The sequence below is a fragment of the Pristis pectinata genome, chromosome 2 (assembly GCF_009764475.1).
Source record: "Pristis pectinata isolate sPriPec2 chromosome 2, sPriPec2.1.pri, whole genome shotgun sequence".
NCBI lineage: Eukaryota > Metazoa > Chordata > Chondrichthyes > Rhinopristiformes > Pristidae > Pristis > Pristis pectinata.
The window spans coordinates 14,081,692-14,153,780 of NC_067406.1; positions in this window are offsets into that span (position 1 = coordinate 14,081,692).

A 72,089-nucleotide genomic window follows, 5' to 3' on the forward strand; every position below is an offset into this window, starting at 1 on the left:
AGCAGCTGAATGGGTTCCTCTACGTCTATCTTTTATGTATCACCTGCATTCTGACTTTTTTTTAATCAAGCAGTGAATCATGTAATCCAGAGCAGTGGGAGACAAACACCTTCCCTAAAACTAAGACGGGCAATAAGGCTGGATTAAGCACATTGTTCAAGCGTGAAACCAAGATAATTTTTTTTCTTTTCAATCTTTCTATTAGTTTCCAAATTAATACAGATTAATATATAACATCGACGTTTGTATATGTAATACAAAGAGATCAGGAGAACAATCATGGCATAGATAATCATAAAGAACAATAAAATATTTTTAAAAATCTGTAGCTCCCATGATCTCTTAGTAAATGAATATAATATAAAAGAAAGGAAAGAAAAAGATTTATTATGTATTTAAAAGAGAAGGAAAAAAATCCCCAAATTAATAAGAAAAATTATAAACAATATATCAAACCAAACTAAAAAAAAATTCAAAAGAAAAAGACAAAAAAAAGAAAATAAAAGACTGGACTGAAATTTCTCAATAGAAACAGAGCAGTATTATGTCGTCAACTCCGTTCCTCTAAATTGGAAAGTTATTGAAGAGAGATCTATATCATGTGAAAATATTGAATAAATAGACTCCAAATATCTTCAAATTTAAGCGAAGGATCAACAGTACCACTCCTAATTTTTTCCAAGTTTAAACATGATATAGTTTGAGAGAACCATTGAAAAGTAGTAGGGGGTATTGGATCCTTCCATTTAAGCAAAATGGATTATTTGGCCATTAATGTAACAAAGGCAATCATATGGTTAGCGGAAGCAGATAGATGGCCAGACTCTATCCTTGGTAATCCAAAAATTGCAGTGATAGGGTGAGGTTGTAAACCAATATTCAATACAGTTGAAATAATATTAAAAATGTCTCCAGTATTTTTCCAAAAGAGGACAGGACCAAAACATATGTGTCAAAGAAGCCACATTTGATTTACATCTGTCACATATAGGATTTATATGGTGATAAAAACGAACTAGCTTATCTTTTGACATATGGGTCCTGTGAACTACCTTAAACTGTATCAACGAGTGTCTGGCACACATTGAAGATGTATTAACTAAATGAAGAATTTTCTTCCAAGTCTCTGTAGGTAAAGATGTCTGGAGTTCACTTTCCCATTCATTCTTAATTTTGTCCAGTGATTCTGGACGTATTTTCATAATTAAATCATAGATTGTTGCTATCAAGCTCTTCTGATAAGGATTAAGACCTAAATTTTTTTCCGTAATTTCAGTTTTGTATGGTGTTGGAAAGGAGGGTATAGTAACTTTTAAAAAATTTCTAATTTGCAAATATCGAAAAACGTGTGATCTAGACAAATTGTATTTGTTAGACAGTTGTTCAAAAGATGAAAAACAGTTATCAATGAATAAATCATGAAAACATACTATTCCCTTCCTTTTCCATATGGAAAAAGCTGAGTCAACTTTGGATGGGTGAAAGAAATAATTAGATTGAATGGGATTTGACAAGTTAAACTTATTCAATCCAAAAAATTTACAAAATTGAAACCATATTCGTATTGCATGTTTAACAATTGGGTTAATCATATGTTTACTTAATTTGGTAAGTGCAAAAGGGAGTGGAGCTCCTAAAATAGAAACTAATGAAAATCCAAGTATTGATTGATGCTCAAGGTGTACCCATTTGGGACATTGAATTACATCTAAATTTTGTATCCAAAAAATTAAATATCTGATATTAATTGCCCAATAATATAATCTAAGGTTAGGCAGGGCCATACCACTATCCTTTTTTAGTTTTTGTAAATATTTCTTACTTAACCTTGGGTTTTTATTCTGCCAAATATATGAAAGAATTTTAGAATCAATAGTGTCAAATAGAGTTTGGGACGAAAGTTGGAATCGCTTGAAATAAATATAAAAGTTTTGGTAAAATATTCATCTTAACCTCATTAATTCGGCCTACCAATGATAACGACAGTGGGGACCATTTAGTAAATAATTGTTTAACATAGTCAATTAAAAACAATAAATTAACTTTAAATAAGTCCTTATATTTCTTGGTAATTTTAACACCTAAATACATAAAATAGTCAGTTACTAATCTAAAAGGTAATTGCGTATAAATTGGGGTTTGCATATTTAATGGAAAATGTTCACTCTTATTAAGATTTAATCTATAGCCAGAAAAAAACACTAAACTGATCTCGTAGTGATAGTACTGTGGGGATAGATTCCTCCGGATTAGAAATATAAAGTAACAAGTCATCTGTGTAAAGAGATACCTTATGAATCATCTGTCTGCGAGTAATGCCACATATATTTGAAGAATCCTGGAGTGCAATAGCCAAGGGTTCCAAAGCAATATCAAATAATAAAAGACTTAAAGGGCAACCTTGTCTAGTACCTCAAAAAAGCCTAAACAAAGGGGATCTTTGATTATTAGTAAGTATTGAAGCCATAGGTGTATAATAAGTCAGGTTAATTGCAGATATAAATTTAGGGCTAAAATTAAATTTTTGAAGTGTAATGAATAGATATTCCCATTCGACTTTGTCAAGCACCTTTTCAGCATCTAGTGAGACAACACATTCTGGAATTTGGGATGAAGGGGTATATATAATATTCATTAATCTCCTAATATTAAAATGTAAATAACGATTCTGAATAAATCCTCTCTGGTCTTCAGAGATAATTTGTGGAAGAACTTTTTTCCAATCTAAAGGCCAATATTTTGGAAAATATTTTTGAATCTACATTTAATAAAGAAATAGGTCTATAAGATGCACAATCAGTGGGATCTTTATCCTTTTTAAGAAATAGTTGCTTCATAGAAGGATTGTGGTAGTTTACCCACTGATAGGACGTCTTTAAAAATTTTTGCTAACCAGGGAACAAGAATATCAGAAAAGGATTCAAAAAATTCGGCTGTATATCCGTCAGGGTCGGGTGCTTTACCCAAATTCATTGTAAATATTACTTCCTTTATTTCTTCCTCCAAAATGGGTGCATCTAATGTAGAACGTTCACTTAAAGATAATTGGAGAATCTTCAAATCTCTTAAAAATTCATGCATTGATGTAGAATCCTCAGGGGATTCTGATTGGTATAAAGAGGCATAAAATTCTTGAAAGGATTTGTTAATTTGAACATGATCTGTCATGTAGATACCATCTGGTTTACGAATTTTATTAATCTGATGTTTAGATAAAGTAGCTTTCAATTGGTTGGCCAATAATTTACCAGATTTGTCACCATGTATATAAAATTGACTTTTGATTTTAAGTAGTAGATTTTCAATTGAAGATGTTAATAATAAACTATGTTGTAATTGGAGTTCTGTTCCCTTTTTATAAAGCTCCAGATTAATCAGAATATTTTTTGTCAATTTCTTTAATCTTATCAGCTAATATACGTATTTCATTATTAGTTCGTTTTTTCAATTCAGCGGAATATGAAATAATTTGACCACGGATATATGCTTTAAAAGTATCCCATATTATCCCACTGGAGATTTCTTTGGTAAAGTTAGTTAAAAAGAAAAATGAAATCTGTTCTTTAATAAACTGGACAAAATCTAAGTCTTGTAATAGGGAAGGGTTAAATCGCCATTGTCTGACATCGAAGGATACATCTGCTAATTTAATTGATAATTTCAATGGTGGATGATTAGAAATGGCAATTGCATTGTACTTACAGTCCACAATAAGTGGAGCTAGTCTAGCATCAATAAAAAAATAATCAATCCTCGAGTAATTATGGTAGACATGAGAAAAGAATGAAAATGTTTTATTATATTGGTGTAGAGATCTCCAAACATCTAAAATTCCGAATTCAACTAAGAAGAAGTTAATAAGGGCAGCAGATTTGTTTGGGAGTGCAGGATTTGACACAGATCTATCCATCGAAGGGTTTAAACAGCAGTTGAAATCTCCACCCATAATCACAGTGTATTCATTTAAATTAGGAAAAAATGCAAACAGATGTTTAAAAAATTCAGGGTGATCTACATTGGGTGCATAAACATTAACCATAACAACTTTTTTATTATTAAGTAAGCCGGTAATTAATAAAAATCTACCATTTGGGTCTGATATTGTCTCATGATGGACAAACGAAATTGAGGAGTCTGTAAAAATAAAGACTCCTTTCATCTTTGCTTGTGAATTTGAATGAAACTGTTGACCCCTCCAAAATCTAAAAAAAGTTGATTATCTTTCTTCCTGATATGAGTCTCCTTGGAAAAAATGATCTGAGCATTTAATCTGTGAAAAACTTTAAAGATCTTCTTGCACTTGACCAGATTGTTTAAGCCGTTAATATTCTATGAGATAAAATTAATAGTCTTATCCATTTTAACAGATTAAAAAACATATGGTATATAAAGGGTTAATCTTACTATACAAGAGTCCCACTAGCAGGAAGGAGTAAAAAGAAGTTCAAAGAGGAAGCAGATGTGATGGTAATTTAGACATATTTGTAGTTCATCAGTCCAGAAGAAAAAACCTAAAACAGCCCCACTCCCCTCCCCCAACAGCCTGAAAACTGGCCAATAGGCAGCTAGAAAGCTAACCTCTAATTGAACTAACCCCAGTTCTACTGGTGGCAGAAGTCCAAGTTGAAAAAAAATATATACACCACCCATGGTTAGTCGAAACAGGCTGTTGCCATAGTCAAAACAAAGTTATCAAACTAACAACCACAATTGTGAGATTGAAACAGAGCCAAAGGGCGTTAACAGTTGACATTTAAAAAATACAGTTTTATAGTTATTTCGAAAAGAAAGCAAACGATCAGTCATTTTGTTAAATACTTAATTATTATTAAAACAAAACATTAAAAATATTAAAAGAAAGAAAAGGAAAGGTTAAATCTAAAAATTAATCGCATAATAAAGCAAGTAGGTAGTAACTCAAAGGAAAGACACTGTGTCTCTTCCACATTTCCTAGCTTCTCAAGTTAAAAGCTAGTTCATAAGAAATTCTTCGGCCTCTTGGATGGATTTAAACCATTTGCGAGATTTATCAGGTAGTGTAGTTCTCAACCTTGCTGGGAATAATAATGCAGGATGATAATTGCTTTGATAGAGATGAGCCATAATTGGTTTGTAGGTCAGCCTTTCTTTCATAACTTCTGGAGTGTAATCTTCAACTATTCGAAACTTCCATTGTTTAAATTGAATCATTCCACGTCCACAAGCAGTACGAATCAAGAGTTCCTTGATGACGACATAATGAAATCTCAATATTACTGGCCGAGGTTTTTGATCCAGGGCAGGTTTGGATCTTATTGCTCGATGAGCTCTATCAACAATAGGCTGAACAGGAAACATTTTGGAACCAAACACATCAACCAGAAGTTTAGAAAAAAAATCCATAGGGTTACCAGTCTTGGTGTTCTCTGGAAAACCGATGATTCTTAAATTTCTTCTCCTGCTGCAGCCTTCCAGGTCGATGATCCTCTGCTGTTGCTTTTCCAGGTTTTGCTTGGTCATGATTAAGTCTTTTTCAAGTGAGTGCAGTTTGGCATCTCTCTCTTTACCAGCTTGGTCGAGTTCAGCAATTAATTGCTTTTGTTTGGCATTTTCCTGGATAAGTGTATTTTGCCTGTCTTCAAAGTCCTTTAAAATGGACTTCAATTCAGCAAAGCTCCAGTCGAACTTTTTATCCAGATCAGAAATAGCTTCCAAAGTAGGTTGGTCGACATTACCTTTGCCATTAGCTGACGCTTTAGATCTGGTGTTCATTTCAACAGTTAAAAATCAAAATTAAACTTGTGCCAGTGTTGTAAGAGACTTATTAAAGAGTGGTAAATGGAAGATTAAAAAGTGACTGGAGCAAAGCCAAGTTGTGACTTAGTCCATCGAGTGCCACCGATAGACTCGATAACAATTTTTTAACCGGATTTTTCAATGGTTTACCCATTTTCTTTTCCTGAGCACACAATTTGATGCTGGTAACTACACACAGGACCCCTTTAGCACACCAAAAAGGTGTGTGATCCACTTTCACCACAGATATATTCAGTTAAGCATAAACTTTGGAGACCAGCCAGCAGTGAAAGTTTCCTTCAGTCTAAGCAGCGTCTTGCTGTGCCTAAAGTGATGAGCCACTCTCCTATATATATAATCTTCATCTAATTTAAATATGCATGAAGGTATAAGCAACACAACTAAACAAGAATCACATTTGATTTGGTTCCTTCTCAATTAATATAAAGACTACTGCAGGTAGAGTTTGAAGCAAAAATAGCAACAGTGTTCAAACCTCTGAGATTAAGTCATCTGCTTATAGTTGTGTTTAACGATGGTCTTCCTGCCACTTTACAGAGACCAGATTTAATACTTACCATGGACTTAACAGTTATAAGTAGTCTCTCAAGTCTCAGCTTTCACGGAAAGTTCAACCCATCCAATTTTTTGCAGTGTTCCAAACACACCATCCCAACATGAAAATGGAAAATGCTGGAAACACTCAGCAGGTCTGGCAGCATCTGTGGAAAGAGAAATGGTTAATGTTTCAGGTCCAGGATCCTTCATCAGAAGTCAGAACTATTTTCTGTTTTTATTTCGGATTTCCAGTATCTGCAATTTTTGATTTTTGCACCAACCATGGGCCAGGAACTGCAAAGAGAAATCACACAATCTGATTGGATGGCTATTTTGCACTTTGCCTTGAGTGGAAGCAGGGTTGAACCTTCTCCAGTGCCTCTGCCCTGCATTGCTGTCCGGTAACCACTTCAGCTGAAAGCACCTCCAACTGTGCAGCAAGTAATGATAAGACAAGATATCTTTATTAGTCACATGTACATTGAAACACACAGTGAAATGCCCAAACTTTTGCATGGTGCTCCTCTCCTTTTTTCAGTCTAAGATTGTACAAAACAAAAATAATACACTAATCTTGCTTAAACGGTTGAAAAGAATGTTTCATCTTTAACTTTATGACTTTTGGAGATCAGTTCATCTTCTATTCACTTAACTATTCACGGTAACAGAAATTTTGACCAGGGGTGCCCAAACTTTTACATGCCACTGTATAAGACTATTGAACAGTTCCCTAGGATGATAAGATGGACTCCTAACCTCACAATCTGCCTCATCATGGCCTTGCACTTTATTGTCTACCTGCACTACACTTTCACTGAAACTATAACACTTTATTCTTCATTCTGTTATTGTTTTTCCCTTGTACTATCTGGATGTAAATCATCTATATGGATGGCAGGCCAAACAAAGGTTTTCACTGTACCTCGGTACATGTGACAATAATAAATCAATTTACCAGTATTCGAGATGTGGCCTCACTGAGGACTTGTTACAGTAAGTCCACTCTCCTACTCAAAATCTCTTGCAATGGAGACCATTGGGACAGCCATTTGCCGTCCCAATTGCTTGTATGTTAATTTTCAGTAATCTGTATACAAGGACACCCTTGTTTCTTTGAAAGTAAGTACCTTTCATACTCTTATCACTTAAAAAAATACTCTGTTTTGCCTTTGGCTAAAATGGTTGAAAGTGCTCTCAAATTAGTAACAGGAGTTATATTATCTGAGTAATCTTGACAGGACCTCAAACAGCAATAAATTCTCTGAAAGCAGCAGGCTGTTTGAGCTGTTGTGCTGGATTGCTGTATTACAGATGATATTACATTGACTGGTGTGTCAGCTGAGGCTTTTTACCCAAGTCTCTGGAGTGGAAATTAACCACATGACCTTTGTACATGAAGGCAAGAGTGCTAAGCCACTACTGACACAATGGGAATGAGATCAAAGTGTCTTCCAGCTCTTGGGACATTATAGTGTTCCCACAAACTTCGTATATTTGTATTAAAAGGCCAGTAATTTTCAGTCACTGATATCAGAAAGCTGATCTAATGACTACCTTTAAACAATCAATTATTTATACATTACCAATGGGAAGAATAGTTCATGCTGTTCATTGCAGAGCTTAACGAGATTCTGTCCTGACCCCGAAAGCATTTCAGCAGCACCTGAGGTCTGAGCTGCAGAGTAATTAATCAGCATTACAGCAGTTCAATGGGAATATATTGTGACCAAGGAGTGACATTGCTCCATTAGGCTAGGTTTGCCCTATGTCCCTGACCCTCAAGCTCTCTTCAAACCCTTTGGCTTGGAGACTTGGACTTGCGACCAAAATTCATATCATCATGTGGAGTGAATTTAATTCCAATTTTAGATTTGATAATTTACTTTAGAGTCATAGAGTTATAGAGTCATACAGACAGAATCAGGCCCTGCAGCCCAACTGATCAATGGGACTAGCTGGGATGGGCAAGATGCCCATCCCAGCTAGTCCCATTTGCCAGCATTTGGCCCATAACCTTCCTAACCTGTCCAACTGTCTTTTAAATGTTGTTATTGTACCTGCCTCAACCACTTCCTCTGACTGCTCATTCCGTATACGGACCACCCCTTGTGTGAAAAAAATTGTGCCTCAAGTTTCTTGAGGGCGCACAGTAGTGTAGCGGTTAGCGTAATGTTATTACAGTGCCAGTGACCTGGGTTCAATTCCGGCCACTGTCTGTAAGGAGTTTGTACGTTCTCCCCGTGTCTGCGTGGGTTTCCTCCGGGTGCTCCAGTTTCCTCCCACATTCCAAAGACGTATGGGTTAGGAGTTGTGGGCATGCTATGTTGGCGCTGGAAGCATGGCGACACTTGGCACATTCTCAGTAATGCAAAAAGATGCATTTCACTGTGTGTTTCGATGTACATGTGACTAATAAATAAATATCTTATCTTATATCTATTAAATCTCCTCTCACCTTAAACCCTTGTCCTCTAGTTCTTGATTCCCCAACACTGGGAATAGACTGAGTGCATTCACCGCATCTATGCCCCTCATGATTTTATACACCTCTGCGAGATCAGCTCTCAATCTCCAATGTTACCAAGGAAAAATGTCCAAGTCCTTTCTCATATTTCCTTAAGGAAGCCATTCAACCCATCGGGATAATGCTGGCTCTCACAGCAATTCCATCAGTCTCACGACCTATTTCCCCACAACTATTCTCTCTCATAGAATATAGATAGAACGTAGAACTGTACAGCCCAGGAATGGACCCTTCAGCCCATAATGTCTGTGCCGACCATGCCAATCTAACTAATCCCATCTGCCTGCCCAAGGTCCATATCCTTTTATTCCCTGCCTGATTATGTGCCTGTCTAGATGCCTTCGTAAATGTTATGCTTATAATTGGTAATTGGTTGATTATTGTCACGTGTACTGAGGTACCATGAAAAACTGTTTTGCATGCCATCCAGACAGATCATTTCAAAACCTAAGTACCTCGAGATAATACAGGATAAAAACAATAACAGAATGCAGAATATAATGTTACAGTTACAGATACAGAAAAAGTGCAGGTAGACAATAAGGTGCAAGGGCCACCATGAGGTAGATTGGGAGGTCGTATCTGCCTCCATCACTGCCCTGGCAGTGTGTTCCAGGCTCCCATCACTCCCTGTGTGAAAATCTTGCCTCATAAGTCTCCTTTAAACTTTTTCCCTCTCACCTTAAAGCTATGCCCTCTGGAATTTGATATTTTAACTCTGGGAAAACGACTCTATCTACCCTATTTATTCCTCCCTTAATTTTATATACTTCTATCAGGTCACCCCTCAGCAACACTCCAGAGAGAACAATTCAAATTTGTCCAATGTCTCCGTATGTCTAATCCAGGCATCATCCTGGTGAACCTTTTCTGCACCCCCTCCAAAGCCTCTACATTCTTGCTGTAATGTAGCAACCAGAACTGAGTGCAATACCTCAAATGTGGCCTAACCAAAGTTTTATACAGCTGCAACATGGCTTCCCAATTGTTATGCTCAACACCTCAATCGATGAAGGCAAGTATGCCGTATGCCTTCTCTACCACCTCTCAGATGCCATTACCTACTCACATGCTCTAGCCAAACACCTACACCTAGAGATAATTTATAGTACTGATGAGCCTACCAACCTGAACATCTTGGGGATGTGGAACAAATCGGAACACCTGGGAGAATGTACAACCTCTGCACAGGAGGTCAGGATCGAACCTGGGTCTCTGGAACTGTGAGACAACAGCACGACTTGGCCTTTTAGCTGCCTTTAAAGTTAGAACTTGCTCTCCATTACTCTTTACCTGTATGACAACGTGCAGCCTCAGCATTTCTAATACTGCGACCCACTTCACAGTTTGAATCTGCTTTGGCACAACAAGCCAACAGCTGCTGTACCACTTGCATGTGATGGCACTCTTGCTCACACAGAAATATCTTAATTGCAAACTCAGATATAAGCTTTCAAGAGCTGCCAGCTCTCTGGAGGTTTGAAGTCAGAATAATGCTGACTGATGTCCTTTGGTGGTTGCCTTTTCCTCTCTTCTGTAAAGCTGGCACTCAGAGTTGGAGTGACTCCAACTCTGGAATCCTTCAGCAGTTCTCTGGGTACCTTCTTGCTATCAGTTACTATTGGTATTGGTTTATTATTGTCACTTGTACCGAGGTACAGTGAAAAACTTGTCTTGCGTACCGTTCGTACAGATCAATTCATTACACAGTGCTGTTACATTGAGTTAGTACAGAGTGCATTGAAGTAGTACAGATAAAAACAGTAACAGTACAGAGTAAAGTGTCACAGCTACAGGGAAGTGCATTGCAGGTAGACAATAAGGTGCAAGGTCATAACAAGGTAGATTGTGAGGTCAAGAGTTATGAAACCCTTGATCAGAAATGCTCACAGATGCAGCCTAGAACAAAGATGGTTGAGGGGGGGAATACACATTATTCAGTTTATACACTGTAGTGTTCCTCTGAAAGCTAAGGTATAAGACATTCTAATGAATCCATATAGATCATATATAATCCAATTAATAAATGATATTACAAACTAACCTGTGATTGATGTAGTGCCTCTACCTCCTCAGAAGGCTAAGGAAATGCGGCATGGCCCCGTTGACCCTCACCAATTTTTATATATGCACCATAGAAAGTATCCTATCCAGATACATTGCAGCTTGGTACAGCAACTGCTCTGCCCAAGAAATTGTAGAGAGTTGTGAATGCAGCCCAGCCTATCACGAAAACCAGCTCCCCTCTTTTGACTTTTGATTGTACTTCCCACTACCTCGGGAAAGCAGCCAACATAATCAAAGCCCCTCCCACCCCGGTCATTCTCTCTTCTCACCCCTTCCGTTGAGCAGAAGATACAAAAGCTTGAGAACACACACCACCTCTCATTGGGTAGAAGTTACAAAAGTTCGAAAACATGAACCACAAGACTCAAGGACAGCTTCTATTGTGCTGTTATAAGACTCTTGACCGGACCTCTAAATGAACTCTTTATGACTTACAAGGCAAGCTTTTCACACAGAGAGTGATACATGTTTGGAACACTCTGCCAGGGAAGTGGTGGAAGCAGATATGACCTCTCTACCTCATTGTGGCCTACGAACCTTATTTGCCAGTGCCTATGGGAAGCCAAGGTGCTAGACAGAGTGAGAATAGAGGAAAGAAGATGAGAAGCTTTAAGAAGAAAATTATTTGGGGCTAACATTTCAGATGATGACCTTTCTGCAGGTGATACCTGAATACTGTCTGTTGTTATTTCGTACTTCTAGCATCTGTTTATGGTACTTTTTGATATATTGAGTATCTTGACTAAGTGATCTCTGTGGTACCTAGTTAGTGTGGTATCCGATGTTAAATTTAGTGTTTCAGTTGATGTTCAGAAAATATGTCTTGCATTGTGAAGGGAACAATTATAGTATAGGATGAGAGATTAATTATGTACTAAGCTTAACTGGAGACACGACCTTTGGGAAAAAAAAGAATTGGAATGGATACGATAAACTCATAGGATAGAGAGCAAGGGAAATGAGGAAATTAGTCTCTGTAAGCAATTAGTTCATTGAATATCTTTAGATGCATAAATAGCTATCTGCTGATATATTTTAGTATATGTCAATATTTATTTTCTGGCCAGCACTTATCTCTGAACCAATGCCATCAAATAATGTCAGTTAATTAGTTATCTTACTGGCAGTTGATTATAATAATACACTAATCCAAAGTCATATGGATTTGGGGAACCCTAGAACAGTTAAAGAGCTATAAAAGCACAAGTGCTTTCTCATGAATTTTCCTTCACTGCACCCTGCCATTCCCTGTTCAGACGCTCAGACTGCACGTCTTGCCTGATACCACTGCCCATCCCTCGAAGAGGCACTAAGCAGGACCACAGCATGAAAAATGAGAGAACTTTCTACCTCATCTGCTGTTTGTTCCACACTGACTCTCCTTTCACCTGCAAGGTGAGCAGATGGTGAGCCCTGAGTAACAGAGCATCAGTTAACAGTACTGTGCTGACATGGCAGTGCATGCTGACTTCATGCATTTACCCACTGCTTGTGGACACTGACAGGTGGCAAGGAAGTCTCTTCACCATCCTGTGTCAAGTTGATAGGGGCAGGCAGTCCAGATTGTGTTTGCTATACACCCCTGTGCTCCCCACTGTAACACTTCCACCCCACCCGTCCTCCGCACACTCCCCACTACCTACATGGTCTCTGTCTTTCAGTGCAAAAGAGTGAGACAAGGAATGAGTTCCGAAGGCAAACACAGCCCGCTCATAGCACCCTCGCCGTTGCCAGGTCTCATTTAACTGTTAATTGTCAGCTTCACTGACAGAAGGCAAAGCCTGCTGCAGGGAGAAGATGTACTGCTAATGGTACACAAGGCTTTCAATAGCAATCTAGGTGTCAGAGTTGACTCACAGCTCATGAAAGTGACAACGTTGGGTAAGGTGGCTGAAAGAATTCCCTGCCCTTACAATTACAGGAAGGCTGGCACAGGAAGAGGCAACACAACACATAGTATCTGTGAAGGCAGTAAAAGGTCTGTTCCTGAATCTATGTTTCTGCTCTTGGCCTGTAGCTAATGACATTAGGTATGTTCCCAATGACCCTCACCAATTTTTACAGATGCACCATAGAAAGCATCCTATCCAGATGCATCACAGCTTGTTATGGCAACTGCTCTGCCTGAGACTGCAAGAAATTGCGGAGAGTTGTGAGTGCAGCTCAGTCCATCACGCAAACCAGTCTTCCCTCCATAGATGCTGTTGACACCTCCTTCTGCCTCGGTAAAGCAGCTAACATAATCAAAGACCCCACCCATCCCATCATTCTCTCTTCTCCCCCCTCTCATTGGATAGAAGATACAAAAGCTTGAAAACACATACCACCAGGTTCAAGAACAACTTCTATGATACATCACTGATCATATGCTTCCAATCACAAAATCAACCCGCACCATCACCCTCTTCTTTTTATTACCAAGCCAGTTTCAGATCCATTTGCTAAATTTGCTCGCTCACCTATTGGACCAGTCTTGGCTCTTCTATTTTGGGCCTTAGCCAATGAAGGCAAGCATCCCATATGCTTATCCCATATGACCATCTTATCAACCTGCCCTGCTACCTTCTGGCATTGGAGGGCATCCACTTATTATAACATCCTTTCCGGCACCAACTCGCATTTGCTAAGCAGCCAACATAGTCAGTTGACTAGTTAAACCAGCCAACATAATGAAAGTCCCCACCCACCTTGGACATTCCCTCTTCTCCCCTCTCCCAATGGGCGGAAGATACAAAAGCCTGAAAGCGTGTTCCACCAGGCTCAAGGACAGCTTCTATCCCTCTGTTATAAGACTACTGAATGTACCACTTTTATAATAAGGTGAACTCTTGACCTCACAATCTACCTCATCATGGCCTTGCACCTTATTGTCTGCCTGCACTGCACTTTTTCTGTAACTGTAACACTATATCCTGCATTCTGCTGTTGCTTTTCTCTTGTACGATCTTAATGTACTGATGTAATGAAATGATCTATATGGATGGCATACAAAACAAAGTTTTTTACTGTACCTTGGTGCATGTGACAATAATAAACCAATTTACCAATTTACACCAGTTCACCAATTTGACTGTTCCTCCATGTCTAACCAATTGTAACGTATTCCTTTGTCTTGTTTGCCACTCCCAGAGGCATTACCTTCTTTTGATAATATCTATTGGAATATTCTCTGTTGATGGAAAGGACAGTTGGGTACTTGGCTCAACATTTTGGCCTCAGGTTGCCACCTGTACCAATACAGCATGCTCCAAGCACTTTGCCATCATACCATCGGTTCAGAGAGGGCTGCCAACCAAGCCAATAGGCCACTGAGAAATACAGACTACTAATAAAAAGTAAACTTTACTGTTGCTATTATGGAAATAAAATCATTGAGTGCAGCTGTGCATTGAGTGGCATAACAGATAGATGTGCAGTTTTAACTGTGATAGATAAGGTTCTCTGCCAGCTTGTCATTTTTGCATTATGTGCAAACGATTTATTCACTACACTATCGTGTGGCAAAACAAATATATATTTTCAATCTGTGACATACAAATAAATAAAGACCCAAGTTACGGAACACTGCAGTTATAAGTCATGTGTGAAATGCAGTCTAGCTCTCCCAAAGATTCAGCTGGCAGGTAGGAAGGCCAGAATTAGATCAGGGACGTTCCATCATTTATCAAATGAAAGAAAGTATCGTTGGCAACCTCAGGCTTTTTTATGGTCCGAGAGTTTTGCTTTTAAATTTCAGTTCTTCTTGTACGGTGGGAATCAAATGATGGATTAACTAATGGATTGATTGTAGGTGTTGATTGGTTCCTCTGGATGGTCATGAGAGGCAACTCAACTGGACTTTGTGCTACAGATGAATGAATGTGTGGGAAATCAGCTGCAGGTCTGGCTCCTAATCAATAGCCTGTCATTTGCTGCAGAATCCATTTGGACAGTGGCTGGGGAAGAACCTGACTCCTTTATTGGAACAGGGTGGACCATGGACATGATTTTCCAGACTTACACATATTAAATGGACATTAACCCATGAGCAGACCAGTTACTTTACATTCAATTCTGACATATTTGGACTGAAATATATTTACTTAACCTTTAAGATAAGATTTATTTATTAGTCACATATATATCGAAACACACAGTGAAATGCATCTTTTGCGTAGAGTGTTCTGGGAGCAGCCCGCAAGTGTCGCTGCGCTTTTGGCTCCAACATAGCATGCCCACAACTTCCTAACCTGTATGTCTTTTGGAATGTGGGAGGAAACCGGAGCACCCAGAGGAAACCCACGTAGACATGGGAAGAACGTATAAACTCCTTACAGACAGTTGCCAGAATTGAACCCGGGTTGCTGGCCTTGTAATAGCATTATGCTAACCGCTACACTACCATGACAACCTTTCTGTAAGTTCCCATTTTAAAAGTAATTATATGGCACATCACAGGAGAAATTAATGCTGGGCTGAATCTTACTGGCTTTTGTTAATTCTCCAGAAAGGAACCACTAGCGTTCAGCCATTCAAATTTAAGGAAGTCCTGGACTTATGGGTATGCACTGTGAGTTCCTCCTGGATCAGTAACTGTACTCCATTGCTGGACCCTCGATGAAGTTCAATGGTTGTCCTTGCACCAGGTCAGATGATGATTTTTATGTATTTTTTGTTTATTTATTAAAGGTGTCAATATTGTCAATATTGAGTCATAAAGTTATACAGCATGGAAACAAGCCCTTTGGCTCAACTCATCCACGCCGACCAAGGTGCCTTCTTGAACTGGTCCTATTTGCCTGCATTTGGCCCATATCCTTTCCTATCCATGAACCTGTCAAGATGTCTCTTAAATGTTGTAATTGTTCCTACCTCAACCACTTCCTCTGGCAGCTTGTTCCATATACCCACCAGCCTCGGTGTGAAAAACCTGTGTCTCAGGTCCCCTTTAAGTTTTCCTCTCTCACCTTAAACCTATGTCTAAAACTAGACTCCCCTATCCTCTGAAAAAGACTCTGACAATCCATCTTAGCTATGCTTGTCATGATTTTATAAACCTCTAAAAAGTCACACCTTAGCCTCCTTTGCTCCAGGGAATACAGTCCCAGCCTATCCAGCCTTTCCTTGCAACTCAAGCCCTCCAGTCCCGGCAACATCATTGTGAACCTTTTGTGCACCTCTCCAGCTTAATCACAACCTTCCCATTGTATGACTACTAGAATGGCACACAAATTCCAGATGCAGTCTCACCAGCATCTTGTACGGCTGTAACATGATGTCCCAGTTCTTGCACTCTGTGGCCCATCCGACGAAGGCCAGCATGGCAAACATCTTCTTCACCACCTTGTCTACCTGTGTCACTACTTTTGCATTGTTCTTGTACCCCTGAAATTGTATTCAACACTTTCAGATAATTAGACTTTCCTGTTTGTGATAGAATTGGCCAGATCTAATGTAAAGTTATTTATCTCTAAAATAAATTCAACCTTGTTCTCACACAGATACCAGCTAACCTGCCTAGTATTTCCAGCATTCTCCTTTATTTTCAATTTCCAGCAAATTTTGCTGAGGCTTTATAAGGCATTGGTCAGACCACATCTGGAGTATTGTGAGTGGTTTTGGGCCTCATATCTACAGAAGGACGTGCTGGCATTGGAGAGGGTCCAGAGGTGGTTTACGAGAATGATCCTGGGAATGAAAGGGTTAATGTATGAGGAGCGTTTGATGGCTCTGAGCCTGTACTCGCTGTAGTTTAGAAGGATGAGGGGGATCACATTGAAACCTACCGAATATTGAAAGGCCTGGATAGAGTGGACGTGGAGAGGATGTTTCCAGTAGTGGGAGAGTCTAGAGCCAGAGGACACAGTCACAGAATAGAAGGACATCCCTTTGGAACTGAGATGAGGAGGAATTTCTTCAGCCAGAGGGTGGTGAATCTGTGGAATTCGTTGCCACAGACGGCTGTGGAGGCCAAGTCATTGGGTATATTTAAAGTGGAGGTTGATAGAATCTTGATTAGTGAGGGCATCAAAGGTTACGGGGAAAAGGCAGGAGAATGGGGTTGAAAGGGAAGAATAAATCAGCCCTGATTGTATGGGAGTGCAGACTTGATGGGCCAAATGGCCTCATTCTGCTCCTATGTCTTATGGTCTTATCTCACAATTTATTTTCCCTTCTCTCTCTTCTGCCCTCATTCATTTCCTCTGTTGACCATGAAGGAATTAACCATCTGCAAAGCAGCTAACTGGACTGAGTCAAGGACAGTGGAAGTAGACGAAACAAATGTCTTTGTTGTTGCCATGTGGTGGAAGGAATGGAGGCCACTATTTTGTGAGGCTGTTCTTGTGACTACCAGTTTGTGAACAACTGCTTTGTGAACTGGTTCTTGCTCAGGGATGGCAGGATCAAAGCAATTGCAAGTGGGCACAAAGAAGCCTCTACCAATAATCTGCTAAATCAGAGATCATTTCCAAATAAGAAGTTGCTTCTGGGATGTTCTTTGATAAGGTAGAAGCTTATCATCCTCGTGTTAGCCATTGTCCCAGGATGACAATAGCTAACATGAGGGGACATAATTTTAAGGTGATTGGGGGAAGATATAAGGAGGATGTCAGGGGTAAGTTTTTTACACAGAGAGTGGTGGGTGCGTGGAACGCACTGTTGGCAGAGGTTGTGGGGGCAGATACATTAGGGACATTTAAGAGACCCTTAGATAGACACATGAATGATAGAGAAATGGGGGTTTATGTGGGAGAGAAGGGTTAGATAGATCATAGAGCAGGATAAAATGTCACCATAACATTGTGGGCCGAAGGGCCTGTGCTGTGTTGTAATGTTCTATGTTCTAAGTTGCAGGCTTATAGGAAGATCAGTTTGTGTCTGTGAGCTGAGCCCAGTCTTTTGCTGAGCTGGCTGTAATTAATTTGAATGGGCCTGACTCAGGGAGAAACAAAGAAAGTGATCAGAAGCAAGGGGATGACATCAGAGGCAGGTCCTTATTTGGGAAAAGAGCAATGAGGTAATGCTACTTGTAGCCTTGGGCCAGAGCAAATGAGAAGTGGACACAGGCTAGCAAGATAAGCCAGAACCAATGGAATCAAAGCAAAGGATAGGTTGAGTGAGCTAGGGCTTTTCTCTTTGGAGAGAAGGAGGATGAGAGGTGACTTGATAGAGGTGTACAAGATGATAAGAGGCATAGATCGAGTGGACAGTCAGAGACTTTTTCCCAGGGCAAAAATGGCTAACATGAGGGGACATAATTTTAAGGTGATTGGAGGAAGGTATAAGGGGGATGTCAGAGTTAAGTTTTTTACACAGAGAGTGTTGGGTGCATGGAAGTGGTGGAGGCAGATACATTAGGGACATTTAAGAGACTCTTAGATAGGCACATGAATGATAGAAAAATGGAGGGCTATGTGGGAGGGGAGGGTTAGATAGATTATAGAGCAGGATAAAATGTCAGCACAACATCATGGGCTGAAGGGCCTGTACTGTGCTGTACTGTTCTATGTTCTACATTCTAGAACTGATAAGAAAAGAGAAAATGATGAAGGATTTCGCATGTACAGCAGTGAGAACTCCAGAGACTAACTATGGCAAGGAAGACCCTTCTGCCTGGGGCAGGGAGAAGAAGGATCAATTGTTTGGCCAATGGGAGATCCTCTATTTCGGTGTTAAGTTGGAGTAGTGGTCTGGGTGAATACTGGTACAGGAGGAACCTATGTCATTGACCCGGGGTCAACATAATTTACGTGGATATTTATGTTGATACAATAAAGTGTGAGCTTTGAATTAATTAGGATTCATGTAATAATTTACCTAACCTAAGTTAGTTTGACTGAGTTAAGGGTCAGTAGCTCTATTTACACTCCGTGGTCATTCAGCTATGAATAACAAATAGTGTTACGGACTAGGTTACTATTGGTGAATGTCCCTTTAAGACATAGTGTGTGTGTGTGTGTGTGTGTGTGTGTGTGTGTGTGTGTGTGTGTGTGTGTGTGTGTGTGTGTGTGTGTCTGTGTCCGTGTGTGTGCGCGCGTATGTGGCGTGATTATGTCAACAGAAGTTAAGGACGTAATGACGTTTTTGGAGCAGTCAGTCAGTCAGAAAAGAGAGAGAGAGAGAGAGACACTGCCTGCTGGTCCCTGTATTGATGGATGGAAAACAGTAACTGTGTCTGTCACTACAATCCACGTATGGATTTTTGGAATAATCCAATGGAGTCCACTTTGTTGTTAACCTGTAGAAGGAAACAGGTATTTGTGTGGACGGCCACGATTTGAGTGTCTTTCAGGGTGGCAGATGCTTCGGAACAAAGCGGTGGAGTAGTCACTGCTGAGTAGACACTGAGGTGTCGTATGGGTTCCATCGTGGAACATTTGGATTTCGTAATAACTCTCTATTTTCTCTCTACGTTTTTTCTTCAGTTAACTGTGGTTGTTGAAGAAGCCTTTGCTCACGTTTCACCTTATGGCTTGCTGAACTGAACTTTGAGAACTATTCCTGGACTTGGAGTTTGGGAATTTGCCACACACACACTTCGAGTTTAGTTTTTGGGGTTAATGTTTAAGATCTAACATTTTTACTTCTAACATTCCAACATTGTTACTTTTATTTTTCTTATTATCATAAGTAGTTATTAATAAAACAGCTTCTAACACTTATACATGACTCGGTGTGTTTCTTTTGTTGCTGGTACGTGACAGTAGTCATCATCCTTTCTTAGACAGCACCAATAGTTTTTGTGTAAAATGGACAACCTGAGTCTCCACCCTATCACCAGTATTCCCTTTGTTCTCTCCACCTCTCCTCCCTGCAACTTAGAACACTCTTATTTTCTCATTGTTTCCAGTCCCTGAAATATTAATTTTGTTTTTCTCTCCTCAGATGCTGCCTGACATGCTGAGTATATCCAATGTTTTCGCTCCTACTTCCATCCCCAGAAGCCCCAGTATCATTCCTGCTGAAACTTCCCCAGGGCTATGCTTTCCTCTGATGTTGTTTTTCATTCCTGTCAGGAGTGCAGAATCAGAAAACTCCAACCACGATGGGCTTACACTCTCTGGAGTTTAGAAGGATGAGACGTGATCCATGCAAGAGATGATGAAGCTTGACAGCGTAGGTGCTGAGAGATGGTTTCCCCTCATGAGGGAATCTGGTTTGAGGAGGAATAGTGCCAGAATAGCTTACTTAAAATGAAAATAGGGAAGGATTTCTTCTCTCAGTAGGTTGTGAAGCTTTAGAATTCTCTCCCCCAGGGAGCTGTAGGGGCTTAGTCATTAAATGTATTCAAACCTTTGACAAATTTGGATTATTTTCTCTCGAGTGTCAGAGGCTGAGGAGGTTTATAAAAATTATGAGAGGCATCAACAAGGTAGATAGTCAGTGTCTTTTACCCAGAGTAGAAATGTCACATACCAGAAAACATAGAGGTAAGTTTAAAGGAGATGTACAAGGTAAGTTTTTTTTATACAAAGAGCGGTAGGTGCCTGGAACATGCTGCCAGGGGTGGTGGTGGAAACAGACACAATAGTGAAATTTATGAGGCATTTAGACAGGCACATGAACATGCAGGGAATGGAGGGATATGGATCACATGCAGGCAGATAGGTTTGGTTTAATTTAATCATGGTCCACGCAGACATTGTGTCTCGAAGGGCCTGTTCCTATGCTGTACAGTTCCATGTATGTCCTATGTTCTAAAACTGAGATAGACAGAATTTTAGGCAGAATTCACTTCTGGGGAGCAGGCCAGAAAGTAGAGTTGAGGCCAAAGTCAAATCTTGTCAATGCAGGAGGGTGGCCTACTCCTGCTTCTGTTTCTTACCATTCTATAAGGACAGAAGTAAGAGGAGCAGGATTGGGCCAATTGGTCCCACGATACCACCCTCCAACTCTCTCCCCATACCTCTTGATTCCCTTATAGTTCAAATATCTATCAGTCTCTGCCTTGAATACATCCATTGAGCTTTCTGGTTTAGGGAGCGCCAAGGACTCATAACCCTCTGAAAGAAGAAAATCCTCATTTCTGTCCGATTTGGGTGATCCTTAAAAGTGAAGTTCAGTTCTGGATGTCCCCACGAGGGGAAACATCTTAACATCCAACCTGTCAATACCCCTCAGAAATATTTTATATTTCAATAGAATCATCTCTCATTCCATTGCTTATGTTGGCATCGGAAGCGTGGCGACACTTGCGGGCTGCCCCCAGAACACTCTATGCATTTCACTATGTGTTTTGATGTACATGTGACTAAATAAAAAATTTCTCTCTCTCTCTAAATGAGTATAGGACCAACCTGTCCTCAGATGCCAACCACTTCATCCCATGAATCAACCCACTGATCCTTCTCTGCACTGCATTCTCCTAAAGAAGGCCATAAGTGCACAAGTAGAATTGGACGTGACCAGCGTTCTGTAATGTTTCTTTACATTTATACTCCTAATGCATTGCAATAAATGCCAAAGTTATTTTAGCCTTCATGCCAATCCTTTGAGATTCATGCACTGGGACCTACAGATCTCTTCATACTTTTTAAGTAGTCTCCTTTTTAACAATAATTTTCTTTCTCATTCTTCCATGCAAAGTGGATAATCTTACATTTTCCCACATTATATTCCATCTGCTAATTTCTTTCCCACTCAATTAACACACCTGTATCCCATTGCAGACTCTTTAGTAAATTGGTTTGTTACTGTCACATGCACAGTGAAAGACTTGCCTTGCATATTGTTCATACATTGCATTCAGGCACTACAAGGTAAAACAATACAAAATGCAGACTAAAGTTTTACAGTTACAAAGAAAGTACAAGTTGTCCTCTTCTCAATTGCTAACTTATCTACCTTGGTATCATCTGCAAGTTTGACTGCACCACACTCTGAAGCTTCATCCAAGTAATAGGTAATGCTGATCTCTGTGGCATCCCACTATTTACTAAGTACCAATCCAAAAATGACCCTGTCCCACCTTAACCCACTGAATCCAGCACAGCACAGCGCAGTTAGTAGTGCTCCAGTGAACCGGGTTCAATCCAGACCTGTGGTGCTGTTTGTGTGGAGTTTACATGTGGTTTTCACCCAGATGCTTGACAGCTTGGCCAATATGTGATATCACAGCTGCTGGGTGTTAAGGATCCCTTTGAACTGATATCTTTAGAGATCTGGGGGGGGATTTTTCAACACAGAGAGTGGTTGGAATCTGCAATGCCCTGCTTGTGGAGGTGGCTGAGGCAGATACTCACCCAAAATTTAAAAAGCATCTAAACAAGCACTTGAAATTGTCAAGCCATAGAAGGCTATGGACCTAATGCAAGTAAGTGGGATTAGTTTAGATGGATGCAACAATCAGTAAGGACGTGGTGGGCTGAGGGATTTGTTCTGTGCTAATACATCATCATCTAATTTTGCACCGAAATGCACAACTTATAATGACAGCATTAAGGCTGAAAACAGCAAATTACAGCAGAGACAATGTGCAGTTTGCAGCTTTTAAGTGTGTGTGTGTGTGTGTGTGTGTGTGTGTGTGTGTGTGTGTGTGTGTGTACCTAATTATTTGTATTTGTTGCTTGATGTGCCATGTAGCTGTTTCAGACAAGCCAGTGAATTAGCACAATTAAACAGTTTATCCCAGCAAACTCTGAGCAGTCAGAGCTGGGCACTATGGCAGGTGAAACTAACCATCCCCTGCGATGATGTCAGTTTCTCACCGCCAGATGTTGGCGCTCAGGTGAAGTTCCAGTCAAGTAAAGGCACTCGAAGTGACTGCAGGGAGGAGGGGAAAATTCTCACAGTCGGCACTGGGGAAATTAGAAACAGTTGACATAGTTAGACAGGAAAAAATGTCAAATGTATGTCAACAGAAGCTAGATTTAAAACAGCAGGGATCGTAAATCAGCAAAGCACACCAGGAAATGAAATGAGAAGAAGATGAATGTGACGGCTAAGAGAGAGATTGGTGATGCAAATGATCATTGAAGCTATTAATTTCACCCTAGGTCAGTTTATGTGTTTAGTCACAGGGCTACACAGTTTGAGCTAAAACGCCCAATAGAAGATCCATTTCTAAAACAGTTGATGAATTATTTATCTTCTGAAACTGCACTGACATAAAGTTCATTCAGACTCTGTTGCAAAATAATGAAATTGCCTTTTGCTTCCATGTGGTTTCATTAGGGCTCAGATATTGATAGAATTAATGGCAGAGTTACAAGTTTGCTGTTATTATTCCCTACGACCAAGGACAACTTTGGGATATTGGTGCATACATGCTTAAAGAGGATATTTCCAGAATTGCAGCCAGTGATGCATCTTCACAGGCTGCAGTGTAGGCCGCACGAGTATGTGAATTTAAGTGACTTTGAATTAGTCCTGCTGATAAATACCCTGAAAATATTAAATGAGGTTTGAATCTTAGCTAGATGGAACAGTGCAGCACAGGAACAGGCCCTTCGGCCCACAATGTCTGTGCTGAACACGATGCTGAATTAAACTAACTCTCTTCTGTCTGCACATGATCTATATCCCTGCATTCCCTGTATATCCATGTGTCTGTCTAACGCTCTCTTAAACACCACTAACTGCTTCCCCCAGCAGCCTGTTCCAGGCACCCACCATTCTCTGTGTAAAAAAAAATTTGCCTCACACATCTCCTTTAAACTTTCCCCCCTCACATTAAATACACATCCTATAGTATTTGATATTTCTACCCTGGGAAAATTATTCTGACTGTTGTTACGGACTCAGTGAAAGTCCCTTTAAGATAGAGAGTGTGTGTGTAGGTGTGTGTGGGGCGTTCTTACGTCAATAGAAGATAAAGGACGTAATGAGGTTGTTGAAGAAGTCAGAAGAAGAAGAAGGAGAGAGAGAGAGAAGGGAGAGAGACACCAGCCTGCTTGTTTTCTCTACCGATGGATGAGAAACAATAACTGTGTTTGCTACTGAAATCCATGTATGGAAGTTGGAAGTAATCCAGTGGAGTTCACTTTGTTGCTGACCTGTAGAAAGAAACAGGTATATTTATGTGTGGACGACCACGGTTCGGATGCTTTTCGGGGTGAGGAAGTCACTACCGAGTAAACACTGAAGTGTCGTTTGGGTTCCATCGTGGAACATTTGGATTTCGTATGTACTCTCTCTATGTTTTTCTACATCTACTTCTTACCTTCAGACAACGGTGGTTGTTGAAGAAGCCCTTGCTCATGTTTCACCTTATGGCTTGCGGAACTGAACTTTAAGAACCATTCCGGAACTGGGAGTTTTGGACTTTGTCACACACACACACGACGAGTTTAGTTTTGGGGTTAACGTTCGAGGTTTAACATTTTTGAATTCTAACATACTAACATTTTCACTTTTATTTTACGTATTATCATAAGTAGTGATTAATAAAATAGTTTTTAACACTAAATCATGCTCAGTGTGTTTCTTTTGTTGCTGGTTCATGACACTGTCTATCCTATTTATGCTTCTCATAATCTTATAAACTTGGATCAAGTCTCCCCTCAACCTCCAATATTCTAGAGAAAACAACCTAAGTTTGTCCAACCTCTCCTTATAGCTCATACCCTCTCATCCAGGCAGCATCTTGGTAAACCTCTTCTGTACCTGTTCCAAAGCATCCACATCCTTCCTGTGATAGGGTGACCAGAATTGCACACAATACTCCAAGCGCCGCGTAACCAAAGTTTTATACAGCTGCAACATGTCTTCCTGATTCTTATACTCAGTGCCCCAACCAATGAAGGCAAGCATGCCATATGCCTTCTTTACCACCTTATCTACTTGCATGGCCACTTTCAGCTATAGACTTGAACCCCAAGATCCCTCTGTACATCAATGCTGTTAAGGGTCCTGCCATTAACTGTATACTTTCCCCTTACATTAGACTTCCCAAAGTGCAACACCTCACACTTGCTCGGATTAAACTCCATCTGCCATTTCTCTGCCCTTATCTGTAACTGATCTATATTCTGATGTATCCTTTGACAGCTCTTTACACGGTCCACAATTCCACCAATCTTTGCGTCATCTGCAAACTTACTAACCCACCCATCTACATTTTTATCAAAGTCATTAATATACATCACAAACAACAGAGGCCCCAGCACCGATCCCTGCGGAACACCACTGGTCACAGACCTCCAGCCAGAATATCACCCTTCCACCACTACACTTTGTCTTCTATGAACAAGCAAATTCTGAATCTAAAAGGCCAAGCCACTATGGATCCCATGTGTCTTAACCTTCTGTTCAGCCTACCATGAGGAATCGTCAAATGCCTTACTAAAATCCATGTGGACAACATCCACTGTGCTATCCTCATCAATAATCTTTGTCACCTTCTCAAAAAACTCAGTCAAGTTTGTAAGACATGACCTGCCCTGCACAAAACCATACTGACTGTTCCTAATCAGGCCATCTTTTACCAAATGTGCATAAATCCTATCCCTAAGAATCTGCTCCAATAGCTTCCCTACCACTTATGTGAGGCTCAGCAGCCTATAATTTCCTGGAATTTTCTTTCTTGAACAAGGGAACAATGTTGGCTACTCTCCAGTCCTCTGAGACCTTGCCTGTTGTTAGTGAGAATACAAAAATTTTCATCGAGACCCCTGCAATCTCCTCTCTTGCTTCTTTCAATAACCTGGGATATATCCCATTGGGCCCTGGGGACTAATCCACCTTGATGTCCTTCAAAAGACCCAGCACTACTTCCTTCCTGATCTCAAAATGCCCTTGCATATTAGCATGCCCCACACTGCTCTCATGTCCTTCTCCTTGGTGAATACCAACACAAATTACTCGTTTAGTACCTTGCCCATATCCTCTGACTTCAATCATAAATTCCCTCCTTTATCCTTGAATGGTCCTACCCTCTCTCTAGTCATCCTCTTGTTTTTAATGTAAGCATAAAATGCCTTGGGATACCCTTTAATCCACCTTTCCAAGGACACTTCATTGCCCCTTTTGGCCTTCCTGATCCCCTGCTTGGGTGTTTTTCTGCTACCTTTATATTCTTCAAGTGCTCTATCTGATTTTAGCTTCCTACACCTTACATATATGCTTCCTTTTTCTTTTTGACTAAATTTATAACCTCTTTTGTCATACAAAGTTCTATTACCCTGCCATCCTTGTTCTTCCTCCTTACTGGAACATGCTGGTCCTGAGCACTGATCAGCTGGCCTTTAAACAACTCCCACATGTCAGATGTGGACTTGCCCGATAACAGATGCTGCCAATTAACTCCCCCAGCTTCTATCTAATAATGTTCTAGTTTGCCCTCCCTCAATTTAGTACTTTTCCACAAGGTACAGTCCTTGCCCTTCTTCATGACTGTCTTAAAACTTAAGGAGTTGTGATCACTATTCCCAAAATGCTCCCCTACTGAAAGGCCAGTCACCTGTCCAGGATCGTTTCCCAAAGCAAGGTCCAGTATTATTTCAAGAGACTTTCTTGAATGCACTGAAGATATTCTGCCCCATCTAAGCCACTTACACCAAGGAAATCCCAGTCAATATTGGGGAAGTTAAAGTTATGACAACTGTGCTGTTTTTACATCCTTCCATAATGTGTTCCTCTATCTCCTGGTGGCTATTGTATAACCCCATCAGAGTGATTGAACCTGTCTTATTTTTGAGCTCTAAACTTATTGCATCAGTGGGTGAGCTCATGGGATTCAGGGCAAGTTGGGTAAATTGAATATAGAATTGCTTTGGTGATGGGGCAGACAGTGATGGTTGAGAGTTGTTATTTGTGACTGGAAGCCCATGAGTGGGGGGTCAGTGCTCAGACCCTTGCTGCTTGTTATATACATCAATGATTTGGATGTGAATGCAGGAGATATGATTAGTCAGTCTCCAGACGACACAAAGATTGGTGGTGTTTTGGATTGTGATGAAGGTGATTGACTGTCTAGCTTTTCTTTTCCTCAACAATGGAAAGACTGGCCTCTGATACAACCTTTCATAATTTTAAAGGCTTCCTTTAAATCACCCCTCAGCCTTCAGTTTTCAACAGAAGAATGAACAGCCTGTTCATCAATCTCTGATCGCTAAAGCCCTGGAGTTCTGCTCTCATCCCTGTGAATCTTCATTACAATCTCCCCTGTGCCTCCACTGGAACCTGCATGTAATATTCCAATGTGACCGAACCAAGGCTTCAGATGCTCTACTTTTCAAATCAGTTCCTCTAAAAATAAACTTTAGAGCATGGTTAGCTTTCATTATAATTTTATTGACCTGCAGTGGGATTTGTATTCTTTGTATATTTGTGTTCCGAGGTCTCTTTACTACCCATTGACATCTGATTTTTCATTCTTCTTCTTTTACTACTAGAACTACCACATCTTCTCTTCCTAGGCAGTCCCTCAGGACTGAGGATGACCTACTTCCACTCCAGCTTATGGTTCTGAGATAACGCAGCGTGGCATACCCGTGTTTGCGTGGGTTTCCTCCCACATTCGAAAGATGTACTGCTTAGGAAGTTGTGGGCATGCTATGTTGGCACCGGAAGCGTGGTGACACTTGCAGGCTGCCCCCAGAACACTCTACGCAAAAGATGCATTTCACTGTGTGTTTCGATGTACATGTAACTAATAAAGAAATCTTATCTTATATGGGGAAAATGCCAACTCTTCCACAGATGGGGCAGGAGGTGCCTGAGGGGCCGGGTATTTCCAATGCATGACTTGAGGTTTATAATATCATCCTGAATGCTCCTATTCCACTTTGAGTGGTCAGGATTAGTTAGATAGACACATGAATGATAGAGAAACGGGGGGCTATGTGGGAGGGAAGGGTTAGATAGATTTTACAGCAGGATAAAATGTCGGCACAACATTGTGGGCCAAAGGGCCTGTACTGTGCTGTAGTGTTCTATGGGCCAGGGATTCATGTGGGGATATAGCATTATTTCAAGGAGGCTTGGAACACATCCTTGAATCTATCCCTTTAACCAACTGTACTCTCAGTCATGACCTCCTTATCTTTCTGATGAAAATGTATCAGAGTTGAAATTCATTTGCCAATTATTTTCACATTCTTCAAGTTTATTAATATTTTCTCATGCACATTTATCCAAGAATTCCAGACTAGGTCTTGGGAGTCAGCATGTGACAAAACCTTCAATCCCAATGATTCGTCTTTGGAGAACAGAGCAAGGAAGGACACATCAAACAATTGTTGATCTCTATTATTAAAATCAATTATTCTACTTTATGGCTATTAGTTGTAACAAACTGTTTTTTGGTGACAAGAAGTCAGAATTGAGTTTGCCTTCTGCGAGGATATTTTCAGCAGGCATGTTCCCTGCACTTGTGGGTTGTGTGAGACAATGTGGTCACAGAGGCTACATTTTACTCACATATAATTTGTGTTGCAGATAATGTGAGAGGCAATTACAGGCTCCACCACAGCATGAAATGCATGGTTCAGTTGATGAATTTACATGCAGACAGTGAAATTATTATAAATATTAGTGTACAAATGGAAATAAATGGGTTATTGCCTTTGCTAAAATAACAGATGAAAGGATTAACTCTACAATGAATATGATTTCCTATTTTCAAAGCATAACTTCAGGGTCATAGCATGATTGGTTTTATTTCTTATAATTAAGTTTCTTCTCTCAGTTTCCTATGTGTGCACTGATCCTCAAATCACGGCCAGTCCGAGGTGTACAATCAGCCACAGCTGGTGTTGCTCCATGTCCCATGTCTTAGAGACATGTATTTCACTGGATATGTATCCAATTTATCCTCCCCCCTATTCATAGAATCACAGGACAGAGGGATTATTCGGCCTATCGTTCCTGTGCTGGCTTTTTAAAAGATTGGTCTCACTCCATGTTCTTTCATGATTCAGAAACAGCTTCTTCCCCTCCACCATCAGATTTCTGAATGGTCCATGAACCCATCAACACCACCTCATTATTCCATTTCTTTTTGCACCATTTATTTATTTTTGTAATTTATAGTAATTTTATATCTTTGCACTGCACTGCTGCTGCAAAACAACAAATTTCACGTCACGAGTCAGTGTTAATAAATCTGATTCCTGCAAATTTTCCTATCCAATTACATCTTCAGTTTCCTCCTAAACATTTCCATTGGCTTTGTTTTCATTGCCCTAATAGTCAGTGCAATACAGTGCAGTACTATTAACCTTAAGACTACAGTTGCCAGTTATCCCTGTGGAACCACATGCATCCTTAGAAAATGCTTCAGAATTGTGAACACTTTTCAAAGAATGTTGGAGATACTTAGCAAGGAATTGAATTGGATCTATTCTTTCAGTGCTAAGCCATCATTGCAATTTGCACAAGCATCAAATTGGATCCAGCTCAAAAAATAATTTCAAAATTGGTCAACAACGAGTGTGTGACAGCATTAACGTGTTTAACAAGCAGAAAATAGTAATAAATGTGACCTGCGCTGTGATCAGGCTAAATCGGTGCATTTATTGACGCTGCAGTGCAAGAATCAGAGAAGTGCTCTTAAAGGCAGTCGGACAGCAGCAATGCACAATTTGACTGCCATGGATGAGAGAAAGGCTGCAGGGGATCCATGACCTGCACATCTGAGGAAAGGAAACCCTTCCTGTTCATGAAAAGATCTGGTTATTGATCAGTATCCCAATAGGCACATGAATCCAGTCAGCAGCTGCCTGCAATACTGGCAAATCCTAGTGTCTGAGATGGCACTTTCTCCTCACTGAGATCGAAAATGAAGAAGCCATGTTCTCATGTGCAGATAGCCTCAGTGACTTCTCTGATGCTATGGTGGGCAGCAACTTGACTCTCCTTATTACTTAGGCCCTTGAGTCCTGGCAGCATCCTCATAAACCTTCTCTGCACTCTTTCCAGTTTAATGATGTCCTTCCTTTAACAGCGCATCCAAAACTGTACACAATACTCCAAGTGTGGTCTCACCAATGTCTTGTACAATGGCAACATAATGAATCCTGATGTCAGCACAACACCCCTTTAAATTCAAAACTTAAAGCAGTCCTGAAAAAGGGTCCTGACCCAAAATGTTGACCGCCTGCTGCTCTCCACGGATGCTGCCTGGCCTGCTGAGTTCCTCCAGCATCATTGTGTTTTTCTTCTAGATTCCAGCATCTGCAGTCCTTTATTTCCCTTAAAGCACAATGTTCTTGGTTGTCCTGTGATCGTTAGACAACTCTTGCTGTTCAGGGCTTTGAGCTTAATTTATGATATTGCTGGTTGAACATTGCATTGCATAATGATTGATGTAAGTTAGGTGTGTGTCAGATGCCAGGAAAACATGCTGAGGCCAAGCACATCCAGAAGTGCCCCATCCAATTTTGTGATTGGTGTGAGTTCGCCTGGAAACAATTGCTAACAAGATTTACTCTGGGCACGTTGGACTGAGTGGCACTGAGGGTCGTGAGCATCACTGGCAAGGCAAGCCCATTCCTATTTGCCCTTTGATCTGTGGTTTACCAGCCCATTTCAGTAAATAGTGAAGAGTCAAGCACACAGCTCCGGGTCTGGGGTCACATATAGACCAAATCAAATAGTAAGAGAGATTCCCTTCCCTGAAGGACATCAGCTAAAGTTATTTGTGCTCTGGTGTCTGGAGTGCATGATTTTACATGGATGCACTTCCAATCCCTTGTTTCTCCGGGCGAAGCGCCCCAAATAAAAAAAACAAATTAAGTCATGCTCAGGCCGCAATTCTAGGGATTTTTCACTGAAACTACAACAGGTGAGCAAAAAAAGAACTCCAGCATAATTTCTCTTCCAAGGTATATCTTTGCTTGTCTGCAGCAGAATTTAAGGCTGAATGTAAATGCTTCATAAAGCTGGAGAATCCTCTCTGCATTGCAAATTTTGATTCCCTCAGGTAGAACTGCCAGGGTTATGTATTACTGAACCACTGGAGTTTGGGACAATATTTTCTGCCACATTCATGAGGGAAATACAAAATGTTTCTCATTATAATTTACAGGCCAACTTGGAGTTTATGAGGTATTGGTGCTAATTCAGAATAATTAGCTGGGTTTGGCTTAGGAAATTTGTCAGTGTCATCAGATTCGGCAGAGGATTCTTCCCTCATTTCAAGAGCTGAGTGTGTGGTGTGTGCTATTGGCAAGTTAGGCAATTGCTATCTTAAGATCATTGGGTTGCTGCAACTGTGTCACGTAGGCTATAACTTGTAACAACATTGTACCATACTTGCTGTTCAGCTGAAGACTAAATTCCATGCAAAAAGGTTGTGTTCATTTGACCTTCTATCTGTTCGTGAGTAAAATGTGAAAATTAGCTTCACAGACTGGTTCAACAGACAAAAAAGTAGATTTCTTGACTCAGCATAGAGTACATAGAACATAGAACACTACAGTACAGTACAGGCCCTTCAGCCCACACTGTTGTGCCGACATCTTATCCTGCTCTAAGATCTATCTAACCCTTCCCTCCCACATACCCACCTATTTTAAACCCAGTATTACTGCTCTCTGCCTTTGCAACCTTCAACACTCCATATTGGTATTGATATTGGTATTAGTTTATTATTGTCACTTGTACCAAGGTACAGTGAAAAACTTGTCTTGCATACTGATCGTACAGGTCAATTCATTACACAGTGCAGTTAAATTGGGTTAGTACAGAGTGCATTGAGGTAGTACAGAGTGCATTGATGTAGTACAGGTAAAAACAATAACAGTACAGATCAAATTACACAGTGCAGTTACATTGGGTTAGTACAGAGTGCTTTGAGGTAGTACAGAGTGCATTGATGTAGTACAGGTAAAAACAATAACAGTACAGATCAAATTACACAGTGCAGTTACATTGGGTTAGTACAGAGTGCTTTGAGGTAGTACAGAGTGCATTGATGTAGTACAGGTAAAAACAATAACAGTACAGAGTAAAGTGTCACAGCTGCAAAGAAAGTGCAGTGCAGTAAGGGGCAAGGTCACAACAAGGTAGATCGTGAGGTCAGAGTCCATCTCATTGTATAAGGGAACTGTTCAATAGTCTTATCACAGAAGGGTAGAAGCTGTCCTTAAGTCTGGTGGTACGTGCCCTCAGGCTCCTGTATCTTCTACCTGATGGAAGAGGAGAGAATAGAGAATGATCCAGGTAGGTGGGGTCTTTGATTATGCTGGCTGCTTCACCAAGACAGTGAGAGGTAAAGACAGAGTCCAAAGAGGGGAGGCTGGTGTCCGTGATGCTCTGGGTTGTGTCCACAACTCTCTGCAGTTTCTTGCAGTCCTGGGCAGAGCAGTTGCCGTACCAAGCCGTGATACATCCAGATAAACAGTCCTTACCAGATTTCTGTTTACAGGTCATTATTGGAAGCAGTTGACAAGGGGATGGGCCCCTCACTCAGCATCCACAAGTCTTCCACCTACCTGCCCCTGCTGTACAACACCACCCTCCAACAATAAAGATTCATGGCGAGATTGTGGAAAAGGTGGACCACTTCTCACATCTTGGGAGCCAAGTCAGTGATGAAATTCACTACAGCTGTTAAGGCCACAGCATCTCCTCTTGTTGAGTGTCAAAGAGGGTGACTGAGTGAGTACTACAGTTTTGGAAGTAATGCCTGCAGAAGTGTACAATAACATAATGCTTAACCTTGTATCTGGAGGTCTTGATCAATGTTCTGCAGTCATGAGTTTATATCCTATCTCATTGTCTGATTAATTAAATAAATTTGGAGTAAAGTGCCAATAGCAGTGATAATCAAAGTACTGTTTTGTCATAAGAAAACCAGCCTGTTCACTAACGTCCTTCAGCTGTCCTGATCTGGCCTACGTGTGACTGAACACACACAGCAATGTGGTTGACATTCTGCTGAATCCCTGAAATTATCTATCAAGTCATTCAGCTCAGAAGTTAATGGGCAATTAGGCCTGGACAATAAATGCTAGACTTCCCACTAACACCCAAATCCGGTGAATTAATAAGTAAAATGTACTCTATTTGTAGCCCAAGTGTTATTTTAACCAGTTCACAGGTGATAGTTTTATTCTGTTTTGATTCAAAATCAGAATTTCCCACTATTCCAATTATTTCTATCTCAAAATATATAATCAATTATTCCTTTTCTTGTTGTTGCAAGAAATGAGAACATAAGAATTATGAGCAGGAGTAGACCATCCAGCCCTCTGAGGTAAAGAATTGCAAAGGTTCATCACCATCTGTGTGACAAAATTTCTCTTCATTGTAGTCCAGCTCATCCCAGATTGAGAAGAGTGATGCATGATTCTGGACTCCTCAGCCAGGTGAAATATCCTCCCTGCATCTAGCCTGTCAAATCCTTTGAGAATTCTGTAAGTTTTGATGATAGCAATGTTTAAGAGGCATTTAGACAGATGCATGAACAGGCAAGGAGTAGAGGGATATGGACCATATACAGGCAGATGGGATTAGTTAGATTGGCACCATGGTCAGTGCAGACATCGTGGGCTGAAGGGCCCGTTCCTATGCTGTATTGTTCTATGTTCTAGCAACCTTTCAAGCATCTTCCTTTCATTTAATACAATCTTTAATTTCTCTTGTCGGCCATAGATGAATCACTTTTCCTTTTGGGCTTTTGTGCCTTAGAAGTATATATATTTCTTGCAACATCTGCATTTTTTAAATGTTAACCATTGGTTGTCCAACACCATACCTCTCAATGTGTTCTCCCAATTAACCACAGTCAATTCTCTTCTCATTCCTTTGTTTAGATATAATATCACAACTATTATTTGATAATTTATAAATAACTCCAAGCAATGTTTTCTGCCTTTAGCTGTTTTTAGCTTGCCCCACATTGATTCTAATTCTACATTGTGATCTATCAAGCCAAGATCATTTCTCACCACTGCACTTATCTCCATGCTTATTGATAATGATACACCACCCCTTTTCCCTCTTTGACTGTCCTTCCCAAATGTTAAATACCCTGGAATGTTTAGTTCCCAGCTTTGGTCACAGTGCAGTCATGTTTCTGCAATCTAGAAAAAATATCATATTGAATGGTGGAGCAGTCTCCAAATGATCTATTCCTGCTTGTATTCTTCTATGTTTCTATATTTCTATCCCTGTTTATTTCTATTTTGCCATTAACTTGTTTCTCTTGCGAATGCTGTGCGCAATTCAGACACAGCACCTTCCACTTAACCCCCTTTGTTTGTGCTGTCTATTTATTTTATTTGGTCCCCGTGTAACTTCCCTTTCTTTTAAATTTCCCACCCCCCTGCCAAGCTGGTCCAAACCCACCCCAATATGACCAAGGACATCGTCCTGTTGTTTGTTCTTTAATTTATGAATTGAACTTCAAACATCATGAATATATTCCTTTATTTTGGTGAAATTCCCCTAAAGGGGCTAATTAGTAATCTGTTCAGCTATATATGTGTTTAAACCTCTGATTCAAAAAAGAAACACACTGCCATTTATGTATTCTCTTCCCCAGTGATGAAATTCTTCACGCATACACCCATCATCACCAAGGTCTGAAAGGTCTTTAACCTCTGGATAATTAATTTCACAGAATCCCAGATAACAGCACCATTCATTTCATAACAAAGTGCTCCTGACGGGGAAGTTCAGTCCTGGATGAGTGCAGCGCCAACACCAAAGCGGCTCTGCACCATCCACCACAAAGCAGTTTGCTTGACTGGCACCCCATCCACCTCCCCAAACACTTACAACCTTTTTTGTTATCATTTTTGTTTTTAAAGTATTTGTGTACAGGATGTAAGCAACACTTGCTAGGCCAGCATTTATCTACCACTAGAGACTGTCTTTGACAGGGCAGTGTCTTTAGTTGCATCATTTCAGAGGGTATTTAAGACATAATCATATTCCTCTGGACCTGGGCAGATTGAGTACAGTAGTCCCTTTCCCTTCTCTGAAAGATATTATTAAACTGGCTGGTCATGATCACCATTACGGACACAAGCTTTTTCATGCCAGATCTATTGAATGAACTCCGATGATAAGACATAACCATATCTTTGGACTATTTTAGTACCAGCAACTTAACAATAATGCTACCAGTACCAAATAGACAAAAGGCAGATCAGCAAGTCCGTAGAACCATAGAACCATAGAACAATATGGCACAATACAGGCCCTTCGGCCCACCATGTTGTGCCGCCCTTCAAACCACACCTAAGACTATCTAACCCCTTCCTCCCACATATCCCTCTAACTTAAATTCCTCCATATGCTTATCTAACAATCTCTTGAACTTGTCCAATGTATCAGCCTCCACCACCACCCCAAGCAGCGCATTCCATGCACCAACCACTCTCTGGGTGAAAAACCTCCCTCTGACATCACCCTTGAACTTCCCACCCATTACCTTAAAGCCATGTCCTCTTGTTTTGAGCATTGGCGCCCTGGGAAAGAGGCGCTGGCTGTCCACTCTATCTACTCCTCTCAATATCTTGTATACCTTTATCATGTCTCCCCTCATCCTCCTTCTCCCCAATGAGAACAGCCCTTGCTCCTTAAGTCTCTCCTCATAATCCATACTCTCTAATCCAGGCAGCATCCTGGTAAATCTTCTCTGCACCCTTTCCAATGCCTCCACATCCTTCCTATAATTAGGCAACCAGAACTGGACACAGTACTCTAAGTGTGGCCTAACCAGAGTTTTGTAAAGCTGCATCATCACTTTGCGGCTCTTAAACTCGATCCCCCAATTTATGAAAGCTAATATCCCATAAGCTTTCTTAACTACCCTATCCACCTGCGAGGCAACTTTCAGTGATCTGTGGATATGAACCCCCAGATCCCTCTGCTCCTCTACACTGCCCAGAATCCTGCCATTTACCTTGTACTCCGCCTTGGAGTTTGTCCTTCCAAAGTGTACTACCTCACACTTCTCCGGATTGAATTCCATCTGCCACCTGTCAGCCCAGCTCTGCATCCTATCAATATCCCTCTACAAGCTTCTACAGCCCTCCACACTATCCACAACACCACCAATCCTTGTGTCATCTGCAAACTTGCTAACCCAGCCTTCCACTCCTTCATCTAAGTCATTAATAAATATCACAAAAAGTAGAGGTCCCAAAACCAATCCCAGCGGGACACCACTAGTCATAGCCCTCCAATCCAAATGCACTCCCTCCACCACAACCCTCTGCTTTCTACAGGCAAGCCAATTTTGAATCCACATGGCCAAGCTTCCCCGGATCCCTTGGCCTCTGACCTTCTGAAGAAGCCTACCATGCAGAACCTTGTCAAACGCCTTACTAAAATCCATGTAGACCACATCTACTGCACTACCCTCATATCAATCTTCCTGGTCACCTCCTCAAAGGACCCTATCAGGTTTGTGAGGCAAGATCTTCCCTTCACAAAGCCATGCTGGCTGTCCCTAATCAGTCCATGTTTCTCCAAATGCTCATAGATCCTATCTCTTAGAATCCTTTCCAACAGCTTACCCACCACAGATGTAAGGCTCACTGGTCTGTAATTCCCTGGCCTATCCCTACTACCTTTTTTGAATAAGGGGACAACATTCACCACCCTCCAATCCTCCGGTACCATCCCCGTTGATAACAAGGACTCAAAGATCCTAACCAATGGTTCAGCAATCTCCTCCCTCGCCTCACGGAGCAGCCTGGGGAATATTCTGTCAGGGCCCAGGGACTTATCTGTCCTAACATTTTCTAACAGCTCCAACACATTCTCTCTCTTAATATCTACATACTCCAGAACATTACCCTCACCTACACTGTTCTCAGCATCATTAAGACCCCTCTCCTTGGTGAATACTGAAGAGAAGTATTCATTGAGAACCTCACCCACTTCCACAGCTTCCAGGCACATCCTCCCACCTTTGTCTTTAATCGGACCTACCTTTACCCTAGCCATCCTTCTGCTCTTTACGTACGAGAAAAAAGCCTTGGGATTATCCTTAACCCTACTCACCAAAGCCTTTTCATGTCCCCTTCTAGCTCTCTTCAGCCCTTTCTTAAGTTCCTTCCTTGCTACTCTATACTCCTCACGAGCCCTGTCTGATCCTTGCTGCTTACACCTTATATATGTTGCCCTCTTCTTCCTAACTAGTTGTTCCACCTCTCTCGTCACCCACGGTTCCTTCACCCTACCAGTCCTTCTCTGCCTCACTGGGACAAATTTATCCCTAACATCCTGCAAAAGATCCCTGAACATCAACCACATCTCCACAGTACATTTCCCCTCAAAAATCTCACCCCAATTTACACTCCCAAGTTCTCGCCTTATAGCCTCATAATTTGCCTTCCCCCAATTAAATGTCTTCCCGTCCTCTTTGCTCCTATCCCTGTCCATGACAATTCTAAAGGTTATGGAGCAATGGTCACTGTCCCCCAAATGCTCACCCACTGATAGATCTGTCACCTGACCCGGTTCATTACCTAAAACTAGATCTAATATGGCATTCCCTCTAGTCGGCCTGTCAACATACTGCGTCAGGAATCCGTCCTGGACACACTTAACAAACTGCGACCCATCTAAACCTTTGCCACTAAGTAGGTGCCAATCAATATTTGGATAGTTGAAGTCTCCCATTATAATAATCCTGCTATTTTTGCATCTCTCCAAAAACTGCCTCCCAATCTGCTCCTCAGTATCCCTACTGCTACCGGGCAGCCTATAGAATACTCCCAGTAGAGTAACTGCCCCTTTCTTGTTCCTTACTTCCACCCATATTGACTCTAGAGAGGATCCTTCTACATTATCTACCCTTTCTGCAGCTGTAACTGTGTCCCTGACCAGAATCACCACCCCTCCTCCTCTTCTCCCCCCCTCCCAATCCCTTTTAAAACATTGAAAACCAGGAATATTCAATATCCATTCCTGTCCCGATGTCAGCCATGTCTTTGTAATAGCCACAATATCATAGTCCCATGTACTTATCCAAGCTCTCAGTTCATCTCCCTTATTCCTGATGCTTCTCGCATTCAAGTAAGTGCACTTTAGCCCATCCACCTTACTACTTTTGTAGCCTGTACTCTGCTTCTCCTTCCCCAAAGCCTCTCTACCTGTCAGATCTGACTTTTCCCCATCCCCTTCTTCCTCTGACCTACTCCTCCGGTTCCCTTTCCCCTTGCAATTTAAACCCTCCTGAACCACCCTAGCAAACCTGGCCGCAAGGATATTGGCCCCCCTCAAGTTCGGGTGTAACCCGTCCTCTCTGTACAGGTCCCACCTTCCCCAGAAGAGATCCCAATGATCCAAAAATCTAAAACCCTCCTTCCTGCACCAACTTCTCAGCCACACATTTATTTGCCATCTCCTCCTATTCCTACCTTCACTATCGCGTGGCACTGGCAGCAATCCCGAGATCGCTACCCTCGAGGTCCTGTCCTTCAGCCTTCTGCCTAGCTCGCAAAACTCACTTTTCAGGACCTCATCCCCCTTCACACCTGTGTTGTTGGAACCAACATGAACCACGACTTCTGGCTGTTCTCCCTCCCGCTCTAGAATCCTGTGGACCCGATCAGTGACATCCCGGACCCTGGCACCTGGGAGGCAACAAACCATCTGGGATTCATGCTCACTGCCACAGAACCTCCCATCTGTTTCCCTGACTATCGAGTCCCCTATCACTACTGCCTTCCTCTTCTCCTCCCTTCCCTTCTGAGCAGCAGGACCAGTCCCAGTGCCACAGACCTGGCTACTGCTGCTAGGCCCCGGCAGGTCATCCCCCTCAACAGTCTCCAAAGTGGAAAACCTGTTACTGAGGGGAACATCCTCCGGGGTCCTCTGCTCTATCTGCCTGTTCGTTTTCTTTTTCCTTTTCCCTCCCCTGACAGTCACCCTTCTATCTACTTCCTGGACTCCAGAAGTACCAGCTCTAAGTGGGTGACCGTCTCCTGATGTACAGTATCTACAAAACTCTCCCCCTCCCTGATGCTGTGCAGTGTTTGAAGCTGTAACTCCAGCTCATCGACTTTGAGCCAATGTTCCTCCAGCCTCAAGCACTTACTGCAGATGTGGCCATCGTGGACCACAGCAAGGTCCACGAGTTCCCACATCAAGCAGCTGCAGCCCACCACCCCGTCCTCCATCTGACCTAATTCCTTGCTTTCTCCCCCTGGTTTTCCCCACCTACCAGCTACTCACCTGCCTTGCCCCTTTACGCCGAAGCCTCTTAAGCCAAAGCCCGACCTCTCTGCTCCCTCTCACTCCACTGCCCGCTCCAACGCTGCCCGCTGGATACGGCAGTTTGCTTTTTAAACTACCCGCGCCGCGCCTGCACAGTCCAGCCCCCAATCTTCCCGACTAAAACTTACAGAAACATTTAAAAAAGAACCTTCAAAAAAATCTAACCCTAGTAATCACAACCCTATTAAAAAACTAACCCTAATAATTAAAATTAACTAACCCTATAAATAAAAAATAGATAAAAAAGTAAAACTTAAAACTTATCTGCTCCTAAGTCTTCCGAAGCGAAACCCACGAAGCCTCCAAAGTGCGAAACCCACGAAGCCTCTGAAGCTTCACCAAAGCTTGTTCTATGTTAGCTCCCAAACAGATCTTGATACCTGTAAGCTGGAAGGACAAGGGTAACAGGCCTCCGTAAGATCCCCTCCAAACTACACATCACCTGCGTCCTTGATCCGCTGCAGGTCTTTTCTGGCAAAGAAGATACTTCTACAGTGCTATTGGAAGAGGCAGTGTATCCTGCAGTAAGTGACTCTGCTCCTGACACCTCAAGGCCTTTCCACTATATGCAAGACACCATTCTGCAGCTTGATGGAAAACTCTCCACTTGGATGAGTACAACTTTCAAGAAGCCAAACATCAGCCTGGACAGAGCAGGCCAGTTTATTGGCACTCCGTCCAGCACCTAGTTCATAGAGTCACAGGGTTACAACAGGCCCTTCAGCCCAAATCGTCCATGCCAACCAAGATGTCTATCCAAGCTAGTCCCATTTTCCTGTATTTAGCCCAAACCCCTCCGAAATTTTTCTATCCACATACCTGTCTAAATATCTTTTAAACATTGTAATTGTACCTGCCTCTGCAGCTTCCTCTGTCAGCTCATTCCATATAGAACATTACGGCAAAGTACAGGCCCTTCGGCCCACAATGTTGTGCCAACATTTTATCCTGGTAATTCAAGATCATTCATTCCTTCCATCATTGGTGCACCATCAACAAAATAAGACCATAAGATGATAAGACCATATAGGATCAGGATTACCGAGTCTGCTCTGCCATTCAATCATGGCTGATTTTCTTTTCAACCCCATTCTCCCACCTTCTCCCCATAACCTTTAACCCCCTTACCAATCAAGAATCAATCTCTGCCTTAACTACATCCAATGACCTGGCCTTCACAGCCCTCTGTGGCAATGAATTCCATAGATTCACCACCCACTGGCTGAAGAAATTCCTCCTCATCTCAGTTTTAAAGGAGTGTCCCTTTATTCTCAGGCTGTGACACTAAATGTACAGCAGTTAATCACTCAGGCTACACCACCTCCCAAACCCGTGGTCTATACCACCAAGACAGACAATGGCCACAGATACATCATAATACCACTACTGTACCTGAAGATTCCTCTTCAAGTCATACACCATTCTGGCTTGGAAGTATAATTGCTGGTCTTTCATCACTGTTGGGTCTAAACTCCCACAGTGGGAGTGCCTGTATCAGAAGAACTTCAGCTGTACAAGAAGGTGGCCAACCACAACCTTCTCACAGGCAATTAGAGATGGGCAATAAATGCCCATTAATCCTTGCCATTGATGCCTAGGTTGTAAAAATGAATAAATAAAAGGAAGATTGTTGGTCCAGAGGCTTACTGCTTGTGACTCATTTCCCTTCCAATTATAGCAATTACGCCATTGCTCCCATTTCCACAGCTTTTTTTTCCTACAATACTTTGTATTTCAAGTACTAATCCAATTAACTATAGGGAGCCGTGACTGAATCTGTCTCCACCACCCTGTCAGGTAACATATTCCAGCTACAAACCATTCACTATGTAGAGAAACTTTTCCTCACACCACCTTCTTGTTCTTGACCAACCACTGTGAGTCTATGGCCACCATTGTGCGACCCTTCTCCCAATGGGAACAGCTTGTCCTCACCTATTCTAGATTATAGGCTTGGTTTTAATTACAATTAGAAATCTTGTCATCCTCAAGGTCCAGGGATATCCTGGGCATTACTGCATTACTGTCGATATAGAAAGCAAACACAGCAAACATACTTGGGCTAAGGCTAAGCTGATGAAACCCAAGGCCATGAGCCACACACAATTTTTGTTGTGTATGTAGAGTCACAGAGTCATAGAGTCACGCATCATGAGAACAGACCCTTCAGCCCAACTCATCCATGCAAACCAAGGTGTCTTTTTGAACAAGTCCCAGAGGAATATGGGCATTTAGCCCATATTCCTCTTAACCTTCCCTCTCCATGTACCTGTCAAAATGTCTTTTAAATGCTGTAAGTGTACCTGCCTCAACCACTTCCTCTGGCAGCTTATTCCATATTCCCACCAACATCTGTGTGAAAAAATTGCCCTTCAGATACCTTTTAAATTTTTTCCCTCTCACTTTAAACCTATGCCCTCTAATTTTAGACTCCCCTACCCTGGGAAAAAGGCAAGTGACAATCCATCTTATCTACGCCCCTCATGAATTTATAAACCTATATAAAGTCACGCCTCATCCTTCTTCGCTCCCAGCCTATCCAGTCTCTCCTCATAACTCAAGCCCTCCAGTCCTGGCAACATCCTTATGAAACGTTTCTGCACCCTCTCGAGCTTAGTCATATCCTTCCTAAAGTATGGGGACCAGAACCACACACATTATTCCAGATGCGGTCTCACTGTACAGCTGTAACATGACATTTAGACTCTTGTACTCAATTCCCCAAAGGCAAGTGAGCTGTACACCTTCTTCACCATCTTGGCTACCTGCGTCTCCACTTTCAGGGAACCACGTACTTGTACCCCTCGGCCCTGCATTCACTGTGTAAGTCTTGGTTTAACTTGCCAAAATGCATCACTTCACACCTGTTTGAGTTAAATTCTATCTGCCATTCCCAATTTCCCAGTTGATCTAGGTCCTGTTATAGCTTCTGCACTGTCTACTATATAACCAATTTAGGTGTATTCTGCAAACTTACTAATCATGCTAACATCTTCATGCAAATCATTAATATAAATGACATGCAACAGTGGACCCAGCACTGATCCTTGTGACACACCACTGGTAAAAGTCCTCCAATCTGAAAGACAACCCTCCACTACCAACCCCCGACTCCTAGCACCATGCTAATTTTGTATCCAATTTTCTAGTTTACCCTGGATGTGATCTAATCTTCTGGACTAGCCTACCATGTGCAACCTTGTCAAAAGCCTTACTGAAGTCCATGTGGACAATGTCATGATTGAACTGTGTCATTGCTACTCTAGTTCTGGGGAATAATCTTGGGAGTTTGGATCATCCCAGGTATAGAAAAAATACCAGACCAATGTAGATGAGGATGGGAGCAGAGGTAATGAGGAACTGACCACACCGTGGGAACACCTTCTCCAGAAGAACTGCAGTTGTTCAAGGGGAATCAGGAATACAAACTGAATTAAAAGAAAATGCATGTCTGAAATGATGGTTCAGGACAGAGGGCTTTGGATTGCTGGGGCACTAGGATCTGGAGAAGGCTAAGAGCACTGAGATTATTCTCATTGGAGAAGATTGAGATGCAATAGAGGTATTCAAAATAACATAAGGTAAAATATCTTTATTAGTCACATGTACATCAAAGCACACAGTGAAATGCATCTTTTTGCGTAGAGTGTTCTGGGAGCAGCCTGCATGTGCCACCACATTTCCGGCACCAGCATAGCATGCCCACAACTTTCTAACCCGTATGTCTTTGGAATGTGGGAGGAAACCGGAGCACCCGGAGGAAACCCACGCAGACACGGGGAGAACATACAGACTCCTTACAGACAGCAGCCGGGTCGCTGGCACTGTAATAGCATTACGCTAACCGCTACACTACCGTGCCATCCCTAAACAGAATAGGTGAGGACAAGCTGTTCCCATTGGGAGAACGGTCGCACACCAGAGGTCGTAGAGTCACGGTGATTGGCCAAGAACAAAGAGGTAGTGTGAAGAAAAGTTTCTCTACATAGTGAATGGTTTGTAGCTGGAATATGTTACCTGACAGGGTGGTGGAGGCAGATTCAGTCAAGGCTCCCTAAATTTAATTGTATTAATACTTGAAATACAAAGTGTTGTAGGAAAAAAGCAGTGGAAATGGAAGCAATGGCATTTATCTTGCAGAGAGCCAGCCAGCAGACAAATAGCCACCTCCTATGCTGCTATCAATCTATGATTCATTGTATGGTTGTTGTTTGTAGGACCTTGTGTAGAGACTTCTAGCAAACGTATTTGCATGGTAACTGGTGCACCTCCTAAAAAGTCTGTTCATGGGGAGATCTTTTCAGCCATGTCATAGAGACTGGTTGGTATAATCTCTCTTTTAGGTGTTGGTCTTACAAATCCTTTATGGTGTACTTCTTAACAAGACTAGTTGAAAGCAAGACATGCTAGTTTTGGAGGGAATGAACAGGAGATTATTTAGAATGATACCAGAATTCAGAGACTTCTGTTGTGTAGTGAAATGGGACATATGGGATTGCTTGAGAACAGAAAAGGTTTGAAAAAGAAATGAATTGTGTTGCTCAAAATGGTTGTGATTAAATAATTTAAGGGCAAAATGTGGCAATTGGCAGAAATACCAGAGGAACAAAGGACTACAGATGCTAGAATTTAGATGAACAAACAAGATGCTGGAGGAACTCAGCAGGTCAGGCAACATCTGTGGAGAAAAGCAGATGGTCAACATTTCAAGTCAGGACTCTTCAATTGGCAGAAGATACAAAAGCTTGAGAACAGGTACTACCAGGCTCAAGGACAGCTTCTATCCCACTGTTATAAGAATCTTGAGTGGACCTCTTGTACAATAAAAATGAATTCTTGACCTCTCAATCCGCCTCGTCGTGGCCCTTGCACTTTATTTGTCTACCTGCACTGCACTTCCTCTATACTATATTCTACATTCTGTTTTTCACCTTTTGTACTTATCTATGGAATGGTTTGTCTGGATGGCACACAAACAAAGGCTTTTCACTGTATCTTGGTACATGTGACAATAATAAGCCAATTACCAATTTACTGGAGGATTTACAATAATTGGTAAATGGATCGGACATGTGGAGATAATGGTTTTTTACAAAGCTTTTTCACAAAGATTTTTTACAGGCTGCTGTGAAGAGGACTCTAATGCTTATAAAGGTGGTGGAAACAGACTCTGTAATAACTTTGGGCAAGGAAGCGAATAAACAAATGATAAAAAATATACAGATACACAAAAAGAAACCAGTGAGGCTGTGGTACTTTGATCCCGAGGGACTGCCAAAGAAAAATGACTGAGAAGGAGATGTTGAGTGCCCTCACATGCTGTATAATCTATTTTACCATTTCCTTTTGAACATCAATAATAAATAAACAAGTTGTTTGCATTTTCAGGTAAATTGAGAATCACAAGGTAGATTGTCAAAAGAACTAAACAGTAGACAACAGGATAGAGCAATTTTACTTGTCAGAAACAGATCCAGTTCCAAAGATATTATGGAGGCATGGTAATAACAGCTACTGTGGATTCAACCTGTTAGTTGTTAATCTAAGCATAATCTTCAGGATGTTTGTCACTTCACATTTTAACTCGTTCACCAGCAACATCCTTTGGTATGGTGGAAACTTCACTGGAATAGTGACATTAGTACCATGGCTACAAGAACAAGTCAGAGTATCTTGCAGCAAAGTACTCCCCAGGTCGATCCACCAACTCCAGGGTACATCTGGAATACTCTTTACCTGATGGATGTGCAGTTCCAACAGCACTTCATGTATAGGTGTATAGATTTAGATGCATTTAGAAATGTCAAGTACTGGAGGACATGCATTTAAGGTGAGAGTGGGGGAAGTTTAAAGGAGATGTGTGGATATAACTTTGAAGGCCTCTGATTTACATATTCTGGCTTTTATTTCTCTTCTCGCCAGGAGAGCAGTATTGCTTAAATGGAAGGGAGTTACTCCGCCTACTCATGCCCAATGGTTTTGGGATGTTATGTCATACCTGAATCTAGAGAAGATTTGCTGTTCAGTTTTTGAATCTAACCTAGACTTTCAAACCCTGTGGGGACCTTCTTTGAATTAGTTTCAAAATCTCTGATTTGGGGACTAAAACGCAGATATTGGCTGACACTGTTATGTTTTTAAAGGTTTTTCCTTGCTGTTTTTTCCATCTAACAGCTTCAAGTTTTGGTAGTGGGAGTAGATTTTTTTTGTAATAAAATATTTCAATTTTTTCTTGCTTTATTAACTAACTACTATATGTGGTTATTCATTTAGAGTATTGTGATCTTAAGTATGATTTAACACAATGTATTCAGTAGTATTTTCACTCTCTTCCTTGATGCATGTACTCTGTATTTTTTTTCATGGATTCAATAAAAATATTGTAAAGGAAAAAAAATGTGTGGGGTAAGTATTTTACACAGAGAGTGGTGGGTGCCTGGCATGGGCTGCCAGAGGTGGCGGTGGAGGCAGATATGATAGAAGCATAGTAGCATTTAAGAGGCTGTTAGACAGACACATGAAGATGTTGGTAGTGGAGGGAAATGAATCACGTACAGGCAGAAGAGAATTAGTTTAATTCAGCATTGTGTTCAGCGCAGACATTGTAGGCAGAAGAGCCTGTTCCTGTGCTGTACTGTTCTGTGTTCTATACAGTATATTAGTCAAAGTAGCCCATTTTATTGGATGTCCATCTGTCACCTTGAACATTCACTATCTCCCTCTTCAGTCAACAAAATGCACCTCAGCAGCTCTCCAAAACTAATCTGATGCCATACCCTAACCGAGCACCTTTTCCAGCTGGAACACCCATCAGTTGCATTTTCCCCTTTATGTTACCCACTACCCTAACTTGGAAGTATATCACCATTCATTCCTTCCGTGTTGTTTTTTCTAACTCATGGAACTCCCTACCCAACTATATTGTGGGAATCCTTTACCTACATGGCTCACAGCTGTTCAAGAAAGTGGATCACCACTACCCTCTCAAGGGCAATTAAGGATGGGTAATAAATGCTGGTCTTGCCACCAATATCCATCTCTGCAAATTCGTGCAATTTGTACCCGTTCATACAATTTTTCCTCGCTGGGTGGAAAATGAAAAATTCTGAAGGAAAGCAGTCACCAAAGATCTTAAGGTGATTGATCTTTTAATGAAGGCAATAATGAACAGTTGCCTTGTGTGTATAAAGCATTGCGTTGCTTTATATCTGCTCTGAATGTTAGTTCACCTGTAGGGCTGCAACTGTCAGTCATCCACAGACCTACAAGCATAAGGCTGCTGGTATCTCAAAAGAAAATTAAATCGAGAGGAACAGAAATTAAGTCTTCATTCTCTAAGCCTATTGCACAAATCTCTTAGATCATTTCTAATCTGTACCTCAATTCCAGTTACCTGTTGTTGCCTTGTATCCCTTCTTGGACCAGCTTTTCAGCTCACATTAATGGCACACACAGTGTGCAGCAATGTTTGTAAGACCATTAAGGCATTTGTGTATTTGATCAAAGAGATGTGCAGATCAGAGCTCAGTGATTAATTCAATAGAATGCATTTGGTAGCTTTTGAAGTGATGTGTAAGCATAGGCTCCGGATGACCTATGGAAATGTGCATTGCTCTGCTGACGATCGATGCTCACGTTGCTTTTCTTGACAGATGCAAATGTTGCCCTTTGTGGTGCTTACAAGCTGTCAGGAGAGTGGAGCAGGGACTCAAAACAGTGCAGAAAGAGAAACATCTGGCTTGAATCTCCTAATGTGCCTGCTTTATCTCAATGGGGTAGCAACATCCTCTCTGATTAGCAAACATTGATTTAAAGCATAGGCTTCCCCCTGTATCGATAATGCAGAGCTTCCACTTTACTAAGGGCTAAACACAATAAAATGCACTGTGAGGGGGATTTACCTCTTCAGACTAACGCATCAGCTCTGTAATTATATGCCTGGGTCTCTAGGCTCATTGCATTAACCTCTGCCAGACCCCTTCCATTCCCCTTAGTGATTTAGTGTTACACAAACTATTTCTGATCTTACTAACAAGGGTTCTAGATCCACTGCATGAATTTTAAATGTCAACCGAAAATTATGCCAGGAGCCAGAGTTTGAAATCTCTCAAGAAAAGCAACATAAGTGAACCTAACATTTATATCTAGATTTGAGCTTGCCACTGTATTTGTTGTAACACACAGCAGTTGAAGAAATTCCTTCATAATTTGCTGGAATATGGATCTACAAGCCCTTCGTACTGAAATTTAAATAGAAAGCATTGGGTTAACAAAGCAACCAAAATGCTGCTGATATTATCTTGCTCCCGCTCAGTAATGTGAATAATTTTGCATTCAATTGCTGCACATTTATATCTTGAATCACATTTTAAGTTCCAACATCTCATTCCAGATCTGAGCTTGGAGCTCAGCCCACAGTATGCTGGGAAATTGTTCCAGAGTCTAAACAGTTAAAATGAATTACAAACAGCAGTGGTTCCAGTTACAATCCCTGTGGAAAACCATTACTGTGAACCGACCTTTCACTCTCACTCTTGAAGCCAGCTAGCAATCCAGTCAGCTAATTGTCCCCCAACACTGCGCTGTCTGACCTTGTTCGTTCAGCTGAGGGTACATTATCAGAGAACCAAAGGATGAAGATCTGCTCGAATGTATTGGATTGAGCAGCCCAAGTAGCAGTACAAAGGCTCTCCACTCACAGGGATGGCTGCAGGTTGCTCAGAATAGGGAAAAAAAGTTTTTTTTAGTAAGGCTGGAGGAATTTTGTGGCCATGCAGTGGGGTAATCTCTCCCTTTAAATGGACTGGAACTGCATTGATTCTTGAGATGGAGGGAATGTCTTGTGAGGAAATATTGAGCAGGTCAGGCCTGCTCAATATTCAGGCCTGCTCAAGAATGAGAGGTGACTTTGTGTTTTAGTAGGATCCTGAAGAAGTTTGACAGATGTTGTGAAGATATTTCCCCTGGTGGGGAAGCTAGAACTCGGGGTCATGGTCTGAGAAGACAGAATCACCCATTTAGTGCTGAGATGAGACAGGATTTCTCTTAGAGTTGAGAGTACATGAAATTCTGTACTCAGTCACCTATGGAGGCTGAATCATTGAACATATTCAAGACTGAGAGAGACCAATTTTTGGACTACAGGGGAATCAAGGGTTATGGGGGGAGAGTAAGGAAGTGGTTTTGAGGCCAAGGTCAGATCAGCAATGGCTTTTTTGAAAGGCAGCGAAGGCATGTGTCTTGCTCCTATTTCTCAGGTCGCGCCACCACCTTCTGCCACCACAGCCCCACCCAAATCCACTACCAGCACATCCTTCCCAATTGGTGAGCTGTACTAGTGTGCAGGTACTGAAAGGCATTGAGTTCCTTGCCTTGATACTTGACAGGTGCCCCACTGCTCTCATTGGGCAACTTCTGAACTTGTTCATCCACTTGATTATGTACATGTCTCACAGCGCCAGTGAGCCTGGTTCGATCCTGCCCTTGAGTGCTGTTTGTGTGGTGTTTGCATGTTTTCTCTGTGTCCATGTGAGTTTCCTCCCTCATTCCAAAGAAGTGCAGGTAGGTTATGAGGATAGGTTTTATTTGTCTTATGAGGATAGGTTGAGCGAGCTAGGGCTTTCCTCTTTGGAGAAAAGGAGGATGAGAGGTGACTTGATAGAGGTCTACAAGATGATAAGAGGCATAGATCAAGTGGACAGTCAGAGACTTTTTCCCAGGGCGACAATGGCTAACATGAGGGGGCATAATTTTAAGGTGATTGGAGGAAGGTATAAGGGGGATGTCAGGGGTAAGTTTTTTACACAGGGAGTGGTGGGTATGTGTAACACACTGCCGGCAAAGATTGTGGGGGCAGATACATTTGGGACATTCAAGGGACTCTTAGATAGGCACATGAATGACAGAAAAATAGGGAGCTATGTAGGAGGGAAGGGTTAGATAGATCTTAGTGCAGAATAAAATGTCGGCACAACATTGTGGGCCGAAGGGCCTGTACTGTGCTGTAGTGTTCTATGTTCTATGTTCTATGTTAATTGGCTACTGTAAATCAGCTCTAGTGTAGGTAAGTGTTATAAGAATTGTAGAGCAGTTGACAGGCATGTGAAAGAGAATAAATTGTGGGGCCCCAGGGAAATAAAGAGAGTAGGGGTGGGACTGATGGGGTTGTTCTGCTGGGAGCTAACATGGACTTGATTGGCCAAATGGCCATTTTCTGTGTCATGATAAATAAATATCTATGCCTGCTATGCAGGATGCATACATGGCTGAAAAGCTGCTCTTGAATGAAGGTGAAACAACCATCCAGGCCTCTATCATCTGCAAACCTTTATATGATCCTGGCTGGCTTTCTACTGTCTCAATAAATATTGCCTCATGCCAACACTCCTTTCACAGTTATCTGAAAGAAGAGTCTTTTCTAGTCTGGTCCAGCTGAGTTAAGGCGAGAGATAATCCAGGGGTAAACAAACTCAATAGATCCTACTGTCCCACAAAAATAAATTATAAATCTTTAACCTTCTTATTCTGATCAACCCCTGCATCTTAGCAAATGGTTCTGTTCTGTTCACATTAATTTACGTGTTTCCCAGTGTTTCATTGTTCCTGCTGTTTCTGGTCATGCCCCTTGTCAATGGTGTTCCTCCATATTCACCCATTCTCTTTGATCTCTCTGTTCACAAGCAGTGGTTTTCTCCCATTACAAGAACTGAGTCGCTGTTTTATTGACTCCCTCACCTTGTTCCATTGGTTATTGAAAATCTTGCTTCTTTTCAGTTTTCAGACTCACAGCCACATATCTTTTGCTCTTTGATGTTGATGAAAACATCAATATGAGCGTAAAATCCACCGCATTCTCACCAGTACTTCTGACCACATGAAGAACCATACATCCTTCAACTCAAGCAGCAACAACCATCTCCTAAGCTTTGGTATTTTAACTCTTAGAATATCTTCATTTATCAGAATTATTGGCTCCATTATCTCCACTGAACACTCACACCTCAGAGTCACAGAGACATGCAGCACAGAGTGTGGAACGGGCTGCCATCTGATGTAGTAAATGTGGGCTCACTCTTAAGTTTTAAGAATAAATTGGATAGATACATGGACGGGAGAGGTCTGGAGGGTTATGGACTGGGTGCAGGTAAATGTGACTAGCGGAATAACGTTTTGGCACAGACTAGAAGGGCCAAATGGCCTGTTTTCTGTGCTGTAGTGTTCTATGGTTCTATGGTTCTAAATAGGCCCTTCGGCCCACTGAGTCAGGACAGCATCAGGGGCTGGGCTCACTTGGCTCCCATTGGCTACCTATGCTACAACAGGCATTGTGAAGCAGATCTAGTTAGGATGTCCCCTTTGACCCTCACCAACTTTTATCGATGCACCATCCTGTCTGGATGCATCACGGCTTGGTACGGCAACTGCTCTGCCTGGGACCGCAAGAAACTGCCGAGAGTTGTGGACACAGCCCAGCACAGAAACCAGCTTCCCCTCCATGGACTCTGTCTATACTTCTCGCTGCCTTGGTGAATCAAAGACACACCCACCTGGGTCATTCTCTCTTCTTCCCTTTCCCATCAAGCAGAAGATAAGATATATTTATTGGTCACATGTACATCGAAACACACAGTGATGGTTAGCACGACGCTATTACAGTGCCAGCGATCGGGATTCGATTCCCGTCGCTGTCTGTAAGGAGTTTATATGTTCTCCCGTGTCTGCGTGGATGTCCTCCAGGTGCTCTGGTTTTCTCCCACATTCCAAAGACGTACGGGTAGGTTAATTTGGGTTTAAAATGGGTGGCACGGACTCGTTGGGCCGGAAGGGCCTGTTACCACGTTGTAAATAAAATTTTAAAAAATTAAAAAATTTAAAATTTAAAAAGAATTGCATCTTTTGCCTAGAGTGTTCTGGGGGTAGCCCGCAAGTGTCGCCACTGTTCCGGCGCCAACATAGCATGCCCACAACTTCCTAACCCATACATCTTTGGAATGTGGGAGGAAACCAGAGCACCCGGAGGAAACCCACGCAGACATGGGGAGAACATACAAACTCCTTACAGACAGTGGCCAGAATTGAACCCAGGTCACTGGCGCTGTAATAGCGTTACACTAACCGCTACACTATCGTGCCTGCTCAGTGCAGGAGCCTGAGGGTACATACCACCAGGATCAAGGACAGCTTCTATCCCACGGTGATAAGACTATTGAACAGTTCTCTTATACGATGAGATGGACTCTGACCTCACAATCTACCTTGTTATGACCTTGCATCTTATCATCTACCTGCAATGCACTTCCCTGTAGCTGTGACACTTTACTCTGTATTCTGTTATTGTTTTTACACTATACTACCCCAATGCACTGTGTAATGAATTGATCTGTACGATCGGTATGCAAGACAAGTTTTTCACTGTACCTCAGCACAGTGACAATAATAAACCAATACCAATACCAGGTCTAGTTTTCAAAAACCTCACTCAGGTCCAAAGAATGTGACTCAGGCAGAAAACCCCTCCACCCCAGTGTGATACTTCTGCAGTCCAATAGCCTTAAGACTGGAATATTGTAGATCTGCTGGAGTCCCATCTTACTCCCATTTATTCACTCAAAATTAAACTGCCCCATGTCCCACCCACCTGGTATAGTAAAACTCAGATACTCCGCACACTCAGATGGTACAGGATTGGCAGACTTTCCGCTGTACTGGATGTTAGTACTCCAAAAAACTTTTAATGCACTTTTCCAAAATGAATAGGAAAGGTTTAGAGGGATATGGATCAAACAAGGTCAAATGGAACGAGCTTAGATGGGCATCTTGGTTGGCATGGACAAGTTGGGCCGAGTGGCCTGTTTCCGAGCTGCATTACTCTGTGAGTCCACGCCGGCCATCAATCACCCATTATACACAAATCCTACATTAATCCTATTTTTTATTCCTCCCACATTCCCATCAGCTTCGCCCAGATTCTACCACTCACCTACTCAATAGGAGTAATTTACAGTGGCCAATTAACCAACCAGCCGGCAGGTCTTTTTTGGGATGTGGGAAGAAACTGGAGCACCTGCAGGAAACCCATGCACTCACAGAGAAAACGTGCAAACTCCACACAAACATGGCCCAAGATCAGGATTGGATCAGGCCACTGGATCTGTGAGGCAGCAGCTCTACCAGGTGCGAACTGTGCCACCCTTGGCTAAAGAAACCTTCCCATTTGTTCACTTATATTTGGTTGCATAGTGGCTAGGCTACTAAAGTAGTACCCAGAGGCTTGGGCTCTAGGTCCAGGGATTTGTGTTCAAATCCCACCATGCCAGTTGGAGAATTTAAATTAACTCACTGGAGTATTATTAAATCCACCTGGTGCACTAATAATCTTCAAGAAAGGAAATCTGCCATGATCTAGCTGATGTATTATTCACCAGTACCCTCTGAATGGGCCTGGTAAAGGGCTGAATTCAATTGAAGCTAGGAATGAAAAATAAATGCTGGCCTTGTCAGCCATATCCACATTCCATAAACAAATAAAGAAAAAACATCTTTCACCTCATTAGCTTTGATAGGCTGTAATGCTCAAGACTTCCATAATGCATGGAGTATAAGAATAGAGAATCTTGGTACAACTCTATAAAGCATTGGTTAGGCCACAGCTGGAATATTGTGCACAGTTCTGCTCACCACACTTTAGGAAGGATATGATTGCACTTGAGAGGGTGCATAAGGCCTTAAGACATAGGAGCAGAAATAGGTCATTCGGTCCATCGAGTCTGCTACTCCATTCGATCAGGGCTGATTTATTTTTCTCTCTCAACCCCATTCTCCTGCCTTCTCCCCGTAACCTTTGACACCCTCACTAATCAAGAATCTATCAACCCCCGCTCTAAATATACCCAATGTCTTGGCCTCCACAGATGCCTGTGGCAATGAATTCCACAGATTCACCACCCCCTGGCTGAAGAAATTCCTCCTCATCTCTGCTCTGAAGGGACGTCCTTCTATTCTGAGTCTGTGCCCTCTGGCCCTAGACTCTCCCACTACTGGAAACATCCTCTCCACGTCCACTCTATCCAGGCCTTTCAATATTCAGTAGGTTTCAATGACATCCCCCCTCATCCTTCTAAACTCTAGAGTGTACAGGCCCAGAGCCATCAAACACTCCTCTGTGTTAACCCTTTGCAGAAGAGATCCATGGGTATATTGCCTGGGATGGAATGTTTCCTTTCTGAGGAGACTGGATGGGCTGGATTTGTTTGCCTTGGAGCAAAGGAGGCTGAGAGGAGACCTGATAGAGGTATACAAAATTATGAGAGGCATAAATAGGGTAGATAGTTTTTTACCCCACGGCAGAGGTGCCTACATCTAAAGGGCATAGATTTAAGGTGAGAATAGATCTCAGGAAGATATCTTTCACCCAGAAGGTGGTTGGAATCTGGAATGCATTGCCTAAGAAAGTCAAAATGTCAAAGTTGAGTTTATTGTCATCTGCACAAGTACATGTCTGCACAGGTGTAATGAAAAACTTACCTGCAGCAGCATCACAGGCACATAGTATCATATAAGTAGCATTCACAAGGAATCATAAGTTAACCATAATTTATACACAATTTTTACAAGAAAGAAAATAATTAGAACAAAAAAAAACAAAGTCCATTTTAGTGCAAAGTGATCAACATGGTCATAGTGTTGCTAGACTCTAGTGATTAGGGTTGTGCCAGTAGTAGAGACAGATACTCTCACAACATTTGGACAGATATATGGTTAGGAAAGATTTAGAGGCATATGGGTCAAACGCAGTCAAATGGGACTAGCTTAGATGGGCACCTTGGTCGGCCTGGACGAGTTGGGCTGAATGGCCTGTTTCCGTGCTGCATTACTCCATGAGTCCATCTCTTGCCAACGATCAATCACCTATTATACACAAATCCTACATTAATCCTATTTTTTACTCCCCCCACATTCCCATCAACTTCCGGGCAGGCACAGTAGTGTAGCAGTTAGCGTAACACTATTACAGCGCCAGTGACCGGGTTCTGTAAGGAGTTTGTATGTTCTCCCCGTGTCTGTATGGGTTTCCTCCGGGTGCTCCGGTTTCCTCCCACATTCCAAAGACGTACGGGTTAGGAAGTTGTTGGCATGCTATGTTGGCACCAGAAGCGTGGTGACACTTGTGGGCTGCCCCCAGAATATTCTATGCAAAGATGCATTTCACTGTGTGTTTCGATGTACATGTGACTAATAAAGATAGCTTATTTTATAACTTCCCTCAGATTCTACCACTCACCTGCACACTGGGGGCAACTTACGGTGGCCAATTAACCCACCAGCCTGTGGGAGGAATGTGGGAGGAAACTGAAGCACCTGCAGGAAACCCATGCACTCACAGAGAGAACGTGCAAACTCCACACACAGAACACCGAGATCAGGATTGGATCAGACCACTGGACCTTTGAGGCAGCAGCTCTACCAGGTGCAAAATGTGCCACCCTTGGCTAAAGCAACCTTCCCATTTGTTCACTTATGTTTGGTCTCATAGTTGGTTAAGTTACTAAAGTAGTACCCAGAGGCTTGTGCTGGTGTGCTGGTGGTAGAGGCAGGTACTCTCACAACACTTGAGAGGGATCTGGATGAGAGCATGAATCTCCAAGGCATAGAAGGCTCCAGACCAAGCGCTGGTAAGTGGGAACTAGTATAGGTGGGTTTTTGCTAGTCAGCATAGACATAGTGGACTGAAGGGCCTTCTTCTGTGCTACATACAGGGAGGCTTTCCTCACACCTCCATCACACAGAAAAGGTTGTGTGCCTGAAGGAACAATTCCTCTCCCCCACCATCTTCCATTTACTTCATCCTTCCTTATCTCTCGCTATTTTGTGACCTTCTCTCCTGTTGCTATGTCAATGAACTTTCTTTCCTTTCTTTTTCTTCTTAGAACCATAGAACCATAGAACAATACAGCACAATACGGGTCCTTCGGCCCACCGCGTTGTGCTGATCTTCAAACCACACCTAAAGACTATCTAACCCCTTCCTCCCACATATCCTTCTATCTTAAATTCCTCCATATGCTTATCTAACAAGCTCTTGAACTTGTCCAACGGATCAGCCTCCACCACCACCCCAGGCAGCGCATTCCATGCACCAACCACTCTCTGGGTGAAAAACCTCCCTCTGACGTCTCCCTTGAACTTCCCGCCCATTACCTTAAAGCCATGTCCTCTTGTATTGAGCATTGGCACCCTGGGGAAGAGGCGCTGGCTGTCCACTCTATCGATTCCTCTTAATATTTTGTATACCTCTATCATGTCTCCCCTCATCCTCCTTCTCTCCAATGAGTAAAGCCTTAGCTCCTTTAGTCTGTCCTCGTAATCCATACTCTCTAATCCAGGCAGCACCCTGGTAAATCTCCTCTGCACCCTCTCCAACGCCTCCACATCCTTCCTATGATGAGGCGACCAGAACTGGACGCAGTTATTCTATTCCACATGCTCTCCTTTCTCATCACGATTGAGATTGAGATGCACTGGGTCCCCGCTGACAGGGCAGGGAGCCTACATTTTATTAACGTGGTCTGTAGCTAACTTCCCAAACAGAAGGGCAAAAGCTCAAAGCTATTAAACAAGAATAATCATAAGGTGCCTAATCACTTACAGTGGTATTGGATGTGACTGGATTGGAAAGTAGTGAATCTATTTTGTGTCTGTATTAAAAGCAAACTAGGGCTTAATTAGAGAATAAATTGAGCATGGACTTCCTGAAGAAAGAAGCTAAATGGAGAAATTGTTTTCCTGCGTTGACATTAAGTGGACTTGTTTAGTCGAGTGGTTCAGCATTGTTATTATTTAAAAACTAGAGCCATATGGTTCATCAATGTGGTTAGCTCTTAACTACCAGTCAGTTCAATATTTAAAGTAGTGTTCATCAGAGTGCAGGAAATGTATATTCCACTGAAAGGAAGGAATAAGCTAAACCATGCAGCATAGAAACAGGCCCTTCAGCCCACCAAACCTGTGCCAGCAGAAAAAAATGTGATTAGACCTTGGCACTGAACTTGGACACAGCAAAGTAGTTTTCACTAACCCTATTTTTATTCTCTCCATCATTTACAACAACTGCCCCCAGATTCTATGACTCACCTACACACTTGGGGCAATTTACAGAAGCCAATTAAATTGTCAGCCCCCAGGACGTGGAACAAAACTGGAGCACCTGAAGGAAACAGGTGCTGTTTCAAGGAGAATGTGCAAGTTCCACACAGACAAGGCCGGAGGTCAGGACTGAACCCAGCTCTACTAGTTGTGCCACTGTGCAACTCAGTGGTGACCACGAAACTACCGGATCATGGCAAGAAACCACCTGGCTCACTAATATCCCATAGGGAAAGGAATAGTCCATCATTAGCAGGATGGTTTATGTGTGAGGCCCAATCCACATCAATGTGGTTAGCTCTTAACTACCAGTCAGTTCAATATTTAAAGTAGTGTTCATCAGAGTGCAGGAAATGTATATTCCACTGAAAGGAAGGAATAAGCTAAACACTCAAGACCATAGACAAATAAAAAATATAAGAACAAAAGTGATGGTTAAAAAAAGAACATTTGCAAGTTGATGAGAGTAAGGGTAATGTGGTGGTACAGTGGTTCAGTTACCAGATTAGTAATCCAAAGGCTTGATGTACCAATCCAAACACTTGAGTGCAAATTCCGTCATGGCAGTTGTGGAGTTTTAATTCAGTTAATAATTTAGAATTTTAAAAACAATCAACAGTTAGCCATAATAATAATGACTACAAAACTTGTCCTGAAAACTCATCTGCTACACAAGAGTAAATCTGCCATTCTTGCCCCCTGAAATGACCATTCAGTTGTATTATTGCTAGTCTGTTAATGCAGAAAAAGAATTTAATTGGACCCTGGCACTGGATTTGGACACAGCAAAGTTGCTTCTAGGCCAGTTATCTCTCCAAGGTCTGACAGACTTTGTCTTACAGACTAGTGAAGCAACTGCCTGATAGTTCCCCTCATAGTATCTGACAGACAACATGCCAATTACAGCACTGATATCTACCCAAAATCATGGAAAATTGCCCAGGTATGTTCTGTCCTCAAAATGCTGGATAAATCCATTCTTACTGTCCACTCAGTCCACTCTCAATCATCAGAAAAGTGATGAAGTGCATTGTCAGCAGTGCATTCAAGCAGCAGTTACTCTATAATAACCAGTTTACTGATGCCCATTTTAATTTGCAAGGATTACTTGGCCCTAGCCCTCACCACAACCCTGGTCCAAGCATGGATCCAAGAGCTGGATTATGGAGGTGAGGTGAGAGTGACTGCCTTTGACATCAAGGCAGCATGTGACCGGGTATGTAATCAAGGAGCCCTGATAAAACTAAAGTGACGGGGCATCCAATGGAAACCATTGGTTGAAGTCATACCTCGCACGAAGGAAGATGGTTCTGTTTGTCAAAGGTAAACCATGCTAGCTGCTGGCTATCACTGCAGGACTTCCCCTGGGCCATGCCTGAGGCCCAACCATCCCTAGCTGCTTCATCAATGATCATCCTTCCCTCATGAAGTCATAAGTCGGGATATTTACTGATGATCGTATAATGTTCAGTGCAACTCCTCAGCAGTGAAGCAGTCCACGCTTGCATGTGGCAAGGCTTGGACAACATTCAGACATGGGCTGATAACTGGCAGTCAACTACCAAAGCACAAATGGACTAGACAACAACCAGCTTCAAAAAGAGAGAACTTAACCGCCTAACCTTGACACTGAATGGTGATGCTATCATCAAGTCCTCCTGTCGACTTCGACCAGAAATTCAGCTGGGCATCCCAAGTAAACACAGTAGCTGAGAGAGGAGATTGGAGGCTGGGCATTCCGCAGTAAGTGACACCCTTCTCAAAGCTTTTCTACCATCTCTAAGGTGTGAAGTGTGGACACAAGAGACCACAGATGGTGAGAATCTGGAGCCACACACAAAGGAGCTGGAGGACCTCAATGAGTCAGGCAGCACCGATGGAGGGAAGTGAACAGTCAATGTTTTGGGTTGAGATCATTCATCAGGACTGATTGTCCATTTCCCTCCATAGATGTTGCCTGACTCTCTGTTCCTCCAGCTCCTTTGTGTGTTGATCCAGATTTCCAGCATTTGCAGTCTCTTGTGTCTCCACTTTGCTGTTCCACTGCGAAGTCTCTTCAAGGTAGGCCTACCTTGGAAGACGTTTTCCTCCTCTCTTCCACAGGAGTTCTGTGAGACCCTTTCTCACTGCTCCTACTCTGTGATCTCTGCTGCTGTCTGGTTCTGTGACCACATGCTCACCCAGATCCAGTCCAGACGAAGGATCTTGACCCGAATCATTGCCTGTCCATTTCCCTCCATAGATGCTGCCTGACTTGCTGAGTTCCTCCAATGAACTTGTGTGTTGCTCTAAATAAGAAGTGTGATGGAATACTCTCCACTCGCCTTGATAACTACAACTCCAAAAACCCTAAAGAAGCCTAATTGGCTGGCATCTCACTCACCACACTAGCAGTCTTTCCTCCACCACAAATGCACGATGACTTCAGTATGCACTATCTGCAAAATACACTGCAGTTCCTCACCTATGCTACTCTAACAGCATGGCCCAAACCCACGACTCTACCACCAAGAAGGATGAGGTCACAGTTGCATGGAAATGAGATTACCTGCAGGTTCTTCTCCAAGTCACGCACCCTCCTGACTTGGAATTGTATCACTGGCCCTTCATCGTTCTGGGACTTCCTCCCCAACAGCACTGTGGGAGCAGCTTCGCCAGAAGCATTGCAGCGGTTCAGGAAGACTGCTCAACATATCTCATCAAGGGTAACGTGAATGGACAATAAATGCTAGCCTTGTCAATGATGCCCATATCCCATAAATGAATCCATTAAAAAAAACATATAAGAAGAGACTGTGAGACAAAGACTATGACAATGGATGTGGAAGCTTTAGAGAGGGTACAGATGAGATTTACCAGGATGCTGCCTGGATTGGAGAGTATGTCTTATGAGGATAGTGTGTTCTTTTGTGTTATTACGTAGTTATAATAAAGAACTACAGTTCCCAGTAGGCAATGCAAGGGGTCACATGGGAGAACAGGAAGTGGCTGTAAAAAGAGAGGGGAAGCTGGCCACACTGTTGTTGGTTAATAGAAAAAACCCATGCCAAGTCTGTCTCTTGATGAAGAACAAACATAACATGGTGTCAGAAGTTGGTGTGATGTCTGAACAGGGAGAGGAGAAGAATACTGTGTGCAATTAGGAAAGAGACTCAGTGAGTATGAAAGAAAAGCTAGAATAAGACGGAGAAAAAGTTGGCCGGCGTGATGAGGGATCACATTGTTCCTGAAGTTCAGCAGTCACCGGATTTGCCAAGAGAGATTCAGGTGAGAGGCCAAGACTTCCCATTATGGATAAGCTAAGTCCTCCCATGCCAATGCAGTTTACTGGCAATCTAACTGATAATTGGAAGTACTTCAAACAATGATTCAACATATATTTAGATGCCAGTGGAGTGAGAGGGAATGATGAAAAATTGAAAGCATCTATTTTTCTCCACGTGATTGGCGAAGATGCTTTCAAATTGATGAGAAAGCTTTTGAGTTGGGCACATTGATGGAAAAATTTAAGGAATATTTTATCCAAGTAAAAACATCACATTGGAGAGATATAAATTTTTTTCCTGTGACCAGAAACAAGGTGTTAGCTTCAACCAATAGCTGAGCTTCACACCCTGAGTAAGTCTTGTGAATTTGGAGATTTGAGAAACTCACTAGTTAAAGACAGAATAGTTTGTGGAATTCCAGTTAATGGACTCAGAGAAGAACTGTTGTGTGAAAAAGATTTGACCTTGGAAAAGGCGGTGAATATGTGTAGGTCAGCAGAAAGCACACGAGCACAAGCTAAGGAGCTGCAGAGTTCAGACACAACAGTGCATGCTGTGAAAACAGAGAAGCAGCACACAAAGCATTTCCGAAAGCACAGCAAAGCAAAGAGGAAGGCTCAAACAGAAAATGCAGCAGATGTGGAGGTAGACACATTCCAAAGATGTGCGCTGCTTATGGGAAGTCCTGCAGTAGCTGTGGGAAGAAGGATCACTTTGCAAGGTGCTGCAAAGCTGGGGCTAACAAGAGAAAGGTGCACACAGTTGATGAGGAAATGGAGGAATTCTTTGTGGATTCTGTACAGACTGGCTGCTGGTAAAACAGAATGGATTGTTCCAGTAACTGTGAATGAGACAGTAATTCCATTCAAGCTTGACACCGGAGCTCAGGTGAAGCTATTATCCATGGATGATTATAAGACTCTCACAGTAAAGAGTAAGATTTACCCTGTGAAGTTAAAAGTGACAGGCTACACTGGAGAGAAAGTTCCAGTAAAAGTGACCGTTAAGCACAAGGGGCAGCATTTAAAATCACAGCTACTGATTGTAGAAAAGAAAGTACAGCCAATATTAGGTCTGAGTGCATGTGAAAAGCTCAACCTAGTGAAGAGTTTTCATAATAGCTTCACATACCAAAGATGACCACACAACACTCATGGAAGAGTATGCAGATGTCTTTGAGGGGCTCAGATGCTTACCTGGTGTACACAAAATTCACATAAATGAGACAGTGGCTCCTGTGGTCCATGCATGCAGGAAAGTTCCATTTCAACTTAGAGATAAACTTAAACAAGAACGGATGCATGGAACGGATGAATGTCATACAGAAAATTGAAGAACCAACAGATTGAGTGAGTTCACTGGTCATTGTGCAAAAGAAAAGTGAATCATTGCGGATATGTCTAGACCCAAGAGATCTCAATAAAGCCATCAATAGAGAGCATTTTAAATTGCCAACAGAGGAGGAGGTCATGTCCTGGTTTTCACGTGCCAAATGGTTTAGCAAGCTTGACGCATCATCTGGGTTTTGGCAGATGAAGCTTGATCAGGCAAGTTCGAGACTGTGTACTTTTAACACACCACAGGGAAGATATCGCTATCTTCAGCTGCCATATGGGATCCTGTCCACACCAGAAGTCTACATAAAACCATCTACATGATTTTTGTGAGCATACCATAGAACCATAGAACCATAGAACCATACAGCACAAAACAAGCCCTTCGGCCTACCATGTTGTGCCATCCATCAAACCACCCTCACACTACCTAACCCCTTCCTCCCGCATATCCCTCCATCTCACATTCCTCCATATGCCTATCCAACAAGCTCTTGAATCTGTCCAATGTATCTGCCTCCACCACCACCCCAGGCAGTGCATTCCATGCACCAACCACTCTCTGGCTGAGAAACCTCCCCCTGACATCTCCCCTGAAACTCCCACCCATAACCTTAAAGCCATGCCCTCTTGTCTTGAGCATTGGTGCCCTGGGAAGGAGGCGCTGACTGTCTACTCTATCTATTCCTCTCAATATTATGTATACATCTATCATGTCTCCTCTCATCCTCCTCCTTTCCAGTGAATAAAGCCCTAGCACCTTAAGCCTCTCCTCATATTCCATACACTCTAATCCAGGCAGCATCCTGGTAAATCTCCTCTGCACCCTCTCCAACACCTCCATATCCTTCCTATAATGAGGCGACCAGAACTGAACACAGTACTCTAAGTGTGGTCTAACTAGAGTTTTGTAAAGCTGCATCATCACTTCACGGCTCTTAAACTCAATCCTGCGACTTATGAAAGCCAACATCTCATTGGCCTTCTTAACTGCTCTTTCCACCTGTGAGGCAACTTTCAATGAACTGTGAATATGAACCCCCAGATCCCTCTGCTCCTCTACACTGCCAAGTACCTTGCCATTTACCTTGGACTCTGCCCTGGAGTTTGTCCTTCCAAAGTGTACCACCTCACACTTCTCCGGATTGAACTCCATCTGCCACTTGTCAGCCCAGCTCTGCATCCTATCAATATCCCTCTGTAAGCTCCGACAGCCCTCCACACTATCCACAACACCGCCTATCTTAGTGTCATCCGCAAACTTACTAACCCAGCCTTCCACCCCCTCATCTAAGTCAACTATAAATATCACAAAAAGTAGAGGTCCCAGAACCGATCCCTGCGGGACACCACTAGTCACTGCCTTCCAATCCGAGGGCACTCCTTTCACCACAATCCTCTGCTTTCTACATGCAAGCCAATTCCTAATCCACACAGCCAAGCTTCCCTGGATCCCTTGGCCTCTTACCTTCTGAAGAAGCCTATCATGAGGAACCTTATCAAATGCCTTACTAAAATCCATGTAAACCACATCCACCTCACTGCCCTCATCAATCTTCCTCGTCACCTCCTCAAAGAACTCTATCAGGCTTGTGAGGCAAGATCTTCCCTTCACAAAGCCATGCTGGCTGTCCCTAATCAGTCCATGATTCTCTAGGTGTTCATAAATCCTATCCCTTAGAATCCTTTCTAACAGCTTACCCACCACAGACGTGAGACTCACCAGTCTATAATTCCCTGGACTATCCCTATTACCCTTTTTGAACAAGGGGACAACATTCGCAACCCTCCAATCCTCCGGCACCATCCCCGTGGACAATGAGGACTCAAGGATCCTTACCAGAGTTTCAACAATCTCCTCCCTCGCCTCTCGAAGCAGCCTGGGGAATATCCCGTCAGGCCCCGGAGATTTATCTGTCTTAATATTATTTAACAACTTCAACACATCCTCTCTCTTGATATCTACAACCTCGAGAATATTACCCCTACCAGCACTCCCTTCCGCGTCATCAAGAGCCCTCTCCCTGGTGAATACCGAAGAGAAGTACTCATTGAGAACTTCTCCCACTTCCGCCGCCTCCAGGCAAATTCTCCTACCTTTGTCATTAATCGGACCTACCTTTACCCTAGCCATCCTCCTACCCTTCACGTACTTGAAAAAGGCCTTGGGATTTTCCTTAACCCTACTAGCCAAAGCCTTTTCATGTCCCCTTCTAGCTCTCCTCAGCCCTTTCTTAAGTTCCTTCCTCGCTACCCTATATTCCTCACGGGCCCTGTCTGAACCTTGCTGCTTATACCTCATGTACGCTACCTTCTTCTCCCTAACAAGTCGTTCCACCTCTCTCGTCACCCACGGTTCTTTCACCCTGCCATTCCTTCTCTGCCTCACCGGGACATATTTATCCCTAACATCCTGCATAAGATCCCTGAACATCGACCACATCTCCATGGTACATTTCCCTTCAAAAAGGACATCCCAATTTACACTCCCAAATTCTCTCCTTATAGCCTCATAGTTCGCCCTTCCCCAATTAAAAATCCTCTTGTCTTCTCTGAACCTGTCCCTGTCCATGACAATTTTAAAGATTATGGAGCAATGGTCACTGTCCCCCAAATGCTCACCCACCAATAGATCCTTCACCTGTCCCGGTTCATTTCCTAAAACTAGATCTAACATGGCATTCCCTCTAGTCAGCCTGTCAACATACTGTGTCAGGAATCCCTCCTGGACACATTTAACAAATTCTGTCCCATCTAAACCTTTGGCACTAAGCAGGTTCCAGTCTATATTTGGGAAGTTGAAGTTTCCCATTATAACAACCCTGTTATTTCTGCTTCTTTCCAAACACTGCCTGCCAATCTGCTCCTCTATATCTCTACTGCTACCAGGGGGCCTATAGAATATGCCTAGTAGAGTAACTGCTCCTTTCTTGTTCCTTAATTCCACCCATACGGACTCTAGAGATGATCCTTCTACAACATCCATCTTTTCCACAGCCGTAACAGTGTCCCTGACCAGTATCGCCACCCCTCCTCCTCTTCTCCCCCCTTCCCTATTCCTCTTAAAACACCGAAAACCAGGAATATTCAATATCCACTCCTCTCCTGACGTCAGCCACGTCTCAGTAATAGCCACGATATCAGAGTCCCCCATACTTATCCAAGCCCTCAGTTCATCCCCCTTATTCCTGACACTTCCCGCATTTAAGTAAACACCCTTCAGTCCATCTACCTTACTACTTTTATAGCCTGTATTCTGCTTCTCCTTCCCCAAAGCCTCTCTACCTGTTTGATCTAACTTTTCCCCATCCCCTTCTTCCTCTGACCTACTCCTTCGGTTCCCTTCCCCCTCACAAACTAGTTTAAACCCTCCCGAACCACCCTAGCAAATCTCGCCACAAGGATATTGGCCCCCTTCTGGTTTGGGTGTAACCCGTCCTCTCTGTACAGGTCCCACCTTCCCGAGAAGAGATCCCAATGATCCAGAAATCTAAAACCCTCCCTCCTGCACCAGCTTCTCAGCCACACATTTATCTGCCACCTCCTCCTATTCCTGCCTTCACTATTGCGTGGCACTGGCAGCAATCCCGAGATTGCTACCCTTGAGGTCCTGTTCCTCAATTTTCTGCCTAGCTCCCTGAACTCGCTCTTCAGGACCTCATCCCCCTTCCTACCTATGTCATTGGTGCCAACATGGACCACAACTTCTGGCTGCTCTCCCTCCCGCTCAAGAATCCTATGGACCCGATCAGTGACATCCCGGACCCTGGCACCTGGGAAGCAACATACCATCCGGGATTCATGCTCACTGCCACAGAACCTCCTGTCTGTTTCCCTGACTATCGAGTCCCCTATCACTACCGCATGTCTCTTTCCCACCCTTCCCTTCTGAGCAGCAGTACCAGTCCCAGTGCCAGAGACCTGGTAACTGCAGCTAGGCCCCTGCAGGTCATCCCCCTCAACAGCTTCCAAGGCAGAAATCTTGTTACTGAGGGGAACAGTCTCTGGGGTTCCCTGCTCTGTTGAGACCATGATGGATGACATCATATCTGGGGGTCCACCAAGGAGGAACATGATAGTCGACTGAGACAAGTATTGGTATTGGTATTGGTTTATTATTGTCACTTGTACTGAGGTACAGTGAAAAGCTTGACGTGACAAGGATTGTCAATTTGAAATTAAATAAAGAGAAATGTGAGTTTGGTGTTAAGACACTGATCTTCATAGGAGATGTCATATCTGGTATTGGTATTGGTATTGGTTTATTATTGTCACTTGTACCGAGGTACAGTGAAAAGCTTGTCGTACAAACCAATCGTACAGGTCAATTCATTGCACAGTGCAGTTACATTGAGTTAGTACAGAGTGCATTGATGCAATACAGGTAAAAACAATAACAGTACAGAGTAAAGTGTCACAGCTACAGAGAAAGTGCAGTGCAATAAGGTGCAAGGTCACAACAAGGTAGATTGTGAGGTCAGAGTCCATCTCATTGTATAAGGGAACTGTTCAATACTCTTATCACAGTGGGGTAGAAGCTGTCCTTAAGTCTGGTGGTATGTGCCTTCAGGCTCCTGTATCTTCTACCTGATGGAAGAGGAGAGAAGGGAGAATGTCCCGGGTGGGTGGGGTCTTTGATTATGCTGTCTGCTTCACCAAGACAGCGAGAGGTAAAGACAATGAGCGGAGGCTGCTGTCTGTAATGCACTGGGCTGTGTCCACAACTCTCTGCAGTTTCTTGCGGTCCTGGGCAGAGCAGTTGCCGGACCAAGCCATGATACATCCAGATAGGATGCTTTCTATGGTGCATTGGTAAAAGTTGGTGAGAGTCAAAGGGGACAAACCAAATTTCTTTAGCCTCCTGAGGAAGTAGAGGTGCTGGCGAGCTTTCTTGGCCATGGCTTCTACGAGATTTGACCAGGACAGGCTGTTGGTGATGTTCACTCCCAGGAACTTGAAGGTCTCAACCCTCTCGACCTCAGCACCATTGATGTAGACAGGTGCATGTACACCACCCCCTTTCCTGAAGTCAATGACCAGCTCTTTTGTTTTGTTGACATTGAGGGCAAGGTTGTTGTCATGACAGCATTCCACTAAGCTCTCTATCTCCTTCCTGTACTCCGACTCATCGCTGTTTGAGATACGGCCTACAGTGGTGGTATCATCTGCAAACTTGAAGGTGGAGTTAGAGCAGGATCTGGCTACACAGTCATGAGTGTATAGCGAGTAGAGTAGAGGGCTGAGGACGCAGCCTTGTGGGGCATCAGTGTTGAGAATAACAGTGCCGGAGGTATTGCTGCCTATTCTCACTGATTGCGGTCTGTTTGTTAGAAAGTCAAGGATCCAGTTACAGAGGGAGGTGTTGAGTCCTAGGTCTCAGAGTTTGATGACAAGCTTACTTGGGATTATTGTATTGAAGGAAGAGCTGTAGTCAATAAACAATAGTCTAACATTGGTGTCTTTACTGTCCAGATGCTCCTGAGCTGAGTGTAGGGCCAGGGAGATGGCATCCGCTGTAGACCTGTTTCGCCAATAGGCGAATTGCAATGGGTCCAGGTTGTCTGGTAGGCTGGAGTTGATGCATGCCATGACCAACCTCTCAAAGCACTTCATGGTGGTGGATATCAGAGCCACTGGTTGGTAGTCATTGAAGCATGTTACCTTGTTTTTCTTCGGTACCGGGATGATGGTGGTCTTCTTAAAACAGGAGGGAACCTGAGCTTGAAGCAGGGAGAGGTTAAATATGTCTGCAAATACTTCTGCCAGCTGATCAGCACAAGATCTGAGCACACGGCCAGGGACACCATCTGGGCCAGGCAATTTCCTCGTGTACACTCTCCACAAGACTGATCTTATGTCCTCCACTGTGATCGCAGGTTCAGCTTCATTGGTGGCCGTCAGGGTGGATGGTGACAATCCACTACACTTCTATTCAAAATGCGCATAGACTGCGTTAAGTTCATCCAGAAGGGATGTGCTGTTGTTAGCTATGAAGCCCGACTTTGTCTTGTAGCCTGTTATTGCATGTAAGCCCCGCCATAACTGACGGCTGGTCAAGGACTTGACGGAAGCCTGACCCAAGAAAGACGTCAGCCATTGTAAACATGAAGAGGCCCCAAAACAAAGAGGAGGTGAGACATTTCTTAGGGATGGTGACTTACCTGGCTAAGTTCATCCCTTGACGGTGTTACAATCCCAGGTTGCTACTTGATGAGTGTCCCTTTAAGATGCCTGAGTGGTAGTGTGTGTGGCTTTCTCTGACTACTGCGAGTGAAAAAAACCGACTATAACTGGAACGTGCTGGCAATTGCAGAGAGAGAGAGAGAGAGAGAGATGGTAGCACTGACTGCCAGTCTCTGTATCTATGGATGAAGAACAATCGTTGTGACTGTCACTTTAAAATCCACGTATGGATGTTTGGAGCTATCTGTGGAGTCCATGTTGTCGTTAACCTGTACTGGAAAGCAGGTATATCTGTGGGCGGCCACGTATCGAGTACCCTCAGTGTGGTAGATAATTTGGAACAAAGCAATGGAGATCTTCGGTGATTGAGGCATCGTATTGGTTCCATCGTGGAACTTGTGGAATTCATAAACACCTTCGCTCTACATTCTAATGTGGTTTTCAAAAGCCTTTGCTCATCGTTCTACTCCACGACTTGCTGAACTGAACTTTGAGAACTGTTCCTCGACTTGGGGTTTGGGAACTTGCCACACTCACTCACTTCGGGTTTATTTTGGGGTCAATGTCTGTTATCTAATGTTTTTATTGCTCTTATTATTACAAGTAGTTATTAATATATAAATTCTAACATTTAAACATGACTCATTGTGTTTCTATTGTTGCTGGTACGTAACAAAATTGGGGGCTCCTCCAGGATTTGAACCCCAGACCTCTCGCACCCCAAGTCAAGGAGCAGTTCTCAAAGTTCATTTCAGTACAATGATGAGCAAAGGTTTTTGAAAACCACATTAGAATGTAGAGAGAATGTAGAAAGAAGGTGTTTACGAATTCCACAAGTTCTACGATGGAACCAATACGATGCCTCAATCACTGAAGATCTCCATTGCTTTGTTCCGAAGTATCTGCCACACCGAGGACACTAGATACATGGCAGCCCACAAATATGCCTGCTTTCCAGTACAGGTTAATGACAAAGTGGACTCCACAGATTGCTCCAAAAATCCATGTATGGATTTTAAAGTGACAGTCGCAACAATTGTTCTTCATCCATAGATACAGAGACTGTCTCTGTCTCTGTCTCTGTCTCTGTCTCTCTGTCTCTCGCTCTCCCTCTCTGTCTCTCTCTCTTTCTTTCTATCTGTCTGTGCAATTGCCAGCACGTTCCAGTTATAGTCGTTTTTTTTCACTCTCAGTAGTCAGATAAAGCCACACACACTACCACTCAGACATCTTAAAGGGACACTCATCAAGTAACAACCTGGACTTCTAACAACTGTCAACAGTGTGAGCACCACTTAGGTCACTCCTTGAGCAACAAAATGAATGGATTTGGTCTCATGAGCAAGAAGAGTGTTTCCAGACGTTGAAATGGGTCCTAACTGAAGAGCCTGTGCTGAAGTTGTATGATCTGGAAAGGTGTATCAGGATATCAGCTGATGCGTCCCGGCAAGGCCTTGGATCAGTACAACTGCAGCAGCATGATGGCACATAGCAACCTGTGGTCTGTGCATCAAGGGCTTTAACAAGTGCGGAAGCCAACCATGCACAGATAGAGAAAGAGCTTCTTGCCACTACATATGCATGTGAAAGGTTCCATCAGTACACCTATGGGCAAGCTATTGAAGTGGAGACAGACCATAAACCATTGGTCTCAATTATGTCCAAACCACTGAATGACTGTCCCATGAGGATACGGCGCATGTTGATAAGGCTGCAGAAATATGACGTGAAGATGATCTGCACACCGGGAAAATATATGTTGCTGCTGATGCTCTGTCTCGAGCAGTCGACAAGACAGAAAAAAGTGATCAACAGGTTAATGCAGATATACAGGCCTATGTTGACATGATTGTCACCTCTCTTCCAGTATCTCCGGATAGAACAGAGCAGATTAGGAAAGCAGCAGAGGCTGATGAAAGCAGCACACCTGAAAAAACAAGCACCAGACCAAAAAGGACCATTAAACCACCTCAGAGACTGATTGAGAGCTGCTAAGTGGACAAGGGTTCTTGACAGGTTTATAAGGACAAAGTATTGTGTTTGTTTTTCATTAAAGGGGGAAGATGTGTTATTATGTAGTTATAATAAAGAACTACAGTTCCCAGTAGGCAATGCAAGGGGTCACATGGGGGAACAGGAAGTGGCTGTAAAAAGAGTGGGAAAGCAAACCAGCCTGTTGTTGGTTAATAAAAATGTTCAGACGTTAAACCCACACGAAGTTTGTCTCTTGATGAAGAACAAACATAACAGGTAGGTTGAGTGAGCTAGAGCTTTTCTCTTTGGAGAGAAGGAGGATGAGAGGTGACTTGATAGGGGTGTACAAGATAATAAGAAGCATAGATCAAGTCGAGAGTTAGAGATTTTTCCCAGGGCGACAATGGCTAACACAAGGGGACATAATTTTAAGGTGATTGGAGGAAGGTATAAGGGGGATGTCAGGGGTAAGTTTTTTACACAGAGAGTGGTGGGTGCGTGGAACGCACTGCCAGCAGAGGTTGTGGGGGCAGATGCATTAGGGACATTTGAGAGACTCTTAGACAGACACATGAATGATAGAATGGGAGGGAAAGGTTAGATAGATATTAGAGCAGGATAAAATGTTGGCACAACATTGTGGGCCAAAGGGCCTGTACTGTGCTGTAGTGTTCTATATTGACATTAAAAAAGACAAATAAATTATCAAGCAGATGAAATATTAGTAAAATATTTTGCAGAAGCACTGATAAAATGTAAGTTTGGGATGGGAATGGGGCATTAAGATATAGACAAGAAAATACCACAGGTAACGAAAATGAGTTGGCAGAAATACTAAATCAGTATTTCACTTTGGCATTTGTCAGGAAGCTAGAATAGGTGGACATGACTTTGGGTGATGAGATGAGTAATGATTTGAGTGCACTTGAAATATATATAAAAAATAAGCTAATCAAACTCAAGAGAGCAAAAGCCAGAACAAGATGGATTTTATATGAATTTTGGGAAGGGTCTTCAATATGTGGGTAGAATGGGAAAATCAGGTTGCTAGTGGACCCCCAGGAAAGGAATTTGTGGAATGTCTACGAGATGGCTTCTTAGAGCAGCTTGTGGTAGAGCCCAGCAGGGAACAGGCAATTCTGGAGTTGGTGTTGTATAATGAAGCATACTTGATCAGGGAGCTTAAGGTGAAGCAACCCTTAGGAGGCAGTAACCATAATATGATAGAATTCACCCTGCAGTTTGAGAGGGAGAAGCTGAGATCAAAGATAATGGTATTACGGTTGAGTAAGCATAACAACGGAGGCATGAGGGTGGAGCTGGCCAGAGTTGATTGGAAGAAGACAGCAGGGAAGACAGTGGAGCACCAAAGTCAGGAACTTCTGGGACTAATTCCGGAGACACAGCAGAATCTCATCCCAAGGAAGAAGAAGCACACTGAGGGGAGGATGATGCTGACAAAGGAAGTCAGGGACAGCATAAAAGCAAAAGAGAAGGCATATAATATGGAGAAGATTAGTGAGAAGCCAGAGGATTGGAAAACCTTTAAAAATCAACAGAGGACAATTAAATATCAATAAGGGAAGAGGAGGTGAAATACAAGGGTAAATTAGCCAACAATATAAAAGAAGATTGCAAAAGGTTTTTTCCAGATGTATAAAGGGGAAAAGAGAGCTGGAAAATGATACTGGAGAAGTAGTGATGGGGAACAGGGAAATGGTGGAAGAACTGAATAGGTACTTTACAGGACCCATATGTCAAAAGATAAGCTAGCCTGTTTTTATCACCATATAAATCCTATATGTGACAGATGTAAATCGAATGTGGCTTCTTTGACACATATGTTTTGGTCCTGTCCTCTTTTGGAAAAATATTGGAAAGATATTTTTAACATTATTTCAAACGTATTGAAGATTGACTTACAACCTCACCCTATCACTGCAATTTTTGGATTACCAAGGATGGAGTCTGGCCATTTATCTGCTTCCGCTAACCATATGATTGCCTTTGTTACATTAATGGCCAAACGATCCATTTTGCTTAAATAGAAGTATCTAATACCCCCTATTACTTTTCAATGGTTCTCTCAAACTATATCATGTTTAAACTTGGAAAAAATTAGGAGTGGTACTGTTGATCCTTCGCTTAAATTTGAGGAAGTTTTGAGTCCATTTATTCAATATTTTCACATGACATAGATCCCCTTATAATAACCCTTCAATTTAGAGGAACGGAGTTGACGACATAATATTGCTCTGTTTCTGTTGAGAAATCTTAGTCCAGTTTTCTTTTCTGTTTTTTTTTAATTTTTTCTCTTTAGCTTAGTTTGGTTTGATATATTGTTTATAATTTTGGTTTTTTTTTCTTTCTTTTATATTTTATAATAAATCTTTTTCTTTTATATTATATTCATTCACTAACAGATCGTTGGATCTACAGATTTTTTTTATATTTTATTGTTCTTTATGATTATCCATGTCATGATTGTTCTCCTGATCTCTTTGTATTACATGTATAAACATTGATATATTAATCTGTATTAATTTGAAAACTAATAAAAAGATTGAAAAAAGAAAGAATAGGTACTTTACATCAGTCTTCACAGTGGAAGACACCAGTAGCATGCCAGGAATTCAGGAGAGTCAGGGCAGAGGTGTGTGTAGTGGCCATTACTAAGGAGAAGGTGCTGGTGAAACTGAAAAGGCCTTAAGGTGGATAAATCACCTGGACCGGATAGACTACACCCCGAGTTCTGAAAGAGTAAGCTGAAGAGATTGTGCAGGAATTAGTAGTGATCTTTCAAGAATTACTGGAATCAGGGAGGTTCCCAGAGGACTGGAAAATTGTAAATGTGACACACCTGATTAAAAAGGGAAGGAGGCAAAAGATGGGCTGGTGGTTGGTAAGATTTTAGAGCCCATTATTAAGAATGAAGTTTTGGAGTGCTAAGAAGTATATGATCAAATCGGGTAAATTCAGCATGGTTTCGTTAAAGGGAGATTTTACCTGACAAATGTGTTAGAATTCTTTGAGGAGATAACAAGCAGGTTAAACAAAGGAGAGTCAATGATGTTATTTACTTGTATTTTCAGAAGGCCTTTGACAAGTTGCTGCACACGAGGCTGCAAAACAAGATAAGTGCCCAGGGAGTTAGGGGAAAGG